Raw genomic sequence first — 72,089 nt, 5'->3', positions numbered from 1 at the left:
AAAACTGGAAGGGCCAAGGTACGAATTAAGGCTAGCTTCTTAACCGCACTAAGAGGGGCTCCTAACAGTTCCTATCCGGGGTTCATTTTATTTAGACACATCTTAAGTTCATTATTATTCATTAGTTAGGCCTTAGGATTGTTTTGCTCTGATACCACTTTGTAACACCCCCATTTATTCAGGGCCTTTAGCTAGACATTCCCAAATAAATAGGACTGTTATCATCTCGATTTTCCGAGGTAGTGAATAACAAAGTACAACAATACCAAAGTACTTTAAATTAAAACTTAGCGATTATATATTTATTACAAATTAACCAACTAAAACTTAATATAAAAACATTTACAACTCGCAGCGGAAATAAATAAAGTGATGTAATTGTTCTATGTGATCTAGACTTCAACTATGGTCCAGTCTAGCTCTCATCTCAATGCTCCCGAGTCAGCTAATCTTTAGTACCTGACAAATCTGCGCCCCATAAAACGGTTCACCGCAGGTGTTCACGAATACACAGTCAACTACGAGGTTGAGTAGGAATAAACTAAACAACAATAATAATCCAACAAAAATAGACATTCTTCAAATTCCCATCATTTCATCCGTACAACTCACTTACGTCACTGGCAGTAACACAATTCCCTTAACACCGTGCTATGCTCAACTCAACAACTGGCAGTAGTACTTTCGTACCATGCTCAACTTGTAGTAGTACCCCCCGTACTATGCACAACTGGCAGTAGTAATCACTAACTATGCACAACTATCTGGCAGTAGCAATCACTTGTTATGCGCAACTAGCAGTAACAATCACTTGTTATGCACAACTGGCAGTAACACACTTCGTGTTATACTCAATTGAATAATCAACTCTCCATACCAAATATAACCCAACAACAAAAACTCAATAACAATCCCGTCTTCATCTCAACCAATCATCTTAACATACTCCATTACTCTATTTCCTATAATGAATCACAATATTAACCTTAACCTCATAAATCGTCACATTTAAACATTCATTCACTTAACAATAAAACCGAGTTGAGTAGGAAATTCCTACCTGGCAAGCGATTCCAATAAAGCAGCTCAAACAATCCAAATAATTAAAGCAATCTACTAGAAGTATTATTCTTCAATAAATCCGTTCAACCAATTTCGTCACCTATACAAAATATTATAATTCAATTATTTATTTGTTCATTCCTTTTATTATAATAATTATTCATTATAATTATTAAAGGTTTACGATATTAAAAATACGACTCAACTATAAACCCGAGTCACCCAAATAAAAACCCGACTCAAATAAAAAAAAGTCATCCCACACAAATACCCAAAAGCACGTGAACACCTCACACCCATACAATATACAAAATCTCCGTCCTATCCACGGCGACACGCACCACCGTCACAGCCCCATCAACCATAAACCCACCACGAATAACCACCACCACCTTGCCTGACCCACACCCGCAACTTCACCACACTTGGTTGCCAAATATGAACCCAGCACAACAATAAACGATGCCAACTAAACCGAAAACCCGTCATACACAACCCAACATTTAACTACTACTTACGACCACCACCAGCCTCCGAAAACTCCATCCAACCTAGCCACCACTAGTCTGCAACCCAACTCACATAAACACACACTAACCACCCGTCATACCGCCATCAGCACCCCACAAAAATCCGCCCTAAACAGCCCCACAAATTCTGACACAAACAACCCCATACACACACTCTTCTCCTTGCACCACCCCACGACCACCAGTCGCAACCACCGTGGTCTACCTTGACCCAAGGTGGTCCCACCACTGGCCACGATCACCCAAGACCCCACCAAAACGACACAATACGAAAACAACACCCAACCCGTCTTAACCACCACTACCCGACACCTCACCGTACCAACCACCACCTTCAGCCACCCCAATACCACCACAAGTACCGCCTATAGCCGACCTATTCAGCCACCCAAACCCCGTGCTCATACGACTAACACACAAGCTACAATTTCCGTCTTACATTCGTGACAATCGCTAGTTTAGACGCGAAATCCACCACCCACGGTGGTCGAGAACGGCCATGAGTGGTCCCACTAGCATCCCCACGGTCAAGGCCAACTATTTAGGGTAACGACACGGTTCACGGTGGTCCATACGGTGTTTAAACATTAACTTATAGTATTAAGACGATATAAACATAAATTAACACGGTCTTACCTCGAGGCGATAATTAAATCTAATTCTCCTTCTTTTCTCTTCTATATCACCTCCTTTACAAATTACTCAGATTTTTATGAACAATAAGGTTTATAGTTGTATGTTCCTATCTATTTATATAGGTAGGTTAAGGCTATAAGAATCTAATAAGGAAATATGTAATTTACTATATTATTAATATTAATATTATTATTATTATTATTAGTATTACTGTTATACAATTACACATACAATTATAATTATCATTATTATTTTTTGTTACTTGAGCAAACCGAGCCACACCCAAAGCATCTACACGACCCAATTAACTAATCCCGACTCATTCATTATTTTATTATAATATTCTGTCTTATTGCAATTATTATTATAAGTGCGAATATAATAAATTAACGTCTTATTTGCATTTATTATTTGAAATGTCATTAATTAATTATTTAAATCATATAAATTATTCTTATAAATTATTATTATGTTGGGAAATGTGTCCTCAACAATAGTGCGATCACATGATTTAAATATCATTATTAAATCTCATACTAAGAATACGTGAGGGATGATTCTTTATATAGTCGACTGACCGTCATTAATCGGTAATGATTGGCTAACTAGATTTTGACATTACTGTCGTGTGACGGTGGTGGTTAGTTGATCCCTTTAGGTCACACCTATAGGATGAGGCCCAAATAGATATTTAATTAATTGTATGCGATACAGATTAATTAATTCCTTAATTATGAGAGTGCAATTTTACGTCTTATTGTAATGTGATTAAATAAGATTTAATTTAGTAATTAAGTGTTAAATTACTAAATTAGTTGAGGTATTATATAAGTTTTGAGGTAGAGGTAATTAGTTATTTAAAGTTACAAGAAGTTGTAATTTTAACTAACTAGTAATTATGGGACCCATTATATGTTGATATAATGGTAGTATACTACTCAAAAGTGGAGTGTATATTATATTATTAATTGTATTATGTAAGTGTTAAATGATTAAATTAATAATTAATTATGTAAGATAGTTAAACATATGACTTATAAACATTTGTGGGACAAATGACAAAAGGCAAAAATGGACCAAAATGGGTCCAATATTTTGGTGAAATGGAAGAGCAAAAGATGCTCTTTTGTCTTTGTTGGTTTTGATTAAAGCATGATAGTGACACTACATACTAGCTTTAAACATACCTATTCTTACACTACTCTACCTATACTTTACAAACAAGTAAAAACAAATGGGAAAGATTCCCCCATGCCATAAGGCCACCGGTTTTGTGCCTATTAAATGGGCATTTTTGTTGCTCATTTTTGTTGGTTGAAGTTTTTGCTTGTTTCCTCTAAAGTTCTTCCTCACATGCAATTGCTAAAATCTCTCACAAATACTAATACACATCAATCTATTAGTAGAAGTAGTAATAATAGAAATATTAGTATTATTAAGGTTACATTTGTACTATATATCTAGTTAATATTAGTAGGAATTTTTTGGGATTAATCTTGGGTGCAACTTATTGGAGTGTCTTCTATACTGGGAGTCTTAGGAGGATCATCCATCATATTTAGCTCAAGAACAAGTGAAGGAAGGTGACCTTACTTGTGCCCATATTTTCGAACCATTTAACAATGTAAGGAACATTGTTTTTCTTATAAATCTTTCATTTTGTTATGCATGCACTAGATCTAAAGAACATATAATTAACAAGGTAATTTTCTCACTATTAGCAGAGTCTAATAATATGTATATGAACCTAACAAGTGGTATCAGAGCATAAGGATGTTGCATGCATAATCGGTTATTGTTTTTCCGAGTTAAAAGGTTAACATATAAATCTAAAAATTTGTGATTTATAAGTATAAGCCACGAAATATAATTGCATGTTATATATTCTGGTCCTAAAATGTTTTTAGGTCATTTTTATGATATATGGAAATTTATTGCTCATTTTAAGGGTTTTTGGTCATTTTATTACATTTTTATGACTAAAATGGGAATTAAAATGCCAAAAATAGTTAAACTAAGTTTCTGACCTTGGAAATTTTATATGCCCTCACATGCATATTTTACAAGTTGTTTGTAAAAATTCGTGTTAATTTGATTAATGTTGCATGATTTATGATTTTTATGAGATAAAAATGGATTAAAACAGGTAAAAAGGTTAAAAAATAGTTAACTTTCGAATTAAGTCATAATTTTTTAATATGATGTCACATGCATAATTTAAAGAGAGTATGTAAATTTCTAGATTAAAAGATCTTTTTTAGCATGATTTATGGATTTTTAGAGTAAAAATGGCATAAATAGTGACTATTTTAGCAAAATTAGCTAAAACATATTGCATAGCTTGAGAAAATTATTTTAAGTTGCATTAATATCCCACTAATCATATCTAAGTTTTTAAAAATTATTGGAGTAATGTTTGGATATTTTAAATATTTTATGAGATAAAACCGATAAAATGCAACTATTTTTCCTCAATATTAATTTGAAAATTTTAACCATGATTTTTGACATTATGAGTGTCATTGAATTATTTTAGAATGTTAAAAAATTTAAAATTCAAATTTTAAAATTTTTATAAATTAATTTGGATTTATTTCATAAATATTATGATTTTAAGGTCAAATATGAGCATAAAATTAAATCAAGTTGAATTATTGTCAAAAATTGAGTGATGACTAATTTTTGAGTCCTAAAAAGTGTTAGGATAATTAACTTTAGCTTAGATGTGATTTAAGTATAAATTAGTGATTTTAAAAGGTTATTATCACGCGTTTCCATAAAACCGGGTTATATGTACGACATAAGTTAAATAGGGTGATTTGGCACATCATTTGGCATGATAGATACATATTATAATGCTGCATATTTCAATTGTTGAATGTTTTTTTTTATTTATATAATTTTGAATTATGTAATTTTATCTTAGTATGGCCTTAGTTTAATCAATATTACTCAAAATGAAAGGGAATATTGATTCGGTTGTAATTTAATGTGATCTCGAATCACTTTTATTTTTATTAGTTTTTCCATTTTACAAATGTATAATAGGAATAGCTTTGTATTTTTATTATTATTTGTAATTATGGAGCATCTTCAAAGACGGTGCCATTCGGAAGGTGATCCGACGAAGACGGTGTCTTGGGAGACGTGCCAATTGAAGATTCAAGGGACCAAAGGAGTTAGTTACTGAAAATGTAATAGATTATTTGATTTTCTATTTTAGGAAGGCCATACTAGGAATTTTATTTATTGCTTTGCATTTCTTTTAATATGTTGCATGCCTTGCCAAATCGCCATAACAACACATGCATATCATATCAAGTCATCGACCGTGTCAATTATAATTATCGTAGTTCACCGCTTTAGTTCACTTAAAACGTGATAGATAATAAATTGACAAGACCTCTCACATATAATAATTGAGATATAGCCTTACCAAATAGTAGAAACCCATGAAGTACCAATTTCATAAGGGAGTTAATCCGGCTTCACCGTAATACAAACCTTGTTACGTTAGCGAAGTGGGGTAGTAAAATGTTATTACATCGAAATTTGGATTGAGCTCAACGGAAGTATTGTTGACCGTAGTCGCATGTGTTCCGGGCTAAAGATGAAAATTAGAGTAATTTTTATCGATCGAGAGTTCTAAAAGTAGAATCGATTTAAGAGTTAATCCACCGAGTTATATTAATAAGGGATGAATCGGCTCACCGTGCCCGAGTTGATATGAATTTGGATCTCGGAATCATTTATGTAGTTGGGTGGAGGTCACTATATAAATGCAATACTTGCAGTTAAATTTACGAGTATTATTAAAACGATAGATGTAAATTAATTCCTTCATTTCCTATTTTGTAGTCAAATTTGTTTTATCAACCGCAATGGCAACTCCAATCACGTCCGCATCCACTAGTTCCACCACGCTTACCAATGTGTCATGGCTCCGATCCTTCATGGATCGATGTAAGTTAGAATAGAATGGGTCTAATTTCGCCGATTGGGACGCACAACTTCGCTTGGCCACGCAAGGTGACGACAAGCTTCATTACCTTACCGAGGTATGTCCCACCGAACCTAATGCTAGGTCCACCCCCGCCGCTAGGCAAACCTATGAGGTTTACCAAAAGGAGTCGGCCGCGATCAAAAATGTGTTGATCTTTGCTATGGAGGCCGAACTCCAACGAAGTGCTATAAAGATTAGCACCGCTCATGAGATCTACATGAAGCTTGTGAACATGTTTTCACGAGCTCCTAGGGTCATTCAATATGAGGCGGCTTCCGCATTCTTTGATCTTAACATCAAAGAGGGCCAAAAGGTGAGCCCTCATGTGCTCAAATTGATGGAGCATGTTGAGACCTTGAAAATGCATAAGGTGGAAATTCCTAATGAACTCGTAATTGATCGAATTCTTCATCCCCTCAACAAAATCAGAGCATATGTTCAATTCCGGGTGAATTTTAATATGCAAGATAAGAAAGTTTCCCTTGATGAGTTGCACAAAATGCTTGTGCAAGCCGAAAGGGACATGGGGCTAAGTGTTAGCACCACCAAAAATATGCTCAATGTCAATCATAAGAGCAAGGGAATCTTCAAGAAAGGCGGGAAAAAGGGGAAGAAGCGAACTCCCAACAAGAATATAGCTAAAGCTTGTGAAGCTAGTACCTCCAAGCCCAAGTACAGTGCCCCCACCGGGGACAAGTGCCACTATTGTTGTGGTGTTGGGCATTGGAAGAGGAACTGTTCCAAATACCTTGGCGACATCAAAGCTGGAAAGGTTATTGCAGTAGGTATATAACTATCCCTATCTTTTATGTTTCAAATCTCAACCTTGGTATGATGATACAAGTTGTGATGATTACCCTTTTTACTGTAAATAGGCCCTCCTACCCAGGACAAAGGCAAGGAGAAGCAAGCCTAGAGGATCATGAGGGAAGCTAGAGTAGCCGACCGTGGTGATGGATCAATGGAAGCTTGGCTTTAATTTGCTTTATCTTTAATTTTATGATGTATTTCAAGTTTTTAGAACTATTTTGATTTCCTTGTGTGACTTGGAAATTGGGTTGTATCCTTTAAACACGGGTTGTATTTTGGATATTGGTGACTTTGTTTGCAACCCAAGTCACTTGTTTTATTATATTTGTTCTAAAATCATCATCATTAATTACTTGCGTAGAGAAACCTTAGATAGACAACTTAAATTGATCAAATAGACGATTATGATGATTGGATCATTATATGTCCATAAGCTATGAATTTGATTCTCCTTATGTCATCATTACTAAAAGTAACAACTTACTTCTGTAAGATCAATTAAAGTTGTAATGAGTTTTTGAACTCATCATGTAGGGAATTTACGATACCATATGGACACATTATTCCAAACGGATGGTCAACCATGAGATACCTAGAATAGGGAGTCTATTAAACAGATGACATGGATAAGACTCGCATATTATCAAGCTGCCATGTTAGGATGGCCCTTTGAAAGCTAATACATAGTCTAAGTAAAACTCCTAATACTCCGTTAAATATACATGTTTGTGACTCACAAAGCTATCTCTCAAGAATATAGATGTATTTCTGATAGATAGAGTGGGAGTAGATTGTATCGTAATAAACATCTTTTATAGTTGAAATGTTACTTTGTGAAAGTAATAGAATTATAGAGTGGGAGTTGGAATTGAACTATTGTCTATGAAGATAGAATGGAAGCATAGTTCAGTGGGAGTTTATCGCACATGTCTTATTGTTTAAAAATATTACTTTGTGAAAGTGATAGTATTATGACCATGTTACACACGAGCCATAATATTACAATCCGAAAATTGTTACTCAAGAGTAGATTTACTTAAAGGAAAGGTTCTCCTTAAAGTGAATAGAGCTTTAGAGTACTTAAAAGCATAGATTGACATAAAAATGTTGATCAAAATTAATTATGTTAGGAATTGACGCATTTCATTTTAATGAAGAATGGCAAATGAGATTAAAATTCGCTTTTCTACAATGGGAATTTAGAGAATAAAGTGTTTGAAACACGAAACCTTAGATGAAGATCTAAGAATCCTAACATATTATGCGTAGCTATCTTAAGTGATCTCAGAATGATCTTAAGCAAGCATTAAAGGATTATACTTTTCGTTCATGTGATTATAGTGAATTGTTTCATTCACATGATTGAAGAATCATGATATACATGAAGTTAAGTGGGAGCTAGAATTGTTTCTCCATGTCTTATATGTTGATAACATATTACTTATTGAGAATAATGTACCAATTCTCTCTTCTGGCAAGAGTGACTAGGAGACTTGGAAAAGGATGCAAAATATTCTAGATTTTGAATCTATGAGAGAGAATATTTGCATAGAGTTAAGAGTCTTATGAGGATAAGTTCTTTTGTATCTGTTGTACATCAACAAGGTTGAATAGGCTATTCATGTTGATGAAAGTGGAATTAAAATGATGGAGTCATAATCATTCACTGAACCTATTAAGTTGTTGATCACATGAAATCAAATTCTAATGTTTCCGCCATTAGAATGATCATGTATGCCAACAGACGCACGTGCCATGATGTGACATATGCTGAGAGCATAACAAGTCAATAAAAGGGATAATTCCCATAATATGGCTTGTGAAAGCCTTAAAGAACATTCTTGAGATTCTTGAGAAGAATTAAGGATTCGTTCACATGTTTGGATGACAAACTAAGTTGGGTGTTGAAGTGTTGGACAAACTTTAGTTTCCAAACTCAAAAGGGATTTGTCGAAATCCTAGGGTGACTTATTGACTAAGGAGTGAGAAACTAAGAAAAGTGTTTTAGTTCCGCGCATCGCAAATTCTACAAAAGGATTCTAAGTAAATAGTGATTAAATCGTCAATGTATGGATTAAGGGTGAATCCCTCTACAAATGACTTTATCACAAGTTATGCAATAACAATGGGAGCATCTTTCAAGTTAAAGAGCCCAAGTCTAGCAAGAAGACTAGACAAATACTTAGAAATGAATTCATGTTATTAGAGATAACATTGAATAGAAGGAAATAGCAATTGATAAAGTTGGAATCTATGGATATCGGGTATATCTACTTTCCAAGCTTTTATTGCTTATTAACTAGTGTTAATAATACACTGATGATTATAGAATATGAAGTAGTAATAGTGTATTGACTATTCATATGTGATAATCACATTTATCGTTTGAGTTTTATTAAACTCACCCGCTACCTTGTCGTATCCGAATGGGTTGTAGAGACAAATTGAACCCCATTGAAGTGAACTTGATTGACATGGTATTCGCACCTAGTTACTTATATGAGGTGACGTCTCGAAGTGACTAGAGTGTGATGCAATTGATGACAAGTTCAAGTGCCATAGAGTAATATGGGATGACTAGTCGATCACATAGGCAGTGTGTATGGGACACTCTGTCAGGCAGTGACCGCTTATAGAGTTCTGGTAATTCATAAAGCCTGGTCGTGGCAAGAGCTACTATAGTATTCTTATGAGTCAATTCTTTTGACTAGAGACTATTCGCCCAAGTTGGCACAACTTCTGATTAACTTTGATTTATACTCTACGATTTCGTAAATGAGGTCAAACTGGGTATAATTTGGGTTATGATGGACTATGACTAAACGAAGGGAATAGGGCGATAGGAATTGTCCACCCCTTGTCAGGGTTGTTTGAAATCTCAAGGCCACTCGAGGAGTAGTTAACTGGAAATGCGTGGCCACGCTCGGAAGGCATCTATGATAGATAATTCCGGTCAGACAGTTAATCTCCAGATCAAGAAAACCACTCAAGATATGATCAAGTGTAAGTACGACCTGCAAGACACCTTGCATTAAGTGGGAGATTATAATAGGACAAGAGAAATGGTGACGCGCACTTGTCGAGGACAAGTGGGAGATTGTTGGGAAATGTGTTCTCAACAATAGTGCGATCACATGATTTAAATATCATTATTAAATCTCATACTAAGAATACGTGAGGGACGATTCTTTATATAGTCGACTGTCCGTCATTAATCGATAATGATTGGCTAACTAGAGTTTGACATTACTGTCGTGTGACGGTGGTGGTCAGTTGATCCCTTTAGGTCACACCTATAGGATGAGGCCCAAATAGATATTTAATTAATTGTATGCGATACATATTAATTAATTCCTTAATTATGAGAGTGCAATTTTACGTCTTATTGTAATGTGATTAAATAAGATTTAATTTAGTAATTAAGTGTTAAATTACTAAATTAGTTGAGGTATTATATAAGTTTTGAGGTAGAGGTAATTAGTTATTCAAAGTTACAAGAAGTTGTAATTTTAACTAACTAGTAATTATGGGACCCATTATATGTTGATATAATGGTAGTATACTACTCAAAAAGTGGAGTGTATATTATATTATTAATTGTAATATTTAAGTGTTAAATGATTACATTAATAATTAATTATGTAAGATAGTTAAACATATGACTTATAAGCATTTGTGGGACAAATGACAAAAGGCAAAAATGGACCAAAATGGGTCCAATATTTCGGCCAAATGGAAGAGCAAAAGATGCTCTTTTGTCTTTGTTGGTTTTTGATTAAAGCATGATAGTGACACTACATACTAGCTTTAAACATACCTATTCTTACACTACTCTACCTATACTTTACAAAAAAGTAAAAACAAATGGGAAAGATTCCCCCATGCCATAAGGCCACCGGTTTTGTGCCTATTAAATGGGCATTTTTGTTGCTCATTTTTGTTGGTTGAAGTTTTTTCTTGTTTCCTCTAAAGTTCTTCCTCACATGCAATTGCTAAAATCTCTCAAATACTAATACACATCAATCTATTACTAGAAGTAGTAATAATAGAAATATTAGTATTATTAAGGTTACATTTCTACTATATATCTAGTTAATATTAGTAGGAATTTTTTGGGATTAATCTTGGGTGCAACTTATTGGAGTGTCTTCTATACTTGGAGTCTTAGGAGGATCATCCATCATATTTAGCTCAAGAACAAGTGAAGGAAGGTGACCTTACTTGTGCCCATATTTTCGAACCATTTAATAATGTAAGGAACATTGTTTTTCTTATAAATCTTTCATTTTGTTATGCATGCATTAGATCTAAAGAACATATAATTAACAAGATAATTTGTTCACTATTAGAGGAGTCTAATAATAGGTATATGAACCTAACATATTAAATACGGGGTATTATAATTTCTTATTGGGTAATTGAAGATTATAGGGTTATTATTTGGAAAATTGACAACTCTTCATCAATCAATCAAGTTCTCTTCTATTATTCTTTCCTTTCCATTTATCCATCTTAAGGTTGGTATAATTCCTTCACTCTTTACTTAATTATTGTTTATTATTTCACTCTTTCATGTTGTTGACTTGTGTTGTAATGTTTGACACCATTGCTAGCATAATAATCCTGATGAGTACTGAGCAGTCTCTTAACTAAGGAGTAGTGGGAGATTAGGGGAGTTAATCATGGGGAAGATTTATGCTTAATGAGTTCATATGAATGCTTGCTTATTGTTTTTCCAACTTATGCACATGTCATCTTTGATGAAATGTTTGATTGACAACCTATCATGTTTCTCTTATCCTTTCAACAAGACTTATAAGACATAAACCAAATCAAGGCTAGTTATACCATTCATATAGTTGATTAGGAAGAATTAAGTCGATTGTAGGTGTCATAAAGTCTTGACCGACTTGGCTCCGGGACCCAAACGTTCCTAGGACTAATCTATGTTATCTTACCATGAATAGGGAAAACCAAGTCGACTTGTAGGTGTTGTAAAGTGTTGACCGACTCGGCTCCAAGACCTAACTTTCCCTAGGAATTGTAAGAGATACACTAACTTGATTCCAACAATAATAATTGCTTGCATCTACTTGACTCATTTATGCTAATTCAACAGGATTCCCCTATGAGCCCATGATTCCCTAGTATTGTTTATTATTTATCTACTCCCTCATTTCTATTTACTTGTCTTGTTTAAATTTCCTTGTTGTAGCTTGGAACACAACTTCAACCCAAATCAACTGTGACACTAGCATAAATTGAGATAGATAAACATAGAACCCAAAGCACACCGTCCCGTGGATCGACCTCGACTTAACCACTAACTAGTTGTTTGTTGAGATTATAAATGTGTTTGAGAGCGTGTGACGACAATGTTCATCAAAATGGCGCCGTTGCCGGGGAGGTTGTTATGTGATTAAGTTCTTGCTTATTTGTCTATTTTAATTGTGCTTTAACCTTGAGGAACATGTTTCTCAAGGTCGTTCTTACCGTTTTATTGTAGTTTCCATGCTTTTAATTGTTTCCTTGTCTTAGCTATGATAATGGCTCAAGACTTGACACATTGAGTTTATAGTGGATCTTTTGAGTATGACTACAATGGGTATGAGAAGTTTGAGAACCAAGTCAACACGAACCTACCTTATAACTCATATAATGAAAATCCTAACTACTACCCAACTTTTCCCACCAAAATCCCTACATCCAATATCCACAACAACCACCCACCCAAGACCCACTTTCAAACCAATTACAAATGCCACAATATAACCACTTTCACGCCCACACACAACAAGAAGATGAGCATAACTTTGAAATTCAAAATATGGCCCTCTAAATGATGGGAGACCAACAAAATTTCTTCACACAAATGCTAGAAGAGAGCGAAAATAGAAATAATGTTCTTCAAAGCATTGTTACCCAAGGTGAGGAGTTGGCAATTCAATTTCGCAAATGAAGGCAACCCAACCAACCACTCCTCATGAATTCCTAAGCATTGACCATGAATGTGAATTTGAGGTAATGACCTTTGATGTGGAAGATGTGAATTGGGAAGAGCCAGTCTCCTTGAGATCTTGTGAGCTAGGTAGCACCAAAATGGACACGGACACGGACATGGACACGACACGGACACGTGACACGGCATCCCATGAAATTTAGGACACGGGACAAGTTATTTAAATTTAATAAAATATATATTTAGTAGTTATATATGTGTGATTTTACTTTTGAAAAAGTATTTGATATTAAATTTAAATAAATGAAGGTAAAATTTGACATTAAATATAACTTATTCTCATTTCTAAAACCAAAAACCAACTTATAATCAATCTATTTCGACATCTCATTACTTGTCTAAAGAACATCATTTTTCCACAAATTCAACCATATAACATCACGCCATTTACCTTAAATTCAACTTTCCGTCTGAAGGTGTGTCCAAATACCATGGACACGGCTCAAAATACCATGGACACGTGTCGGACACGTGCCCAAATAAAATATTAAAGTTAGACACGGATTTACAGGTGTCCGACACGTTTTGACGTGTGTCCAACGAGTGTCGTGTCCGACAGGGATGTCCGACACGAAAACACCGATTAGGAGGAGTATCCGTGCAACCTAGCTTGTGAGTATGAAAGTGTGGTATTTGATGAAGAAGATATGAGGTTGAGTAAGCCAAATACTCTTAGCCTTTGTGAGTATGAGGGTGTGTCATTTGATGTGAACATTGAGGTGTTGGAGAAAGAGTTAACGAGGAGGAGTGAAGCCCCCCATTTATGATTCATATGAAGATAGCGATAATGACAAGCTTATGGAGGAAGCTTATGCGAAACATGTGTCATGCAATGACTTATGGAATGAAGAAGAGGAATGGAGTTGTGAGGTTGCCTCACTTGAGGAACCCATCCTTGAGAAGTTTGAGGTATGCCTCCATGGAGAAGATGAATGTCTCTTTCCAATTGACTATGAAGACCTTTTCGCACCCACCATGGAACCTATGATTGTTGGAGAGATGATATGGTAAACCTTCTCTATGAGGCATATATTCTTTGGCAAGACAATAGAGTCGGCTCCCTTGATTATCCATTCATATCCCGGGGTGGAGTTGTCATGTTTCACCCAATGGAATTTGTGTATCAATGTGTTCATATCAAAGAGATTACCACCTTTAACTGGCTTATAGGCTTTGCTTTCATTGAATTTTGGGTTAAAGTGTTTCGCCAACCTTGTTATCAAGCCTCCATTAACAATAAAAGCCGTCTTTTCTTTTCCCTCTTTGATGTCCATCCGCCTCTCCAACAACAATTAGAGAATTTTGTAATCATTCTTTGACTTTTCATGGACATTCATTCTAGACTCCTAGTAGGTATGGTCAAGTTCAGTCATGTGGGTTGCTTCTTTTTTTACGATCAAGGTGTTGGAAATGGACCTATGCCAATAACGAATACCCGGATGGTGCATATACAAGGCATTGCATTCTCTAAATGTGGTCAATTCTCTTCCGGCAATTGCCTTCCAAAGGGGTTTGGCATCAAAATTGAGGGGTTTCTTGAAGAAATACCAATGGTCATGGAGTCTAAGCACCTTCCCGAAATGAGCCTTAATCATTTTCCTACTTTGGTTTTTAAGCTTTAATTCAACATATCTTCGAGTCTCAATCTTATACTCCCTCAAAGAACTAATGAATTCCAAGGTAAGGGAGGGGTAAGCCAATTCATTCATTTCAAATAGGGTAAATAACCCCATAGACTCGAAGAATGCTTTTGTTTGATCAAGCACTCCTAATTTTTCCAAAGTATCTTGGCAAACAAACGTTGTGGCAATGACTTTCTTTTTGGCAAGGGATTCGAATGCAATTATATGCTCATTATATATGAAAGTTAACTCTGGATAGTCCTTGAGTTGTTTGACCTCCGGTATTGTTGTAGCAACCTCCTTAATGGCCTTAATAGGCTCCCTTGCTTGATCCACTACCACCAAAGCCTTTGATGCTAGAACTTTTTCCCTTTTTGATAGATTTGGGGATTTTGATGCTTGAGTCTTGCCTTTTGTTCTTGCCATGATGATTCCTCCTTGTAATTGATGTCAACAAACTTCAATCAATTTCTCAATCAATTTGGGGGTTTTCGAATTTGCCTTAACCCTAGATATTTTTGATTGATTTTGGGAAGATTTTAATGTTTGAAGGTCCAAATGTTGACAAAGGAGTGATTTGAATTGAATTTGAGCAAGTTTGCAATGATTTTTGATGAATTTGGTTGAGTATTGTGGGTTTTTGATGATTTGGTTGAGTGTTGTAGTGAGGGAAATGTGTTTGTGTTTGTGAATGAAGAAGATAGAAATGAGAATTTGAAGAAGGAATCCCATGTTTTTAAGTGAAGTAGCAGGTAGGGACGCTCGAGCCGAGTTGGGGACGGGCGGATTCTGGTTCAGAACTTTTCTTTACTCTTTGGAGACGCCCGTCCTGACTTGGGGACGTGCGGGCTGAGCTCTGGGACGCCCATCCTTCTTTCAGCTCGCCCAGATTGCAGTACAGCTCCTCTTTTCTTTGCTCCAATCCCCACGAGTTCAGGTCCACTCATGGGGATCCCTTTCTCGCTACTTTAATCCTTCATTTCCTATCTTTTCGGCATTGGGTTGCACTCCATAGGCTTGGTTAGCTTAGGCAATTGCTTCCCAATACTTGATCATCATACACTACACATTTCAAACACATTAGAAACCCTCCCTCACTTGCTCTCATGTCACAAAAAATTCTACAACAAAGCATATAAGATGCAATGCAAAAATAAAGTAATGTACAAATTAAATGAAATGCAAGTTAAGAGGTTAGCATATTTACAAATGGTGGTTTAGGGAGGACTCCACCAAACTCTCTTTCTATTTTAGAGATGTCAAGGGGGTAAAGCAAGGGCGTTGTTGATGTTGCTCAACGCCTTGTAGAAGTAATCGAAGGCTTGTCCATTTTCACGGTAGAAGTCTTGTGTAGACTTTGGTACATAGTTGCTTCCATTAGTGTAGGAACTCGAGTCCAAGTTGTGGTGACAAGGATCTACAAAGCCTTGGTCTAGGGTCATAGCATTTTCAATGTAAGGATTAACCAATCCGTCATATTTGTCATCCCATAGACCATATACTCCCTTTGCTTCTTCCCCTATATTGAGAGGATTATGAGTTGGCAATAGTAGCTCCTCATTCTTGTTATCATGGCCAATGAGGCCTTCATTGATACTTGTCGTGATGATGATGACGAAGGATACAATGGCAAGAACACTTAGCCTTGCCACCTCCATTATAAGATACCTTTCTTTTCCTATCTCTCATGTATAGTTGCATTACATTTTAGATTAGTTTGCATTGTAATATATATATCACATGTTTCATGTAGTTAGTTGCATATAGACTTGAATTCATGCATAGTCACTAATGACCAAACCTATTCTTTTCTACACTAGACATAGTGCTTAAATCGGTTTGGGGAGGTTTGATCATAGGTGACCATAGCTTAATAGAGAACATGCATCATCTAGTATAGTTTAGATTGCATTCATTTGTTATATATGAATTGCATTTACTTAGAGCATGCATTCATTCATATCATTGCATTTGCATTTGTACTTCAATTTCCACAAATCCATAAATCCAAAAATATGTATTTCTTTTTATTCCTACTCCTACATGTACATTGAGGACAATGTCTAAAATAAAGTGGGGGATGGGAATTTATATTCCAAAATAAATAAAAATTTGACAAATTTTGAAAAATCTCAAAAATATGTTCTTTAATTTCATAAAAACAAAATCCATAAAAATTTGAAAATTTCAAAAACAAAAAACATGTTCTTTAATTTAGTAGTGTAGAATTGTATATACTTGTATTTTTGTCCTCTTCTCACACAGATACGACACTTCATTTGAGGCATTAGCAAGGGAATATGAAGACCACTTGATATGTTCACTCTAATCCCTATTTCCCTCCATTTCTTTTCATTATTCATATGAGGAGGATGGGCTTACATGTCAAGGAGGATGTGGTGTATTTTGTTGTTGTGATTTGTATATCTATGTGTTGTTAGGAGTTGCATCTAGATTATATGGCATTTTAGTTGACAGAAGCATATGCATTAGAGTTGTATATATGTTAGTTGCATCATGGCATCTAGTTTGCATGGTTAGAAATTTTTTGTCAAAATGCCTATTTGGGAAGCTTGACAAGTGTATATAAGGCACTTGTAGATAATATTTCTCCTTGAGACTTTGTTTGCTAGAATACCGTAAAGACACCCTAGGATGTGTCATACTAGTATCATTTGACCCATGGACTAAGGCCTAGTCAAGAGTACCTTGTGGTGTGATAATTTCTTGGCTACCGTTTATTCCAAGGTGACCTTTGAAGCCATGCAACCATTCTTTCACTTCTATCATCAATTTTTTTCAACAAAAGGGAATGGGGACAAAAATCACCAAATTGAGTTCAAGTACCAAAATCAATATCAAAAGGTTTGCAAATTGCATCAATTAAAAGAGGAGCAAAAATAGACTTTTATGCTTTAATAGAAGTACCCTTGCTAAAAATGGGGTTACTTTGAAAAATGTTCAAAAAATGCAAAATTGAAATTGCAAAGTATCAAAATGCCAAACATAAAAAATGGTATGGAATGTTCTTAATCGTCAAATGCTACAAAAATGGGGGGAAAATAAACCCAAAAGCAAACTACCATCATGAAACTCATACACTTTAAATCCCTTTATCCTTGATGATCCTATCTTTGTTGCGTGGTGGAGAGAGAACGACCCTTCTTCTTATCTAGACAAGAGGAGGAATTTCGTGATCCTACAGTGTTTTCTAACACCATAGGGATTTGGCTCTTGACAAAAGCATTTAGCGATTGTGGATAAAGGGAACCTAATTTAACACAACTTGGAGGTGACTTGCTTATATCCTCCTGGACTTAGTAACTAGGAGAACCAGTATCTATGATGGAATGTGTGCCTTTGAATTGCTTTCCTTTTAGATGATTTCCGCCACTTAGATGAGGAAAGTGGCTATTCTTTTGTAGATGCATCCATTACTTGTTTTGTGTGCTTAATGCTTGGACGTATCGCCATTTTGGCAAGCCCCACCTTGCCTTGCAAGAAGGCATCTTACCTCATAGATGTCTTGTTGTGAGTTGAAGGGGCGGAGTGAGACCCGCTAATTGTCTCACAACGGCTATGTTAGTACTATTAGTTTAAATAAAAGTCATAGTCTTAGTCATGTCTTTACTCGGGACAAGCAAAGGTTCGGTTTTATGCTTTTTAGTGTGTATTAGGGTTGTTTCTTATCTTTAGCTTCCTATTATGCATATTATATGAGGTTTGGTGTCCTTTGTAGGAGAAGAGCACTAACTTGCCCAAACGGAGCTAAATTGATAACTTCCAACGACCAAGCATCGAAGAGAAGACTATCACTAAAGGCCTAAGTCAATAAATCAAGTAGAATGGGCAATGGTGAAGACCCCCATGACCCCTCAATGATCCCCACAGATCTTCAGGCAGTCACAAGAAGAGGAAGCCAAGCTGACCCATGATCCGGGAGTTCCAAGTTCAGACCGGGCGTCCCGAGGTTCAGCCCGAGCGTCCCAAGCACGGGATGGGCGTTTCCCTCTGCAGTATGAGCATCCAACATAAACAGGTCATGAGGCTCCTTAAGGACTTGAAAGGCACTAATCTTCATCTTAGGGATCTAATCGTCATTTAAGCCCTTAGTTAACCTAATTATTGTAGTACTATATATACTCCCTTTGTAATAAATTGAAAGGTGTGTCCTCTTAGTAGAGAATTATGTCCTCTAAGTGGGAATTAAGTTCCCTTAGATTAGATTAGGAGTAAATTAGAATAGATTAGCCTTTAATCATTCCATAAATTGCACTTTAATCTTTCCTTAGTTATTGTTCAAGATTTCTTATTGGGTAATTGAAGATTATTGAGTTATTATTTGGAGAATTGACAACTCTTCATCAATCAATCAAGTTCTCTTGTATTATTCTTTCCTTTCCATTTGTCCATCCTAAGATTGGTATAATTACTTCACTCTTTACTTAATTATTTTTTATTGTTTCACTGTTTCATGATGTTGACTTGTGTTTTAATGTTTGACACCATTGCTAGCATAATAATCATGATGAGTACTGAGTAGTCTCTTAACTAAGGAGTAGTGGGGGATTAGGGGAGTTAATCATAGGGAAGATTTATGCTTAATGAGTTCATATGAACTTGTGTAGATCCCGCGCAAATGCGCGGTATTTTAGATAAGAATTTATAAAGACATTAAATATTATAGCTTGGTAACATGCTTAACCAATATAATAGAGAAAATTTGATAGTTTTCATACCAGATAAGATTGACGTTTTAACTGTACCTAATTACATAAATTACTTCACTATTACGTTTAATAATATTATTCGATTACATTAACCAGAATAATAACCTCAAGTAATGACTTAATTATACAATAAAATTAGAAAATTGGCAAAAAGAGATAGTCAACTTGTAGTACTTTTGTATCAAAAGACAGGAAAATAGAATTACAAAAACAAAACAAAAAATTGTGCATAATATTTTGTCTCATATCATACGTATTATTGGTGTAGTACCACATGTATAACAAAATTAAAATATCTCATTAATGTGTGTTTACAAATTAAAAATTAATAGTATTATCTTCTATTTATGGTATAGAATTAATATGATATAATGTGAGGAGTGATGACCAACCATAAAGCATTTCACTTAGGCGGTATTAATATGATATAATATGAGGAGCAAGGACCAATCATTAAACATTTCACTTAGGCAGGAAAAATTTAGAGAGTTTTTATTCTTGTAGTAGAGGAGGGATTCTTCCACATGTCGCCTCTATTAGTAATATTAAATTGTTCCACATGTCGAAATTTTATTAATGGTGTATAGAAGATTCTATACACTGAATGTAACCGTATCATCTCCGAGTGTGTTTATGTGGTCCAAATTATAATGAGGTAATTTGTTTAGACCCCATTATAGATAATGAGGTAATTTATTTAGACCCCGTTATAAATTTTAAATTGAGCCGGTGGATATATTTTTTAGCCGAACTACTTATCATAAAATTTCAATAAATTCTTATCGTAAAATTATTTAAAGAAAAAAGGGAAATTTTCGCATCACAAAAAGACTGAAGATAAATTTGTAGGGAATGTAATATATTGAATCTTGTTAATATTTACATGTAAAAATTATGCCCATTTATAACTCATCATACCTATAATATATGCTACAAATACTTGGCCCAATTTAGGAAATATTTTTTAGGCGGGAAAAATGGGAGTTTCACCTATTCATTTAGTAAATAGGGGATGCTTGCTTATTGTTTTTCCAACTTATGCACATGTCATCTTTGATGAAATGCTTGATTGACAACCTAGCATGTTTCTCTTATCCTTTCAACAAGACTTGTAAGGCATAAACCAACTCAAGGCTTGTTAGACAATGCATATAGTTGATTAGGAAGAATTTAGTCGATTTTAGGTGTCGTAAAGTCTTGACCGACTCGGCTCTGGGACCCAAACCTTCCTAGGACTCATCTATGTTATCTCACCATGAATAGGGAAAACCAAGTCGACTTATAGGTGTTGTAAAGTCTTGACCGACTCGGCTCCGAGACCTAACTTTCCCGAGGAATTGTAAGAGATTCACTAACTTGATTCCAACAAAAATAATAGCTTGTATCTACTTGACTCATTTATGCTAATTCACCATGATTCCCCTATGAGCCCTGACTCCCTAGTATTGTTTATCATTTATTTACCCCCTCGTTTCTATTTACTTATCTTATTTACATTTCCTTGTTGTAGCTTAGAACACAACTTCAACCCAAATCAATTGTGACACTAGCATAAATTGAGATGGATAGACTTAGAACCCAAAGCACACCGTCTGTGGATCGACCTCGACTTAACCACTAACTAGTTGTTTGTTGAGATTATAAATGTGTTTGAGAGCGTGTGATGACAATGTTCATCAGCAATAGCTCTTGGGGTGATAGTCACTTTGTCTTTGGGTTGTTGAATTTACAACCATATGGGGGGCCAATTCAATGGATCCCTCACCAAAGCACATTGAAGTGGTACGCCTCCAACAAATTTCTCGGCAATTTCAACAATTCAAAACATTTGAGGTCTCCTTGGCAATTAAAAATGATTCCACATCACAAAACTTTTAAAATGAGCACTTCAAACTTATTAATGAAAAGTATTTTTGGTTTTCCAAACCACCAAGTCAATCAAGGTCCCCTAGATAAGTGGATCAAGTCCATATCACATCATAAGGTTGGATAAATGACACACATGCAAACCCTTGACTAGGCCTTAGACCATAGGACAAAAGATACTAGTATGACACATCCTAGGGTGTCTTGAGAGTATTCTAGAAAACAAAGTCTCAAGGAGAAAAGTTATCTACAAAGGCTTTATATACACTTGTCAAGCTTCCCAAATTGGCATTTTCACAAAAATTTTCTACCATGCAAACTACATGCCATGATGCAACTAACATATATAAAACTCTAATGCATATGCTTTTATCGACTAAAATGTCATATAAACTAAATGCAAACTCTTAACATCACATAGGTTCATACCGCATCAATCAAAAAGTAGCCACATTGTCATTAACATATAAAAAGGGAGAAGGATATTTGGAAAGATCATACCATGCGGCCTTCTTTATCCTTTATCCTTCGAGTGTGGCATAGTCGTCCCAATGTGATAAGAGTGACAAACAAACAATTATATACAATTATATACTACAAACAAAGAACATGTTTTTGAAATTTTTAAAAATTTTCAATTTTTAGATTTTTCAAAATAAGGGTTAGATGTTAAAATTTCCCATCCCTACACTAGTATGGACATTGTCCTCAATGGACAAAATGATAGGAAATTATGCAAATGCAAATGCATGAAGCTATATGAAATGCATGAATTCTATACTAAATGCATACTACATGATTAATTTTTACATATGATGCAAACTAAACTATGCTATATGATGCATGCTTTCGACTAGGTTGGAGAGCTAATTTAAATTAACTCGGCTTTCCTATGAATGAACTTCCCCAAACCAAACAAAACACTATTTCTAGTGTAAAAAATAGGGAAGTTTATTCACAAGGCGTGCAATGCAATGCGTGAAAAGTGACTTGTCATTTTGGATTTTTATGGTGGCAACAAAAAAGATAGTCTATTCAATGTTGCCGAGGTGTGAGTCCTTTGATGTTTCTAGGACTCAAAAACTCTTAGCCATCAAAGAGTCCAAAATGACTTTCTAAATGCTCTAAACTACATGTTATATAAGTTATGTAATCATGAGATAAAAACAAAGCAAAGTAGGGGTAGGAGACTCACAATGGTATTACGTTGTCCTCCTTCATGATTGTTCAACCATCAACTATCACTCATTGTGATATCATCATCATCATCATCATCATCATCCAAAGAACCGGAGGCATCATCATCATCTTCTTCACTTGAACTTTGCTCATTGTGATAATGGCTTTCTTCACTACTTTCCCCATCCTCATCATCAACACTCTCCTCACTCCTAGCGACCCGGACATCCCTTTCTTCATCTTGATAAGCTTGAGGAAAGAACACCTTCTTATCCACCCAATCCGGTAAAGGACTCTTAGGGTCAAGAAGTCTTTGCCTAGCAAGATGATAGAGGGGTGGATATTGGGCGTAGTAGGCATTCACCCGATCCTTGTATGCTTCTTTATGGATATACTTCATAAACTTGGTCAAATAATAATTGCCTTCCACAACATTCGGGTCATTGGTTGTGAACTCTTCAAAAGGCAAACGGATAAGGCGGTATAACAATGGAGGAGGGCTCTTCAATCAGATTTTGTTATTGGTTGATGATGGTCTTGGCAAGCTTGGAGACGGGGATAAGATAGTTGTTTCGGCGAGTGGAAATGAGGCATATTTTCTTTGGCAAGACAATAGAGTCGGCTCCCTTGATTATCCATTCATATCCCGGGGTGGAGTTGTCATGTTTCACCCAATGGAATTTGTGTATCAATGTGTTCATATCAAAGAGATTACCACCTTTAACTGGCTTATAGGCTTTGCTTTCATTGAATTTTGGGTTAAAGTGTTTCGCCAACCTTGTTATCAAGCCTTCATTAACAATAAAAGCCGTCTTTTCTTTTCCCTCTTTGATGTCCATCCGCCTCTCCAACAACAATTAGAGAATTTTGTAATCATTCTTTGACTTTTCATGGACATTCATTCTAGACTCCTAGTAGGTATGGTCAAGTTCAGTCATGTGGGTTGCTTCTTTTTTTACGATCAAGGTGTTGGAAATGGATCTATGCCAATAACGAATACCCGGATGGTGCATAAACAAGGCATTGCATTCTCTAAATGTGGTCAATTCTCTTCCGGCAATTGCCTTCCCAAGGGGTTTGGCATCAAAATTGAGGGGTTTCTTGAAGAAATCCCAATGGTCACGGAGTCCAAGCACCTTCCCGAAATGAGCCTTAATCATTTTCCTACTTTGGTTTTTAAGCTTTAATTCAACATATCTTCGAGTCTCAATCTTATACTCCCTCAAAGAACTAATGAATTCCAAGGTAAGGGAGGGGTAAGCCAATTCATTCATTTCAAATAGGGTAGATAACCCCATAGATTCGAAGAATGCTTTTGTTTGATCAAGCACTCCTAATTTTTCCAAAGTATCTTGGCAAACAAACGTTGTGGCAATGACTTTCTTTTTGGCAAGGGATTCGAATGCAATTATATGCTCATTATATATGAAAGTTAACTCTGGATAGTCCTTGAGTTGTTTGACCTCCGGTATTGTTGTAGCAACCTCCTTAATGGCCTCAATAGGCTCCCTTGCTTGATCCACTACCACCAAAGCCTTTGATGCTAGAACTTTTTCCCTTTTTGATAGATTTGGGGATTTTGATGCTTGAGTCTTGCCTTTTGTTCTTGCCATGATGATTCCTCCTTGTAATTGATGTCAACAAACTTCAATCAATTTCTCAATCAATTTGGGGGTTTTTGAATTTGCCTTAACCCTAGATATTTTTGATTGATTTTGGGAAGATTTTAATGTTTGAAGGTCCAAATGTTGACAAAGGAGTGATTTGAATTGAATTTGAGCAAGTTTGCAATGATTTTTTATGAATTTGGTTGAGTATTGTGGGTTTTTGATGATTTGGTTGAGTGTTGTAGTGAGGGAAATGTGTTTGTGTTTGTGAATGAAGAAGATAGAAATGAGAATTTGAAGAAGGAATCCCATGTTTTTAAGTGAAGTAGCAGGTAAGGACGCTCGAGCCGAGTTGGGGACGGGCGGATTCTGGTTCAGAACTTTTCTTTACTCTTTGGGGACGCCCGTCCTGACTTGGGGACTGTTGGAATATGTGTCCTCCGACAATAATGCGATCACGATCGTTGATCATGATGATCACATGTTTAAGTCTCATTATAAAAAATACAATTGGGAAGTAATTTTTACTGTCAACTGGTCCACACATATCGGTAATGATTGGCTGACTAGAGTTTGACATTACTGTCGTGCGACGGTGGTGATCAGTTGATCCCCTAGGTCATACCTATAGGGCAACACTCTTAATTGATCAATTAATTGATCGTATAACGTTACGAGTCAATTAATTTAATTAAAATTGACGGACGATTTCGGAAGTAATATTTACGTATCTCATTGAAATTGATTATAATGAGACACGGTCTGAGTAATCGAATTGTATCATTACTCAGATGAAATTATTGTTTAAGGAAACAATTAAATTTGAATAAATTATTATAAATACAAATTGTTGTGATTTATAATTGGTAAAATATTTTGATACAAGTAATTATGAATTACTAAGTCGATTTTTGTATATGACGTATTTTTATTAATACGTTGATTTTTAATATGTTAAAAATACATAACAAATTTATGTAACATATGACATGTGACATATTGACAATTGACAAAAATAAAATGGATTCCATTTTATGAATGTGCCGAAACTAAAGAGGAGGATTAGGCTAATATTGTGTTTCATTATGCTAATGGAAAACACAATCATTTCCCTAATAGACTAGCCTTGCAACCTAGTTTACATTGTGAAGATAGACCCTTGCATGCATTGGCTCACTCTTTTCTTCCCTCCTCTTCCCTTACCCGGTTTCCCATAGGAAAATCAAAGGGGTTTTTTGCCTTATATTTTGATAAACAATACATAACATTGTTGTTGTAGTATTCATTATTCATTCATCTAAAATTTGAGTTTTAGAGAGATAAAAAGCTTCCTTCTTCCTCCTCCCATAAACCGAAAATATTAAGTGTCCTATAATATTTTTGGGTCAATTTTTCTACAAGATTAATATTGTACTAGTATTTATAATATTAATTTTAATAAAGAGTGTGCTTTGGGTATAAAGCTTTGGGAGAGATCCTATACTTGGATCATAGTTCTTCCACTAAGGAAAGCACAAGAACAAGAGAGAAAGGTGATCTCTCTTGTGCCCATATAAACCGAATTTCCAATGTAAGATGAACATTACTTCTTTATATTGTTTATTGTTTGCATGCATAAGATCATTTATTAATTTTATGACAAATTAAATTAAAACATACATGAATATGTTAAGTATATAGATCTACTTTTCCTTCAATCGGTATCGAGAGCCAAGGTTGTTTGCATGCAAATCGGTTAAAAGTTTTTCCGAGTTATAAGAATAACATATAAAACTTGTATAATTTGTGTTATTATGATATATCACGAAAATCATCATGCATGTTAAAAACTCTGGTCCTAAAATGTTTTTAGGATATTTTGGTTGATTTACGGATTTTTATTGTTGATATTATACAATAATGGCATTAAAATATGATTTTATGAGTAAAAATGTCATTTTCAGACTAAAATTAGCTAAACTTCGAATTTTCCAGTGATTTTTAAATATGTTGTCACATATATTATTTTGAGATGACCTGTAGATTTTCATAATTTTTGGACTTTATATGCTCGAAAAATGGATTTTTCATTGTTAAAATCGGATTTATGTGAAAAATAGGTTAATATGAGATAAATTTTGAATCTGGTCATAGAAATTTAGTATGTTGTCACATGCAATGTTACAAGATGTGTGTAAAATAATAGGCTATATTGAAGTCTTTTTGCATGATTTATGGATTTTTGAAGAAAAATAGCATGAATAGTGACTTTATTAGTGAAATATTAATAAAACATACTTTATGACTAAGGAAAAATATTATATGTTGCATTTTATTATCTTTTTCAGATCTAAAATTGAAAATTTGATGTATATAATTTTTCACATATTTTTATGATTATTTTAGTTAAAACCGATAAACCGCAACATTGTTTTTCCGGATAAATTTCGAAATTTTAACCTAAGTTTTTTGAACATTATGAGTGTCATGGTATTTTTTCAGAATGTTCATGAGTTTAAATTTCAAATTTCAAATTTATTTGAAATTTTGTGATTTATTTGAAGTTTATAGCTTATTTTTATATTTTTAAGTCCATTAATGAACAAATTTTAGAAATATGAGTTAATTATGGTCAAATAATTAGTGAAGACTAAATTTTGAGTCCTAAGAGGTTAGGGTAATTAACTTATACATAAATATGAATTTATGTAATTTTGTGTTTATAAAATGTTGAAATCACGCAAATCCGTAAAAACCGAGTAATATACGATATTGGCTAATTAAAGGCGATTTAGCATAAAATTGGGCATGTTCTTACATATTATAATGCTGCATTTTCTTTATGATTGTCATAATTTTAATTTATGTAATTTTTGAATTATGTAATTTTTACTTAGTATGGCCTTAGTTTTTAATTGGTATTTCCCGAAATGTATGGGAATATCGATTCGGTTGTAATTTTATTGTGATCTCGTATCACCGTTTTGTAATTTAATAGATTTATTTTATTTTAGTTACAAATGTATAATAGGAAATTATGTAATTTATTATGTAATTTTATTCATTTCGGAGTTCCCAAAGACGGATTTCTTCAAGATGGCGATACATAAAGACGGTGTTACCTCGAGATGCGTGCCACAACCGAAGTTCAAGGGACCAATGGAGTTGGTTTCCGAATATGTAATAGTTAAATAGTTTTTCTATTTTAGAAAGGCCATACTAGGATTTATTTTATGTTTTGCATTTTATATATATGTCACATGCATCGCTAAATCGCCATAACTAAAACATGCATCATCATTAAATCGAGTTCATCGACCGTGTCAATTACAATTATCGTAGTTCACCGCTTTAGTTCACTTAAAACGTGATAGATAATAAATTTACATGACCTCTCGCTAAAACAATTAATTGAGACATATACTTACCAAATAGTAGAAACCATGAAAACCTATTTCGCGAGGGAGTGCACTCGGCCATCCCGGGGTACAAACCTTGTTACGTAGGGGAAGTGGGTGATGAATGTCTATCCACCGAATTCGTATTGATGAGGGTTTCATCGGCCATCCCGTGCCCAAATTAATGTGAATTTGGATCATGGACACATTTATTCGAAATTTGGATTGACCTCAACGGAAGTATTCGTGACCGTAGTCGCATGTGTTCCGGGGTATAGATAAAACATTAGAGTAATTTTATCGACCAAGAGTTCTATAAGTAGAATCGATTAAACGTTAATCCACCGAGTTATATTAATAAGGGTTCCATCGGCTATCCCGTGCCTAAATTGATATGAATTTGGGTCTTGGCATCATTTATCTAGTTGGGTAGAGGTCACTAGAAAAATGCATAAAACTTGTTTAAATTATAATTTTTACAAGTATTATTATTAAAACGACATTTGTTTTACTCCTTCTATTTTGTTTTGTAGACCACTTCTTTTTTCTCATAACAAATGGCAACACCAACCCCTAATGCCACGCCTCTCGCTAATTCATCATGGCTCCGATCCTTCATGGATCGATGTAAACTTGAAAACAATGGGTCAAATTTCTCCGATTAGGATGCCCAACTCAAATTAGCCGCCCAAGGTGACGACAAGCTTCGTTACCTTACCGAGGCCTCTCCACCCGAACCTACTACTAGGTCGACCGCCGCCACTAGGGAAGCATATGAGGCTTACCAAAAGGAGTCCGCCGCAATGAAAAATGTCTTGATATTTGCGATGGAGGCGGATCTCCAAAGGAGAGCCTTTAAAATGGCCAACGCTAATGAGATTTACTCCAAGCTTGTGACAATGTTTTCACAAACTCCGCGGATCGTCCAATATGAGGCGGCCGCGGCATTCTTTGATCTCGACTTCAAAGAGGGCCAAAAGGTTAGCCCTCATGTACTCAAACTTATGGAGCTTGTCGAGACCTTGAAAATTCAAAAGGTTGAAATCCCCAAAGAACTCATTGTAGATAGGATTCTACACTCCTTGTCCAAAGTCAAAGCGTATGTTCAATTCCGGGTGAATTTTAACATGCAAGACAAGGATGTGTCTCTTGAAGAATTGCACAAGTTACTTGTGCAAGCCGAGAGGGACATGGGGTTAAATGTGAACCCTCCAAAGGATGTGCTTAACATAAGTACAAAGAGTAAGAGGAAGTTCAAAAGGAATGGGAGGAAGGGTAAGAAGCATGCTCCCACTTTCACCAAAGGTAAGGCTAATGATGCTAGAACTTCAAAAATCAAGAAGGGTCCTCTTGATAAATGCCATTATTGTAATGGTATGGGACATTGGAAAAGAAATTGTTCCAAATACCTTGGTGATATTAAGGCTGGAAAGATTACTCCAGTAGGTAAATGACTATCCTTTCTTTTATGTTTCTAATTCAACTATGGTATTATGATCCAAAGTTGTGATAATGTATCTCCCTTTTTATTGTAAATAGGGCCTCCACCAAGCAAACACAAAGGAAAAGAAAAGCAAGCTTAAGAAACCATCAAGGAGCTAGGAATAGCTTTCACGGAGCTTCGCTTTTTATTGTCTTATTTTAAATTATGTTTTGGATTTTTAGAACCTTAAGTTTTCGTGTTCGACATGGAAAGGTATTTTGGATAATTGGTTGTATTTTGGATAATGGTGACTTGGTTTGCAACCCAAGTCACCCGTTTTATCATTTTATCCTTTTGTTCTAAAATTCATGTTTAAATGCTTGTTCTTAGAAACATATAACTTAAAGTGATCTAATAGACAAATATAATGACGGGATTCATTATATGTCCACATGCTTAAAGCTTGTGTATGATCATTCATAAAAGTGACCTTGAGTCTACGAACTCTCTTAAAGGTATGTCAATCACCAAGTACACATACGAAATCTAAAACTATTAATCAATCTATGAGATAGTTCTCCTTATAACTTCAACATCATTTTTTGTGTCTCATATGCTATCTTTGAATCTCTAGTGTATTTATTCTAAAGATAGAGTGGGAGAAGAATGAGGACACAACTCACACCAAGATAAGATTGTGTAAATGAGATCTACGCAAGAGAGAATGATTTGAATGAAGGTATATCTATTTATATAGTATACCCAATATATGAGATCTATGGTCTCAAGCAAGTTCTATATAACTAAAGAGACCAAGTGAAGTAACCATAAGAGTATGCTCTCAAGATAACTACACGAGGAGACCAAAAGAAAGTTTTGTGTTCTCAAGATAACTACACAAGGAGACCAAAAGAAAGTTTTGGAACAAAATGACTAATGTAAAGTCTTAACAAGAGTTTTGACTAGTTTATGAAAAAAGTTTGACCAATAGTTTTAACCTTGAGATTTACTTAAGAGCCTAAATGAATCAATGTAACATCCTAGTAATAAGCGATATTTATGACTAGAGGTTGCAAGGATTGATATACCGATATCTTCAATAGCCAAAGTTTTTAAACCACGCAGATGTCATTACTTAACCTCATTATGAAAATGAATTGGTTAAACCTCCTTCTAAAAGGGATATTTTGAAGGATGTGCATTAGATATTACTTATATTTAATAAATGACATTGCCACACATCATTATAACATGAATGTGTTAGAGATTTAAAATCTCTTTCCATAAGGTTAAGATGAGACCTCTTCGAAATAGGAATTTTGAAAGGATATGATAAGAACATATATGGTGTCATCTTAATAACTTTGCAAAGCGACATACATTCCAAATTTTTGAAATGTTTTCAATTGAGTAATCAATTTCGAAACATGTGGAATTAAGTGGGAGCTTTAGAAATTATCATGTGAAGACATGGAATTTAGTGGGAGCTATCATCCTTTGAATGTTTACAACTCATTACTCATTAGGAATGACGAGCTAATATCTTCTTTCACAAAGAAGTAATTGAGTTTTCAATTTTGGATGAATTTGGACTATGCTGAATCCAATTACGTCAAGAAATATTGGATTAGTATTAAGAGATACACATCGTATCAACATACACATAGGTTATTCATGTAGATGAAAATGGAATTGCCATTAGCAGTCATGGTCGTTCATTGAACCTATGAACGAGTGATCTCATGATTATTAGTAACTAATGTTTCCGCCATTAGAATAATCATGCACATGTCCAATAGTGAATCATTTGCATGAGAGCAGGATGATTCATTGGCAAGCCATACAAGAAACGTCATGAATTCTCGAGGAGAATCCGATGAACGATTTCAGTGTTTGACAGAATACTCTATTATGTGTTAAGAGGTTGCACATATTATAGAAAATCCGAACACACGTAAATATTTATGAAAATCCTAAACTTTTCAAGTCAAAAGGAGAAATAAGAAGTTTGGAAAGATACTTAGTTGAATAAGAAGTTACTCAAAAACTAATCTTTCCTAACTATGCTAGGACTTGTAAGAAGTGCTAGGCTGATCATCTTGATAAATTGTTGCAAGACTCTACAAAACATGTACCTAGTGCATTGTGTGTGGATAGAGTACTTGATCCGTACAAGTTATATCATTCACCACAAATTCGTTCGTTATGTGATAATCGATAAGGAAGTTCTTTCAAGATAAAGAACCGAAACCAAGGTCGGGAACCTTGATGTGTACTTGGTAAGGTTCATGCTATGAGTGATAACATGAATATAAAGGATAATACGATTAAGAAGTTTGAACACATGGACACATGGCATGTTAAACTTCTATTGCAATCTATAAGTGTTTACACTTACGATATGCATCACAAGGTTGTAATATGGTATTGACTACCCGAGTGTGATGTCGATATTTGTCGTTTGAGTTATTATTAACTCACCTTATACATTGTTATATCCAAACGGGTTGTGGAGACAATTGAACCCCGTTAAAGTGAACGTGGATTAACATTGTATTTGCCCATAGTTACTTACATGAGGTGACCTCTCGAAGTGACTAGAGTGTGATGCGATTGATGGCAAGTTCAAGTGCCATAGACTCATGTGAGATGACTAGTCGATCACATAGGCAGACTGTTAGGAATATTTTGTCGGGCCTAATGACCGCTTATAGAGTTTTGGCAAATTTATATAGCCTGGTCGTGGCGAGAGCTACTATAGTATTCAAATGAGTCGATTCTTTTGACTAAAGACTATTCGCCTAAGATGGCACGATTTGATTAACTTTGATTTGTGTTACTACGACCTTCGTAAATGGGGTCAAATGGGCATATTTTGGGTTATGATGGCTGTGGCTAGTTGAAGGGAATGAGTGCGATAGGAATTGTCCACCCCTAATCAGGGTTATAAAAATATCTCAGGGCCACTCGAGGAGTAATGAACTGGAAATGCGTGACCACGCTCGGAATGTATCCATGGTGGATAAATTCGGTCAATCAGTTATTCTCCAGATCGAGGAAACCACTCTCGATATGATCACTTGCAAGTACGACCTGAAAGACACCTTGCATTGAGTGGGAGATAGTAGTAGGACAAGAGAATTGGTGACGCACACTTGTCGAGGACAAGTGGGAGATTGTTGGAATATGTGTCCTCCGACAATAATGCGATCACGACTGTTGATCATGATGATCACATGTTTAAGTCTCATTATAAAGAATACAATTGGGAAGTAATTTTTACTGTCAACTGGTCCACACATATCGGTAATGATTGGGACTAGAGTTTGACATTACTGTCGTGCGACGGTGGTGATCAGTTGATCCCCTAGGTCATACCTATAGGGCAACACTCTTAATTGATCAATTAATTAATCGTATAACGTTACGAGTCAATTAATTTAATTAAAATTGACGGACGATTTCGGAAGTAATATTTACGTATCTCATTGAAATTGATTAAAATGAGACACGGTCTGAGTAATCGAATTGTATCATTACTCAGATGAAATTATTGTTTAAGGAAACAATTAAATTTGAATGAATTATTATAAATACAAATTGTTGTGATTTATAATTGGTAAAATATTTTGGTACAAGTAATTATGAATTACTAAGTCGATTTTTGTATAGACGTATTTTTATTAATACGTTGATTTTTAATATGTTAAAAATACATAACAAATTTATGTAACATATGACATGTGACATATTGACAATTGACAAAAATAAAATGGATTTCATTTTATGAATGTGCCGAAAATAAAGAGGAGGATTAGGCTAATATTGTGTTTGATTATGATAATGGAAAACACAATCATTTCCCTAATAGACTAGCCTTGCAACCTAGTTTACATTGTGAAGATAGACTCTTGCATGCATTGGCTCACTCTTTTCTTCCCTCCTCTTCCCTTACCCGGTTTTCCATAGGAAAATCAAAGGGGTTTTTTGCCTTATATTTTGATAAACAATACATAACATTGTTGTTGTAGTATTCATTATTCATTCATCTAAAATTTGAGTTTTAGAGAGATAAAAAGCTTCCTTCTTCCTCCTCCCATAAACCGAAAATATTAAGTGTCCTATAATATTTTTGGGTCAATTTTTCTACAAGATTAATATTGTACTAGTATTTATAATATTAATTTTAATTAAGAGTGTGCTTTGGGTATAAAGCTTTGGGAGAGATCCTATACTTGAATCTTAGTTCTTCCACTAAGGAAAGCACAAGAACAAGAGAGAAAGGTGATCTCTCTTGTGCCCATATAAACCGAATTTCCAATGTAAGATGAACATTACTTCTTTATATTGTTTATTGTTTGCATGCATAAGATCATTTATTAAATTTATGACAAATTAAATTAAAACATACATGAATATGTTAAGTATATAGATCTACTTTTCCTTCAATCGGTATCAAGAGCCAAGGTTGTTTGCATGCAAATCGGTTAAAAGTTTTTCCGAGTTATAAGAATAACATATAAAACTTGTATAATTTGTGTTATTATGATATATCACGAAAATCATCTTGCATGTTAAAATTTCTAGTCCTAAAATATTTTTAGGATATTTTGGTTAATTTACGGATTTTTATTGTTCATATTATACAATAATGGCATTAAAATATGATTTTATGAGTAAAAATGTCATTTTCGGACTAAAATTAGCTAAACTTCGAATTTTCCAGTGATTTTTGGATATGTTGTCTCATATATTATTTGAGATGACCTGTAAATTTTCATAATTTTTGGACTTCTTATGCTCGAAAAATGGATTTTTCATTGTTAAAATCGGATTTATGTGAAAAATAGGTTAATATGAGATAAATTTCGAATCTGGTCATAGAAATTTAGTATGTTGTCACATGCAATTTTACAAGATGTGTGTAAAATAATAGGCTATATTGAAGACTTTTTGCATGATTTATGGATTTTTGAAGAAAAATAGCATGAATAGTTTTTCACATGTTTTTATGATTATTTTAGTTAAAACATACTCTATGACTAAGGAAAAATATTATATGTTGCATTTTATTATCTTTTTCAGATCTAAAATTGAAAAGTTGTTGTATATAATTTTTCACATGTTTTTATGATTATTTTAGTTAAAACCGATAAACCGCAACATTGTTTTTCCGGATAAATTTCGAAATTTTAACCTAAGTTTTTTGAACATTATGAGTGTCATGGTATTTTTCCAGAATGTTCATGAGTTTAAATTTCAAATTTCAAATTTATTTGAAATTTTGTGATTTATTTGAAGTTTATAGCTTATTTTTATATTTTTAAGTCCATTAATGAACAAATTTTAGAAATATGAGTTAATTATGGTCAAATAATTAGTGAAGACTAAATTTTGAGTCCTAAGAGGTTAGGGTAATTAACTTATACATAAATATGAATTTATGTAATTTTGTGATTATAAAATGTTGAAATCACGCAAATCCGTAAAAACCGAGTAATATACGATATTGGCTAATTAAAGGCGATTTAGCATAAAATTGGGCATGTTCTTACATATTATAATGCTGCATTTTCTTTATGATTGTCATAATTTTAATTTATGTAATTTTTGAATTATGTAATTTTTACTTAGTATGGCCTTAGTTTTTAATTGGTATTTCCCGAAATGTATGGGAATATCGATTCGGTTGTAATTTTATTGTTATCTCGTATCACCGTTTTGTAATTTAATAGATTTATTTTATTTTAGTTACAAATGTATAATAGGAAATTATGTAATTTTCCTACAGGGACCAGCGGGCTCAGCTCTGGGACGCCCGTCCTGCTTTCAGCTCGCCCAGATTGCAATACAGCTCCTCTTTTCTTTGCTCCAATCCCCACGAGTTCAGGTCCACTCATGGGGATCCCTTTCTCGCTACTTTGATCCTTCATTTCCTATCTTTTCGGCATTGGGTTGCACTCCATCGGCTTGGTTAGCTTAGGCAATTGCTTCCCTATACTTGATCATCATACACTACACATTTCAAACACATTAGAAACCCTCCCTCACCTGCTCTCATGTCACAAAAATTCTACAACAAAGCATATAAGATGCAATGCAAAAATAAAGTAATGTACAAATTAAATGAAATACAAGTTAAGAGGTTAGCATATTTACAAATGGTGGTTTAGGGAGGACTCCACCAAACTCTCTTTCTATTTTAGAGATGTCAAGGGGGTAAAGCAAGGGCGTTGTTGATGTTGCTCAACGCCTTGTAGAAGTAATCGAAGGCTTGTCCATTTTCACGGTAGAAGTCTTGTGTAGACTTTGGTACATAGTTGTTTCCATTAGTGTAGGAACTCGAGTCCAAGTTGTGGTGACAAGGATCTACAAAGCCTTGGTCTAGGGTCATAGCATTTCCAATGTAAGGATTAACCAATCCGTCAAATTCGTCATCCCATAAACCATATACTCCCTTTGCTTCTTCCCCTATATTGAGAGGATTATGAGTTGGCAAGAGTAGCTCCTCATTCTTGTTATCATGGCCAATGAGGCCTTCATTGATACTTGTCATGATGATGATGACGAAGGATACAATGGCTAGAACACTTAGCCTTGCCACCTCCATTATAAGATACCTTTCTTTTCCTATCTCTCATGTATAGTTGCATTAAATTTTAGATTAGTTTGCATTGTAATATATATATATCACATATTTCATGTAGTTAGTTGCATATAGACTTGAATTCATGCATAGTCACTAATGACCAAACCTATTCTTTTCTACACTAGACATAGTGCTTAAATCGGTTTTGGGAGGTTTGATCATAGGTGACCATAGCTTAATAGAGAACATGCATCATCTAGTATAGTTTAGATTGCATTCATTTGTTATATATGAATTGCATTTACTTAGAGCATGCATTCATTCATATCATTGCATTTGCATTTGTACTTCAATTTCCACAAATCCATAAATCCAAAAATATGTATTTCTTTTTATTCCTACTCCTACATGTACATTGAGGACAATGTCTAAAATAAAGTGGGGGATGAGAATTTATATTCCAAAATAAATAAAAAGTTGACAAATTTTGAAAAATCTCAAAAATATGTTCTTTAATTTCATAAAAACAAAATCCATAAAAATTTGAAAATTTTAAAAACCAAAAACATGTTCTTTAATTTAGTAGTGTAGAATTGTATATACTTGTATTTTTGTCCTCTTCTCACACAGATACGACACTTCATTTGAGGCATTAGCAAGGGAATATGAAGACCACTTGGTATGTTCACTCTAATCCCTATTTCCCTCCATTTCTTTTCATTATTCATATGAGGAGGATGGGCTTACATGTCAAGGAGGAAGTGGTGTATTTTGTTGTTGTGATTTGTATATCTATGTGTTGTTAGGAGTTGCATCTAGATTATATGGCATTTTAGTTGACAGAAGCATATGCATTAGAGTTGTATATATGTTAGTTGCATCATGGCATCTAGTTTGCATGGTTAGAAATTTTTTGTCAAAATGCCTATTTGGGAAGCTTGACAAGTGTATATAAGGCCCTTGTAGATAATATTTCTCCTTGAGACTTTGTTTGCTAGAATACCGTAAAGACACCCTAAGATGTGTCATACTAGTATCATTTGACCCATGGACTAAGGCCTAGTATGAGCGTCCAACATAAACATGTCATGAGGCTCCTTAAGGACTTGCAAGGCACTAATCTTCATCTTAGGGATCTAATCGTCATTTAAGCCCTTAGTTAACCTAATTCTTGTAGTACTATATATACTCCCTTTGTAATAAATTGAAAGGTGTGTCCTCTTAGTAGAGAATTATGTCCTCTAAGTGGGAATTAAGTTCCCTTAGATTAGATTAGGAGTAGATTAGAATAGATTAGCCTTTAATCATTCCATAAATATCACTTTAATCTTTCCTTAGTTATTGTTCAAGATTTCTTATTGGGTAATTGAAGATTATTGAGTTATTATTTGGAGAATTGACAACTCTTCATCAATCAATCAAGTTCTCTTCTATTATTCTTTCCTTTCCATTTGTCCATCTTAAGATTGGTATAATTCCTTCACTCTTTACTTAATTATTTTTTATTGTTTCACTCTTTCATGATGTTGACTTGTGTTGTAATGTTTGACACCATTGCTAGCATAATAATCATGATGAGTACTGAGTAGTCTCTTAACTAAGGAGTAGTGGGGGATTAGGGGAGTTAATCATAGGGAAGATTTATGCTTAATGAGTTCATATGAACTTGTGTAGATCCCGCGCAAATGCGCGGTATTTTAGATAAGAATTTATAAAGACGTTAAATATTATAGCTTGGTAACATGCTTAAGCAATATAATAGAGAAAATTTGATAGTTTTCATACCAGATAAGATTGACGTTTTAACTGTACCTAATTACATAAATTACTTCACTATTACGTTTAATAATATTATTCGATTACATTAACCAAAATAATAACCTCAAGTAATGACTTAATTATACAATAAAATTAGAAAATTGGCAAAAAGAGATAGTCAACTTGTAGTACTTTTGTATCAAAAGACAGGAAAATAGAATTACAAAAACAAAACAAAAAAATTGTGCATAATATTTTGTCTCATATCATACGTATTATAGATGTAGTACCACATGTATAAATAAATTAAAATATCTCATTAATGTGTGTTTACAAATTAAAAATTAGTAGTATTATCTTCTATTTATGGTATAGAATTAATATGATATAATGTGAGGAGTGATGACCAACCATAAATCATTTCACTTAGGCGGTATTAATATGATATAATATGAGGAGCAAGGACCAATCATTAAACATTTCACTTAGGCAGGAAAAATTTAGAGAGTTTTTATTCTTGTAGTAGAGGTGGGATTGTTCCACATGTCGCCTCTATTAGTAATATTAAATTGTTCCACATGTCGAAATTTTATTAATGGTGTATAGAAGATTCTATATACTGAATGTAACTGTATCATCTCCGAGTGTGTTTATGTTGTCCAAATTATAATGAGGTAATTTGTTTACACCCCATTATAGATAATGAGGTAATTTATTTAGACCCCGTTACAAATTTTAAATTGAGCCGGTGGATATATTTTTTAGCCGAACTACTTATCATAAAATTTCAATAAATTCTTATCATAAAATTATTTAAAGAAAAAAGGGGAATTTTCGCATCACAAAAAGACTGAATATAAATTTGTAGAGAATGTAATATATTGAATCTTGTAAATATTTACATGTAAAAATTATGCCCATTTATAACTCATCATACCTATAATATATGCTACAAATACTTGGCCCAATTTAGGAAATATTTTTTAGGCGGGAAAAATGGGAGTTTCACCTATTCATTTAGTAAATAGGGGATGCTTGCTTATTGTTTTTCCAACTTATGCACATGTCATCTTTGATGAAATGCTTGATTGACAACCTAGCATGTTTCTCTTATGCTTTCAACAAGATTTGTAAGACATAAACCAACTCAAGACTTGTTAGACAATGCATATAGTTGATTAGGAAGAATTTAGTCGATTTTAGGTGTCGTAAAGTCTTGACCGACTCGGCTCCGGGACCCAAACCTTCCTAGGACTCATCTATGTTATCTCACCATGAATAGGGAAAACCAAGTCGACTTATAGGTGTTGTAAAGTCTTGACCGACTCGGCTCCGAGACCTAACTTTCCCTAGGAAATGTAAGAGATTCACTAACTTGATTCCAACAATAATAATAGCTTGTATCTACTTGACTCATTTATGCTAATTCACCATGATTCCCCTATGAGCCTTGACTCCCTAGTATTGTTTATCATTTATTTACCCCCTCGTTTCTATTTACTTGTCTTATTTACATTTCCTTGTTGTAGCTTAGAACACAACTTCAACCCAAATCAATTGTGACACTAGCATAAATTGAGATAGATAGACTTAGAACCCAAAGCACACCGTCCGTGGATCGACCTCGACTTAACCACTAACTAGTTGTTTGTTGAGATTATTAATGTGTTTGAGAGCGTGTGATGACAATGTTCATCAGCAATAGCTCTTGGGGTGATAGTCACTTTGTCTTTGGGCTGTTGAATTTACAACTGTGTGGGGGGCCAATTCAATGGATCCCTCACCAAAGCACATTGAAGTGGTACGCCTCCAACAAATTTCTCGGCAATTTCAACAATTCAAAACATTTGAGGTCTCCTTGGCAATTAAGAATGATTCCACATCACAAAACTTTTAAAATGAGCACTTCAAACTTATTAATGAAAAGTATTTTTGGTTTGCCAAACCACCAAGTCAATCAAGGTCCCCTAGATAAGTGGATCAAGTCCATATCACATCATAAGGTTGGATAAATGACACACATGCAAACCCTTGACTAGGCCTTAGACCATAGGACAAAAGATACTAGTATGACACATCCTAGGGTGTCTTGAGAGTATTCTAGAAAACAAAGTCCCAAGGAGAAAAATTATCTACAAAGGCCTTATATACACTTGTCAAGCTTCCCAAATTGGCATTTTCACAAAAAATTTCTACCATGCAAACTACATGCCATGATGCAACTAACATATATAAAACTCTAATGCATATGCTTTTATCGACTAAAATGTCATATAAACTAAATGCAAACTCTTAACATCACATAGGTTCATACCGCATCAATCAAAAAGTAGCCACATTGTCATTAACATATAAGAAAGGGAGAAGGAGATTTGGAAAGATCATACCATGCGGCCTTCTTTATCCTTTATCCTTCGAATGTGGCGTAGTCATCCCAATGTGATAAGAGTGACAAACAAACAATTATATACAATTATATACTACAAAGAAAGAACATGTTTTTGAAATTTTTAAAATTTTTCAATTTTTAGATTTTTCAAAATAAGGGTTAGATGTTAGAATTTCCCATCCTTACACTAGCATGGACATTGTCCTCAATGAACAAAATGATAGGAAATTATGCAAATGCAAATGCATGAATCTATAAGAAATGCATGAATTCTATACTAAATGCATACTACATGATTAATTTTTACATATGATGCAAACTAAACTATGCTATATGATGCATGCTTTCGACTAGGTTGGAGAGCTAATTTAAATTAACTCGGGTTTCCTATGAATGAACTTCCCCAAACCAAACAAAACACTATTTATAGTGTAAAAAATAGGGAAGTTTATTCACAAGGCGTGCAATGCAATGCGTGAAAAGTGACGTGTCATTTTGGATTCTTTATGGTGGCAGCAAAAAAGATAGTCAATTCAATGTTGCCGAGGTGTGAGTCCTTTGATGTTGCTAGGACTCAAAAACTCTTAGCCATCAAAGAGTCAAAAATGACTTTCTAAATGCTCTAAACTACATGTTATACAAGTTATGTAATCATGAGATAAAAACAAAGCAAAGTAGGGGTAGTGACTCACAATGGTATTACGTTGTCCTCCTTCATGCTTGTTCAACCATCAACTATCACTCATTGTGATATCATCATCATCATCATCATCATCCAAAGAACCGTAGGCATCATCATCATCTTCTTCACTTGAACTATGCTCATTGTGATAATGGCTTTCTTCACTACTTTCCCCATCCTCATCATCAAGACTCTCCTCACTCCTAGCGACTCGGACATCCCTTTCTTCATCTTGATAAGCTTGAGGAAAGAACACCTTCTTATCCACCCAATCCGGCAAAGGACTCTTAGGGTCAAGAAGTCTTTGCCTAGCAAGATGATAGAGGGGTTGATATTGGGCGTAGTAGGCGTTCACCCGATCCTTGTAAGCTTCTTTATGGATATACTTCATAAACTTGGTCAAATAATAATTGCCTTCCACAACATTCGGGTCATTGGTTGTGAACTCTTCAAAAGGCAAACAGATAAGGCGGTATAACAATGGAGGAGGGCTCTTCAATCAGATTTTGTTATTGGTTGATGATGGTCTTGGCAAGCTTGGAGACGGGGATAAGATAGTTGTTTCGGCGAGTGGAAATGAGGCATATTTTCTTTGGCAAGACAATAGAGTCGGCTCCCTTGATTATCCATTCATATCCCGGGGTGGAGTTGTCATGTTTCACCCAATGGAATGTGTGTATCAATGTGTTCATATCAAAGAGATTACCACCTTTAACTGGCTTATAGGCTTTGCTTTCATTGAACTTTGGGTTAAAGTGTTTCGCCAACCTTGTTATCAAGCCTCCATTAACAATAAAAGCCGTCTTTTCTTTTCCCTCTTTGATGTCCATCCGCCTCTCCAACAACAATTAGAGAATTTTGTAATCATTCTTTGACTTTTCATGGACATTCATTCTAGACTCCTAGTAGGTATGGTCAAGTTCAGTCATGTGGGTTGCTTCTTTTTTTACGATCAAGGTGTTGGAAATGGATCTATGCCAATAACGAATACCCGGATGGTGCATATACAAGGCATTGCATTCTCTAAATGTGGTCAATTCTCTTCCGGCAATTGCCTTCCAAAGGGGTTTGGCATCAAAATTGAGGGGTTTCTTGAAGAAATCCCAATGGTCATGGAGTCCAAGCATCTTCCCGAAATGAGCCTTAATCATTTTCCTACTTTGGTTTTTAAGCTTTAATTCAACATATCTTCGAGTCTCAATCTTATACTCCCTCAAAGAACAAATGAATTCCAAGATAAGGGAGGGGCAAGCCAATTCATTCATTTCAAATAGGGTAGATAACCCCATAGACTCGAAGAATGCTTTTGTTTGATCATGCACTCGTAATTTTTCCAAAGTATCTTGGCAAACAAACGTTGTGGCAATGACTTTCTTTTTGGCAAGGGATTCGAATGCAATTATATGCTCATTATATATGAAAGTTAACGCTGGGTAGTCCTTTAGTTATTTGACCTCCGGTATTGTTGTAGCAACCTCCTTAATGGCCTCAATAGGCTCCCTTGCTTGATCCACTACCACCAAAGCCTTTGATGCTAGAACTTTTTCCCTTTTTGATAGATTTGGGGATTTTGATGCTTGAGTCTTGCCTTTTGTTCTTGCCATGATGATTCCTCCTTGTAATTGATGTCAACAAACTTCAATCAATTTCTCAATCAATTTGGTGGTTTTCGAATTTGCCTTAACCCTAGATATTTTTGATTGATTTTGGGAAGATTTTAATGTTTGAAGGTCCAAATGTTGACAAAGGAGTGATTTGAATTGAATTTGAGCAAGTTTGCAATGACTTTTGATGAATTTGGTTGAGTATTGTGGGTTTTTGATGATTTGGTTGAGTGTTGTAGTGAGGGAAATATGTTTGTGTTTGTGAATGAAGAAGATAGAAATGAGAATTTGAAGAAGGAATCCCATGTTTTTCAGTGAAGTAGCAGGTAGGGACGCTCGAGCCGAGTTGGGGACGGGCGGCTTCTGGTTCAGGACTTTTCTTTACTCTTTGGGGACGCCCGTCCTGACATGGGGACGAGCGGGCTGAGCTCTGGGACGCCCGTCCTGCTTTCAGCTCGCCCAGATTGCAGTACAGCTCTTCTTTTCTTTGCTCCAATCCCCACGAGTTCAGGTCCACTCATGGGGATCCCTTTCTCGCTACTTTGATCCTTCATTTCCTATCTTTTCGGCATTAGGTTGCACTCCATAGGCTTGGTTAGCTTAGGCAATTGCTTCCCAATACTTGATCATCATACACTACACATTTCAAACACATTAGAAACCCTCCCTCACTTGCTCTCACGTCACAAAAATTCTACAACAAAGCATATAAGATGCAATGCAAAAATAAAGTAATGTACAAATTAATTGAAATGCAAGTTAAGAGGTTAGCATATTTACAAATGGTGGTTTCGGGAGGACTCCACCAAACTCTCTTTCTATTTTAGTGATGTCAAGGGGGTAAAGCAAGGGCGTTGTTGATGTTGCTCAACGCCTTGTAGAAGTAATCGAAGGCTTGTCCATTTTCACGATAGAAGTCTTGTGTAGACTTTGGTACATAGTTGCTTCCATTAGTGTAGGAACTCGAGTCCAAGTTGTGGTGACAAGGATCTACAAAGCCTTGGTCTAGGGTCATAGCATTTCCAATGTAAGGATTAACCAATCCGTCAAATTCGTCATCCCATAGACCATATACTCCCTTTGCTTCTTCCCCTATATTGAGAGGATTATGAGTTGGCAAGAGTAGCTCCTCATTCTTGTTATCATGGCCAATGAGGCCTTCATTGATACTTGTCGTGATGGATGAGCTTTGCAAGCTCTCATTCTTGTTATGAAAAATTACATGCTCTCCGAATAGAGCTACTTCAATATCATTCACTTCATTCTTCCAATTGGGCGGTGTGTCCTTACCCTTCTTGTTAGGATTTTCACTTTTGACTTGACCTTTGAATGGGGAGTCCACTTTCTTCTTGTCACCTTCCCGGCTATAGTGATCAACCATAAAGCATGGTTCATGCAAGTTGGGAGCTCTCATAGTCTTATCAAGATTAAAGGTGATTGTTTCATCACCAACTTCAAGTGTGAGCATCTCGTGCTTTACATCAATCACCGCTCTGGCGGTGTGCAAGAATGGTCTTCCTAGAATGATCGGTATATTAGAATCTTCCTCCATGTCGACAATAACAAAGCCCACTGGTACAAAAAAAACTTTCCAATTCTCACGGGTACATCTTCCCATACCCCAAGTGGTTTCTTTGTTGTTCGGTCCGCCATTTGTAGAGTCATATTAGTGCACTTGAGTTCTCCCACTCCTAGCCTTTCACATACCGAGTATGGCATGACACTCACACTTGCACCTAGATCACATAGTGCTTTGTGTATCGTGGTATCACCAATGGTACATGGAATGGAGAAGCTTCTAGGATCTTTGAGCATAGGTGGGGAATGTCCTTGAAGTATTGCACTACTTATCTTTGTGAATGCGATGGTCTCCAACTTCTTAATGGACTTCTTCTTGGTAAGGATGTCTTTCATGTATTTTGTGTAGGCTGGCACATGGTTGATCAACTCCGTGAATGGGATAGAAACCTATAGGTTCTTCACAATCTCCATGAACTTCCCAAGTTGCTCATCAAGATTGGGCTTGGCTTGGCGACTTGGAAACGGAAGTCTAATCACAATAGGTTCTTTTTCAACCTCTTTGGCCTTCTCTTCATTTATCTTCTTCAATGATTCATTGGTAGTTGGTTCTACTACCCTAGGATTTCTCCTCAATGGTTCCATCACATCTCTTGTCTTGACACTTTCCTTAATAACATCCTCTTTAATTGGGTCCTTAGGTCCCTCATATCGTGTACCACTCCTCAAGTGGATGGCATTCATAGTTTCATGTCTTGTAGGAGGATTACCTTGAGGAGGTAATTGTCCTTTTTGATTTTCAGAACTCGAAGCGGCCAATTGGGACAATTGTGTTTCCAACATCTTGGTATGAGCAAGGATATTGTTGATGGTAGTGTCTTTGGCTTAGCTATATCTTTGCATTTGAGCAAAGAAGTCTTATTGGTTCTTTTGCATTTGAAGGACGGCTTTTTAAACATCAAAAGCTTGGTCATTGGATTGATTGTAAGAGGGTTGGTTTTGGAATCTTTGGTTTTGGTTGAAGAAGGGTCTTTGAGTAGGATTTCTCATTGGAGCTGGGGTGTATGTTGGTTAAGGATTTTGAACATTTTGGCTTTTGTATGAGAAGTTTGGGTGAAATTTGGTGTTTTTATTTTAATAGTTGGAGTAAGGGGTGTCATTCTTGTATGCTTGGAAAGCATCTTCTTGCTCATTTGTGCCCTTACACTCTTGTTGATCATGTCCCAAAGTTCCACAATTCTCACATACTCCATTTGGAATAGAAAATGTTGACACCATGGCATTGACTTGTTGATGTTTCTTGGGTGCTTGAGAGGCTTCATTCATCTTGGCTATGGCTTTCTCAAATTTCAAGTTCATTGTGTCAATATGGGAGCATAGTTGGGCACCCAAAGCGGCACTCAATTATGTGACGGAATCAACTTCATGTCTCCCTCCCCTAGTAGCTTTTCTTGGCCTACTATATTGAGAATTGTGAACCGCCATCTCCTCTATCTTTGCCCAAGTTTGGTTATCATCTACCTCGGTGAATCTTCCATTGGAACCCATGTTGAGTACATTCCTTGAATCTTCATACAACCCATTCCAAAATTGTTGGACTAGAAACCATTCGCTGAGCCCATGATGACGACAAGAGCGATATGTATCTTTGAATCTTTCTCATGCCTCATATAGAGACTCTTCATCTCTTTGTTTGAACCCGGTGATTTGGGCTCTTAAAATATTGGTTTTCTCCGGAGGGTAGATCTTCTTGTAAAAGGCAAGTGCTAACTTCTTCCATGAATCAATTTCAAGAGTGGCCTCGTCTAGGCTCTTCAACCATTGATTTGCGGCTCCGATCAAGGAAAAAGGAAACGATACCCATCGAATTTTATATTGAGTTACCCCCGTTTGGAAAATTGCATCACAACAGTGTCACAAAAAGTCTCCATGTGTAGATGAGGATCCTCACTAGGCATCCTTCCAAAATGACTTCGTTCAACTAATTGTATGAATGCGGATTTGGCAATGAAATTACCGTCAAGTAGGGTGGTGTTGGAGTACCATTGGGTAGGTTCTCCTTGGTTGGTACGGAATGAGATGAAAATTTAGGCATTGTAGGTTGATTTTGTGGTTGGTTTTGAATTGGGTTATCCTCTCCTTGTCTTGCAAAAGGGTTGATAAACTCAACACTATCCGTTTGGATGATACCAATGTCCACAAGTTCTCCAATACCCACAATTGTTGAAGTCCCTCTAACGATTCTTCTAATATTTGTCAAAGTTCTTTCGATTTCAGGATCTATAGGAAAAAGACCGCCTTGTGATCTCCTAAACATATAAAAATCAAACAATTAGAAAACAATTAAAACTACTTGAGGAGTTTGACTTCCCCAAGGTTAAGAAAGACACAACTAAAAACAACAAATGATAACAACTCAATTGAACACCGTCCCCGGCAACGGCGCCATTTTGATGAACGTGTCCTTGTACGCTCTCAATCAAACAATATTTATATTCAAAACAAACTACTCTTAGTAGAGCGGTAAGTAAAGGTCAGGTCCCAAGGGACGGGTATTGTATTGACTTATCGGTTGTGAAAAGCTATGTCTTTTGTGTCACAATTTGGGTTGAGGTTGAAATTTGCAATCTAAACTACTTAACAAATGCAAAGTAAATAAATGAAAGTAAAGCAAAGTAAGCAAATGGGGTTTGTAAACAATTAATTAAAATACTAGGGTGTCATGGGTTCATAGGGGAATCATGATGAGATCACATTAATAAGTTTCATAGATGCAAGCAATTTATTATTGTAATGGAATCGAGTTAGTTTATATCTTACAATTCCTAGAGAGTTTTGGGTCTCGAAGCCGAGTCGGTCAATAATTTACAACACCTACAACCACTTAATTCTCCCTATTCAACTATATGCATGGTCTAACAAGTCTTGAGTTGGTTTATGTCTTACAAGTCTTGTTGAAAGGATAAGAGAATCATGCTAGGTTGTTAATCAAGCATTTCATCAAGCATAACATGTGCATAAGTTGAATCTACAACAAGCAAGCATTCATATGAACTTATTAAGTAAAGATCTACCACATGATTAACTCCCCTAATCTCCCATTAACCCTAGTTAGGGAACTACTCACTCATTATCATGGTGAACATGCTAACAATGATGTCAATCATCATAACAAGTCTAAACATGATGGAAGAGTAAAATAATAAACAAGGATTAAGTAAAGAGGAAAGAAATTGTACCAACTTAGGATGATCAAAAAGAAAGCAAAGCAAAATAGAAGAAAACTTGATTGATGATGAAGAGTTGTAAATTCTCCAATAATCCCAAATAATCTTCAAATTACCCAACTAGATCTAAGAATACTTTAACAATTGAGGAAAGATTAAGTTGTAATTAAGCTAAAATATAAGATAACTTGATTTAATCTAAAAATAGCTTGATAATCACTTGATAATACAAGGGGGTATTTATACTAAGTACAAGTATTAGGTTAACTAAGGGTTTAAATGACGATTAAGCCCCTTAAATGAAGTCTAACGCCTTCCAAGTCCTACTATGGGATGCACAACCTGCCTTTGTTAAATGCTCATCCTGCTCTGTGGGACGCCCGTCCTACTTGTGGGACGCCCGTCCTTCTCTTTGGGACGCCTGAACTGCCTCTGGGACGCTCGTCCTGAAGGGCAGTTTAGCTTCTTCTTCATGTGGCTGCCTCATAATCCGTGGAGATCATTGAGGGGCCATGGGGGCCCTACATCATTGCCGAAATACTTGTTTTATTGACTTAGGCTTTAGTATTGGTCTCCTCTTTGTTGCTTGGTCGTTAGATCCGATTAATTTAGCTCCGTTTTGCTCCATATAAGCAAGGCTAGCACTCCTCTCCTACCAAGGACACAAAACCTCATAGAATATGCAAAATAAGAAGCTAAAGATAAGAAACGACCCTAATGCATGCTAGAAATCATAGGAACAAGGCTAGTTAGGGGACTAAATATGTGTAAATATGAGTCAAATCAACTTCTCTACCTCCTTGACGTCTCAATTCAGATTGATCCCAATCGTTTTTTACAAACACACATAGTTACGGTTGAGGGAGCCAAACTTGACCTTTTTTCTTCAAGTACTCTTCTTCCTGCACTAAAAGCTGACTCGGTCACAATGGTAGACACAGGAACAACAAGTATATCTCTAGCTATTTTTGCAAGTATAGGAAAATGGTCGTAGTGGATTCTCCACCAAGTAAGAATATCAGTGGGTTCATTTACGTTAATATGGTCAATCGACAAGTATTCATTAAGTAAATATGAACTAGAAGGGGAAGAAGAACTAGAAGTAAACGTTTTTGATTTTTTAAAAATCAATGAAGTTAATTTACTATTATACATGAAATTAGTCGATGATCTAGAAGAACTACTACTTGATTGACTCGTTTCACCCATTTCTTTTTCGTACAAATTATGTAATTGATGCAAAATTGTAACTGCATAATCAACATCGGCTGTGGTGTCATAAGTATAACCTAGAGATTCATAATAAAAATCTAACATATCTTTTAACCCTCTTTTTTTTATTGTTGGGTCAAGTAATAATACAAGTGAAATTGAAAATCATAGGATACAATCTGAGGATAGAGTAATCATGGGATACAATCTGAGGATAGAGTTGATCCGGTTCAACATGAAATTGAAAATATGATACGCGATGTGAATGGATTATTGAAGGGGAACACACTCGAGAGGAGGTTGTGATTAAGGATGAGATTGAAGAAGAATAGCAGGAAGTTTGTAATCATAAAAGAATGGGGACTCTTGAACCAATTGCTGAGGAGGAACGTCTTGCATTGCATTCGGCGAAAACCCTGAAACTTCAGCCTGAGGATGTCAAGGAAGATATTGAATATTGGAAGCAAGCTTTATATGGTTATGTACTTGGTGCTAACCCGCCAAGGGAGGTTTTGGATGGCTTCCTAAGGAGGACATGGCAAAATTATGAGGTAACCCAGATTTCCTTCTTACCAACGGATTATTTGTTGTCAGATTTGCTAAATTAGAGCACCTGAATTTGGTTATGAAGAATGGGATGTTTCTGTTTGATGGTAAGCCGCTCATTCTTAGGGCTTGGGATCTAGAGACTAGAATCTGAAAGGTGACTGTTAAAACTATTCCTATCTGGGTTAAATTGGTTGGATTAGACCTGAAGTTCTGGGGGGCTAAATGTCTTGAGAAATTAGCTTCGTTGTTTGGGAACTTTGTGAGGATTGATGAATTAACAATTGCTAAAACTTTGGTGGGTTTTGCTAGAATTATGGTTGAGGTTGAGATTGATCAGAACTTCCCTACGCGTGTAATGTTTGAGGATGAATTGGGGAAACAGATTCATGTTGCTGTTGCATATGACTGGTTACCTATAACTTGTGCAAAGTGTAAAGGCATTGGTCATTCAGCTGCAATGTGTAGGAGGAAGGAGTTCTACTTTCAGAAACCTGTTGTTAAATCTAAACCCAAACAAGCTTGGATTCCAAAAGCTAAACCAGTGGAGGTGACTAATGTGGAGTTGACTGATTTCCCAGTCTTAGGTTACACCAATGCCTACTAATCAGTCTAACATCTTCACCACTGCTAGGATTCTAACCAGAATTACAAGGCATGAGTCTGTAGATACCCAGTATCTACACCTTCCAAAAATCACCCGATGATGATCGGACTATAACGTGTTTTTGATATGCGTGCGTGGATTGGCTATATATGAGACGGTTTAGTGCACTACTCGGATATGAAAAATGATTTCAAAAGTTATCTAACTTCATTTGCATTAAAATAACACTATTTAGAGTTAAAACCGTCTTCGGCCCCAAAACCGACTCAGAAACCCGCAACTCGGGTCAACCTGAGTCAACCCAAATCTCGAATGTCAAAAATAATGCCATGAATGTTTTCATCATGTCATTTCCATTAAAATGACCCTAATTAGAGTCAAAACCGACATCGGGCCAAAAACCGACTCGAAATTCAAATCCCGACCGACACGGGTCAAACCCTAGTCAAGCACACAAAACACCTACCTCAAGTAACACCTAAAATCATCTTATTAGATGCCCATATTGTTACACGACATCCTATATGAATACCACATATCAACAATGGATGGAGAATAGGCCACGTCCAAATTGAAAGGGACAGTACACCCCATTGAGTCACGGGGTGGCTCGCGCCTCAATGGGGTGTCTCCTTAGCCTCCAAGCAAAATCGACCGACCTACCATCCCACATTTCTCTATAAATACCCACCATCACACACCATAATCTTCAGGCGAGCGTCCGCCCGCTCCTTCTCCCTTAAACTACTATACTCGACTTCCTAAGTCACAAAATCGACACGTGTTTACGACCTATCGATCGTAAACACAAACATTACACATATTGTTTGGTACCGTCGCCGTGCATTCGACCGAACCATTCGACCAACTCAACATTAACCAACATGTTTTAATTAACATATTTTCAACTCATTTTCAAAACAAAATCCTTTTTTAAGGCACTCTTTTTAAACTTCTTGATCGTGAGTAGTCGCTACGAGAAAACTTGTCTCTAAAGTGGTCTACGTCACAAAATATCAATACACGTAAGTTTGAGGGTGTAAACAACTCACTTTATTTCATGTATTTACTGTTTTTATGAGTTTGCAAGCATGAACAATGCATAACAAGATTCAAATATAGGTTAGACGAGCCAAAACCGAGTTTTGGCCAGAGACAGAAGCCCTTTGGTATGCAAAGAGGGTCGCGCGTCATGTGGGTTGTCGGGTCAGACTCAACCGTGTTTGCTCTCGTCTTTCCTCTTTATTTCATTTCTTATTTGTAATCGGTTTTTACCATTTCAAATTTTTCAAATCACTTTTATGACAAGCTTTTTAGCCATAAATCATAATCACCCTTGGTTCCTTATACCATGACGGTTAAATCCGTGACTCGGTGATATTAATTGGTTAATTACATTTTAAAGGAATTTCTATTCTTTTATTTACCATTCTAATTCATTTTTATGATGAACATATTTTGACCATTATAAAAATCATCCTTGGTTCTTTATACCACGACGGTTTATTCCGTGACTCGATGATATTATTGGTTAATTACGTTTTAATGGGTATTTTAACACCCTTTTCTTTTATTTACCATTTTTCTCACTTGTTTACATTTGTAAATATATTAGTCATAATTCATAATCATCCTTGGTTCTTTATACCATGTCGGTTTAATCCGAGTACGATGACAAACTTGACTAATTACAAATAATCGAACTTAACATAATTAGTTCAAATCAAACATTTTACATTTTTATATGTAAACCATGCTTTTCAAACATGCAAATCCGACACGAATATTACTAATATAATAGTAATTATTCCGAGTCATGCAAATCATACTTGCAAATCATTAATCACAAAAAACGGTTTTAAACAACCTTTTTAACAACCAGGAGATGCCCCTTGGTTCGCCCCATGGCTCGCGCCCCAAGAGGCCCTCTGCTTTCATATTTCAAAACCATGGCAGTGCCCCTTACCTCGCCAATAGGCTCGCGCCTTAACAGGGCTGCCTGGCACTGTTCTGCCTCATTTTTAGTACTTATCTAGGACGATCCCGATTATGGTTAATCCGAATACATGACGGATCAGATTGACAAGCTTACGTGTGTAGACACCTCGTTTCTGCATCCCTCGCAAACCACCCAGTGATGATTGGGCCGCATGTTTGATTCGCGGAACGATTAGTGACAGTTCGTAAGTTTATCGTCAAGTGATTGCTCAAATATAAATGTCAACCTCTTAGTTGTCATCTACGTGCCGATACGGTCGTTTTGGCAGTAATTAGAGTACATTCGAGTCCGGGTCAAAAACCGTCTCCATTTTCCGATAGCCGTTAAATCCCGAGTCGAAATGTTCGGAATGTTCCGGATATTTCTATTCCATATTCATCAAATTTTATCTTTTGGCAAATAATATCCCGTAATATTTAAAAGATAATCGAATAAATCCGTCCTACCATAACTAAAACACGGAAATCTTTCTTAAGCGGAGGAAACCTCCGGGAACAGACGCAAGCCAGTGTCTTTGCGCCTCTTCCAAGAGACGCGGTGGGCTGCTGCGCCTCTTCCCAGGCCCTTCTTTGCATGATTTACGTATCTTTTTTTATATCTTTCGGAGATTCACTTCCAAAGGGTCTCCGAAACCCTATTCCTTCACGTGATTAGTATAAATAGGAGCCTTCGTTCCTCATATTTCTCACGCGAGTGTCCGCCCTTCTCTTCTCCCTTTGCATTCTAGACTTCGTTCTTACTAATTGGCGCCTACGTGCTTGGACTTCCGACCACGTAAGCTCGGATCTTTCCGGGTACCAGCCTCTCCGTTGCATGACCGACCAATTTGACCACTACACTCAATCAATCTAATTAATCTGTTAAATCGTTTTCCTCTTACGAGGGCACTCTTTCCTTGCATTCGCGTCGAGCATCACTAATCGATCTTCTTAGTTCTTCTCGTTAACAACATGTAAGTCTGAGGGTGTATTAATCTCTCTTTTATTTATTGTATTTTAATTATTGTATAACAATTGTAAGGTTTATGTCGAAAGCACCTCATTAAAACCGATTTCTAAAAACCGTCTTTAAAACCTGTTTTGCGGATTTCCAGTAGACAGACAGTCGAGAAAAGACGCAGCAACTGCTGCGCCTCTTCAAAGGAGCGCAGCACCTGCTGCGCGCTCTTTGTGAGGCCGCCAGCCTCTGCTTCTTTTCTTCTTCCTCCGTCCTCTCTGCAATTCGTATCAAATTTATTTGTTTTGTTTGTTAAATCGTCTCGTTAATTCTCCGTCATAAAATCATAATAATTAGCATGTATATTGTATCATATATTTCATCATTCATTCACATGTTTAATTCATCTAATCCGACTTAAATCCCAAGTAATTCATATTTGCGGGTTTTCGCCACTAATATTCAATTCGGGTTTTAGGGATTCAATTCGTTCATGTTGAGTTTCTGGGATTCATTGTTGATATATTTTTCATCGTGTTCATTGTTAATCCGCCATCAATTCATCATGTTTACTTAATTATTCGCTTGTTTGGTTCGTTCATTAACATCGACCCTTCACATGTTTAATCTGTCTTTAATTCCGTCTTAATCATGTTTTGCCGTTTTACGACTCAATCACATGTTAAATAATCTGTAAATCACTTTCATCCGAGTACATAATTTAAATCAATCCATTAAATTAATCAATCAACGTTAACAATTGCAGTTTTGGCTTCACAGCCAGAGTTCGTCCTTGGAACAGACGCAGCAACTGCTGCGCCTCTTCCAAAGGGCGCAGTGTCTGCTGCGCCTGTTCCAGGACGGCTTCTGTCCCTGAACTCCTTTTCTGCCTTGACCTAGATTAATGAGTTTACGTATTAATTAACTAATATTCGTAATATCGCTAATTCCTGTTCGTTAATTTGTTATTTTATTCTTTTATTCTTTTTTATCAAATCATCCGTTTTAGCGGTACTTTCGACATAAATCGCCTAATCCAATGTAATTAATGTAATTCTTTTTATTGTAGTTATATTAATTTATTGTATTCCTTTCATTTATCATTTGTATGTTTTCACATGTAAATCAATATTAAATCCAACTTCGACCCCAATTGTTTGCTAATTAATTGTTCACCGACTTAGCTAATTTCACATGTTAGGATTAATCTATTGGATGTTGCATTGCATGCATATAGCCGACGATATATCGAGTACGAATAACTTCCCTAATCATTAGTAGAGGCCGCTATCGAGGCGGGCGGGATTAGGTGTTCGATCAAAAGAGCTTCCTAATACGTACCCTCACTCCTTACTCCAGATCTCCGTGAGCACCCGTGTTCATTGGCATCCGCGAGAGTCATTCTAGACATAGAATGCTAAGGGTAACGATTGCTTAGTGTTCATGTCACTACTTTGTGTCTTGACATGACACGAGGTATTCGAACGGTTCCAATTTCCCATAAAAATTGGTGGCGACTCCATACAAAATGCAAACGCTTGTTTTCGAGCCCCTTCACTCCCAAGCGCCCCGTGGGCGGCCCGCTGTCCACACGCCCACAGTTTGGCGACTCACTGGGATTATACACTTACGTGTAGCTAGGGTGAAACTTGAACAAGGTTAGGGAATAAGTTTGTGCAAGACAATTGTCGGTTTTCATAACTCGGTCTTCCTAGACCGTTTAATTCGGCCTTCCTAGGCCCAACCCAACCTATTCGACCAATCGTCCCGTCTAAACGGTCCTAATTCTTATTTGGGCCTAAGGATGGATAGCGGTTGACGTCATCCATACCATGGTGCTTACTCTTGTTTGTATCAAGGGCCTTCACTACTTGAGGAAATGGACTAGGAATCGGCCTTACTCTTGTTTGGCACGAGCCTCTCCAGAGACTTCGGGTTTGATGGTTCGGTATGGCAACCCACCCTTTAAACCAAAACCCTTCTAAAAGCACTCAAAGATCCCGTTATAATGCTTGTATAAATGTGTAAAACTCTACATGATCACCATCTCTAAACAAAACTATGACGAATTTTCAAAAATCAAAACCCAATTTCAAATCAAGAATTTCGAAATAAAGGCCTTCAATTAGCACAAAATCCGGTCAAAACTCCGTCCGTTTGTCGTGTCAAAATTCGGGCCACAAGCCCATTTCAAAACCTCACTTCGAGTCCACTCCTACAACTACACTACAGTTGGCTAGGACACACATTTTCAAAGACCTTGTCTTTCTTCAAAACTCACTCAACACAAGTGGCACACACCCACTTCACGAGTCAAAACTTTTCCTCTTTTAGCAAGTGTGATAGAATGGTCGATTGTGTTTTGATTCGTCGCCGATCTCTTACTCAGTTTTCAAGATGCCTGGGTCAAGTGATGATACGAACCTCCAGCAAATTCAAGAAAGTAATGATCGAATCCTAGCCACGCTAGCCCAAATGCAAGTTACCCAAAACCAAACCTATGACCGCCTCGAGCTCATCGAAGGCCGTATCTTTGACGTAGAAGGAAGGTTGCCTCCCATTAAAGGTGAAGTACTACAATTTTCCGATGACGAGTCTAAGGATGAGAATCCTCTCATGGGGACGACCGCAGCTGAGAAAAGGCTCCAATACCTAGAGGAGCAATTGATGTACCTTAAGGGGGATGACATTTACAAGGAGAACAATCGTAAGTATGAAGCCGTCAATTCCAAATTGCCCACTAACTTTAGCATGACGGATATCCCTAAGTTCAAGGGACATGAGAACCCTTTGAACCATATCCGTGCCTTCAAGGATTACATGTCTATCAAAGGCATCAAACCCGAGATGTTCTTAAGGATCTTTCCTTCATCTCTCGACACCATCCCAAAGCAATGGTTCTACACTTTAGATCACAAAAAGGTCGCTACTTGGGAGGACGCCGCGATCGAATTCTCAAAACAATACGCGGATAATGCCGAGATCCAAGTCAATATGCGCACTCTAGAGGTTCTTACCCAGAATGACAAAGAAGGATTCACCGACTTTCTAAGTAGGTGGAGGAAGACTAGTACTCAACTAGTAGAACGCCCGGATGAGGCCACTCTTGTGGAGAAATTCGTGGACAATCTCAAGCCCATATATGCCAACCATTTGAGATATCAAAACATCAAGACTTTCAAAGACTTAACCGTGTTGGGGACACGAATTGAAGATGACATCCGCAAAGGACTCTTGTCCAAAACGGTAGGTCGAGGATATCAAGGGTCCACAAGTCGTTCATACGGCTCTACTAGCAAGACCGACGAAGTTAACCTTCTCGAACCATCCAAGAAAACTAGCCCACCAAGGAAGTTCACAAACCTTGGGGATACATACTCCAATGCTCTAAAAAGGCTAATGAAGCAAGGCAAACTCCAACCCATTGGACCTACTCCCGAGCCCGAAAGGAAGTCCAAATTCTGGGACGAAAATTCCTCTTTGTGAATACCATAGGGGTAAGGGGCACGACACCGAAAAATGCTACAAGTTGAAACACGTGCTTCAAGATATGATCGAAGATGGTCGACTTCCAATTCCACCAGGAGGTAAGCCTAATAACACTCAGAATCCTCTTGGAGTTCTAGTGATTACAAGTGATGAATCTACCTTAGATTGCTCACATCTCATTTCTCCCGCCGAGGATGAAATCCATGCAATTGAGAAAGAAAGACTCTACTCTACCATCTCCCCTACCATTTCCGACTTCATCGCCTGGGCAAGGAGTGTAGATAGACAAGTGTGGGAATTAGAAAGCATGGTAATGATCTTGCGCGATCCCAATGCAACACCTAAAGAACGCGTACCATTGATCTTCTCTCAAAATGCTACTATGCAAGAAGTCATCACCATGGTCGATAAACTAGTCGATCAAATCATACAACTAGAAAGTGACATCATGAGGATGAGGGAACTAGCCGCGATCAATGGAGTTTGGGCCGATGACGATGAAGACGAATATCTCATTGAAAACTCTTTAGTCAAAGAAATAGTCCAAAATGGCGAAGACCAAGATGTGGATCACCTAACTCGCTCGGGTCGTCCATACCAAAGCACTACTCAAAACGGTCCCACCAATGTCATCACACCAAATGACAACGAAGACGACCCCACTGATCATTTGCTCAAGCAATTACAAAAAACCAAGGCTGATCTTTCGGTCTGGCAACTAGTGGCAAGCTCATTTCCACACCGCCAAGCTTTACTGCAAGCTTTGGCCAAATTGAATGTGGCACATAACTCTACTCCCGAAGATGTAGTCAACTTGGTCTTCCAAGAATCCCCGAAACTAAGTAACCCCGTTACTTTCTCGGATGAAGACTTGCCACCTTTTGGCGCCAAATCCACAACCTTGCTCTATACATCACCGTCATCTGTCTAAAGAAGAATGTGCCAATGACCTTGGTAGATGATGGCTCCGCGGTCAACGTCATACCCCTCAAAACGGCACACAAACTAGGCATGAGAGAGTCGGACTGGACTCCTACAAATCAAGGTGTACGTGCATATGACGGTACACGACGAAAAGTGGTAGGACTTGCTAACCTAACCATAGCAACAGGACCAATCGAACGAAAGGTTAACTTCCAAATAGTGGACATCGAAGCTTCATTCAACATACTGGGAAGGCCTTGGATTCATGCTTCTAAAGCAAAGAACATCCACCCTTCATCAAAAGATCAAGATCCCACTAAATGGCAAAGTTGTGACAATCACTTCGTCACCCATTAAGGCCATAATCGAGAAGCAATCAAATAATCAAGTCCTTGCGGATCCCATATACGAACTTGGGGGCTTCCAAAGTGTAAATGTCATAGAAAGTGAGTTGGCACCCTTATACTATAATCCCTACTCCAACTTGGTGGTCAACCACATTCTCAAAAACCAGGGATACTTCCCTGGAATGCCTTTGAACCCAGTTCGGAAAAACACCTTCGCGCCATACAAGAAAGGCAACTCATCGAGAATACCACTTGGACTAGGATACAAACCCACAACAGAAGAAGTTCTCGAAATGCTCGCCCAAGTCCAAAACCGCAAGTATGTAGGAGTCCAAATGAGGCCATATCTTCCTACCCTCAATGGATACTTCGTTCAAGAAGGAAGTTCGGAAATCTTTCATGGATTTCCCGAACCTTGGCATTACCTCGAGAAGAAGTTAGCCGGAATCGAGATCTTTAACGATTGCTACTTCATCCCTCCAGAAACGGTTCCTACCGTCAAAACCCGTCAAGCACCTTGCTTAGACGAACAAGCTGTTAGCCTCCCGTTTGGAGAGGACCGATTTGTTAGGGCCGCACGATGAGATCATTACTACGATACTTCAAGACGATCGCTTCAACCCCACCGCATTGATCACGAAATCGACACCAAGCGGCGAGAAAGGGTGGAGAAAATCAATCAAATGGACCAACAGTCAAGGAAGACTCTTCAAGCTCACCACTGGAGAAGGAGAGATGTTCAAAGAAGAACCAAGACGACGAATTCGAATCGAGTCGGAGTCAGAGTCGGAGTCTAGAGAAGTCATTAGAGAGTCTACTCCCGTCGTCATCCCCACTCCCCTCGTTTCTCCTAGCTTATTTTCGAGTAGTCACGAGTAGTTCGGGAAATGCCCCACCATCGTCCCTTTGCCGCCACTATCCTTGGATCATTTGGCTTCTTTGTTTCAACTTTACTCAAATCTTAATATGAATAAATCAGGTTCTGCTTACTCTTTGCGTTATCTTGAGTGCAATTCTGTTTATGATGATACTGAGGATGACCAAGACCCAGACTTGACCGAAATACCTCCCTACGTAGCCAAAGAAATACTACAGGAAGGGGAAGGGGGACCTGTAATTGAGGATACCGAACCCATCAACGTGGGAACTGAACTAGAACCCAAAGAACTTAGGATAGGGACTACCTTGAGCTCAACCGAAAGAACCGATTTCATAGACCTCCTAAATGAATTCAAAGACGTTTTCGCTTGGTCCTACAAAGACATGCCAGGGATCGACAGGGATATCGCCGAACATAGGATTCCGATTAAGCCAGGTTTCAAACCTGTGAAACAGAAGCTTCGACGAATGAGAACAGAGTGGGCTCTGAAGATTAAGGAAGAAGTTGACAAACAATTCAAAGCCGGGTTCATCAAAGTTTCCGAGTATTCTGACTGGGTAGCTAACATAGTACCCGTGCCCAAAAAGGATGGGAGAATCCGAGTTTGTGTTGACTTTAGGGATTTGAACAAAGCAAGCCCAAAAGACGACTTCCCTCTACCTCACATCGACATATTTGTAGACAATACTGCAGACCATGCATTACTATCCTTCATGGATGGATATGCGGGTTACAACCAAATCAAAATGGCCATGGAAGACATGCATAAGACCGCGTTCGTCACCCAATGGGGAACCTATTGCTATACAGTAATACCGTTCGGATTGATCAACGCCGGAGCTACATACCAACGCACCGCGACTACACTCCTACATGACATGATGCATAAAGAAGTCGAGGTATATGTAGACGACATGATTGTCAAATCCAAGGAAAGAGAGGGACATATTGCGAACCTTCGCAAGTTCTTCGCAAGGCTACGGAAGTACAATATGAGACTCAACCCTCAAAAGTGCACATTCGGGGTGACATCTGGCAAACTCCTAGGGTACGTCGTTAGCCAACGAGGCATAGAAATAGATCCTTCCAAAATCAAAGCTCTGATCGAAATGCCACAACCTCAAACAAAAAAAGAAGTCGAGGATTCCTGGGAAAAGTGCAATACATAAGTCGATTCATATCGAAACTTACGATGATTTGCGAGCCTATCTTCAAGAAACTCAAGAAAACAGACCACACCATGTGGGGACGACGACTCAAAAGGCATTCGACCTAATCAAGGAGATATTGGCTAAACCACCAGTGCTCATGCCACCACAACGAGATCAACCTCTTGGTTTATATCTCACAAGAATCGAAATCGCCATGGGTGCTATGCTAGCTCAAATCGTAGGAAGTGAAGAAAGAGCTATTTACTATCTAAGTAAGAAGTTCTTGGAATACGAGTGCAAATATTCACAACTCGAAAAGACATGCCTCGCTCTTGTGTGGGCAACAAAGAAGCTACGTCATTACATGCTTAGCTACTCTGTCAAGATATTCTCCAAAATGGATCCAGTCAAATACCTCTTCGAGAAACCCGTCCTCAACGGACGTCTGGCAAGATGGACCATGATGCTCTCCGAATTTGACCTCAAATATGTGCCACTGAAAGTAATAAAGGGTCGCGCCGTCGCCGAATTCTTCGCAGAAAATCCCATCAACGACGCACAAACCATAGATACTTGGTCATTTCCCGACGAGGATATACTTCAAACTGATGTAGACTCTTGGGATCTATACTTTGATGGAGCATCAAACCTAAGAGGATTTGGGATAGGAGTGTTGCTCATTTCTCCTGAAGGTGAGCATACACCGATTGCTTTGTCAAACTCGACTTCGAGGTGACAAACAACGCCGTGCAGTATGAAGCTTGTCTCATTGGACTACAAGCGGCAGTAAGCTTAGGTATCAAAAACCTACGAGTGCATGGGGATTCGTCACTGATCATCAACCAAGTTACGGGATCCTGGAAAATCCGAAGTGAAAGCCTTGCACCCTATCAGGCCAGGATAGACCAAGTGGCTCAATTCTTTGATCATGTAACCTACTTACACCTACCTCGAGAGGAAAATCAATTTGCGGACGCTCTTGCGAAACTTGCATCTTTGATAAACATGCCCGATTACATGATGGAAATGCCTTTGTGTATTGAACGACGGTCGGAGCGGCGTATGTCCATCAGTTACCGATGAAGAAGAAATCGCACAAGAACCCCGGTTCCAAGCAATCCTAAACTTCAAGCTTAACGGTACCTATCCGCCAGAAATGGACAAAAGGGGACAACGAGCTATACGCCTACTAGCTTCCCAATACATCCTGATGCAAGGAGAATTGTACAAAAGAACACCTCTTGGTGTAGTCCTACGTTGCCTTGATCATTCACAGGCACGAAAAGTAATGGAAGAAGTCCACGACGGAGAATGCGGTCCTCACATGAGTGGGCCTATGATGGCAAAGAAAATCACACGTCTAGGGTACTATTGGACCACAATGGAATCCGATTGCATCAAATATGTGAGGCATTGCCACAATCACAAATCTTCGGGAACGTACAACACGTCCCTCCTTCGTTGCTCTATACAATGACATCTCCTTGGCCATTCTCCGCATGGGGAATTGATATAATTGGGAAAATAACCCCAGCCGAACAGAGGTCACTGTTTCATCCTAGTAGCGATTGACTACTTCACCAAGTGGGTAGAAGCGGCTTCCTACACCGCTCTTACAGCTAAAAATGTGGCAAAGTTCATACAAAACAACATCATCTGTCGATATGGTTGCCCGCATGAGATCATTAGCGATAATGGGTCCCACTTCCAAGCCGAAACCGAACAATTGCTAGCCAAGTACAAGATCAAGCATCATCACTCCTCGCCCTATCGACCACGTACTAACGGCGCGGTAGAGGCGGCTAACAAAAATGTCGTCACGATCCTCAAGAAAATGACCGACAATTATAGAGATTGGCCAAGCAAAATACCCTTCGCTTTGTGGGGGTATCGTACATCGCCGGGACGCCCACTGGGGCTACTCCTTTCTATCTGACCTACGGCATGGAAGCCGTACAACCAGTTGAGCTAGAAATACCATCCTTGCGTATTCTACTAGAAAGTCAAATCCCGGAGGCCGATTGGAAAAGGGATAGATACGAAGAACTCATCCTCCTGGATGAACGTAGGCTACGTGCCTTGCATAATGTCCAAACATATCAAGCACGTATCAAACGAGCTTTCAACAAAAGAGTTAGGCCAAGAAACATCAAAGAAGGAGATTTAGTTCTCAAATCGGTTAGAGCTCTTTTACCTGTCGACCCAAGGGGAAAATTCAAACCTAATTGGGCCGGACCATATTTAGTCAAATCCATACTCCCAGGGGGTGCGGTTAGAATCACAGACCTGGATGGAAATGAGTTTTCAAACCCCACAAATCTCGACCAACTGAAACGATACTATGCCTAGGATAGAACAGAAACGCGCCTCGCGTAAACCCACGTGTCGCTCTTGTGGCACTAAATAAACGGCCCCTGGCCTATTTGAATGTCACTATGCTCTTGCATCTTGGCAAACTTGTCATCCTCATATCATCAAACAAACTGAATTCGCACCTCCAGAGTAAGTAAAGCTCATGCTTGTTTTCTATGTTCATTATAAGCTCTTGCTTCGAACAATCATTCTTTTACATGTACTCGAACTACGCGCAAGGGTTTGATTTCGCTTTCTTTAAGTGAATACGTAGGCAATCCTTCACCGGATTCAACCCGCCATTATATATAAAATAAATGTAAATAGAAGGACATTTGCATCGCATCTGAAATTCGACAAGAATAATTAAAGAAAATGCCAACGGTTTCATAACCACATAACCTCTTTTATTTCATTCAATTTCTAATAATAATAGTACGACAAATAATAAAAATAGATAGGCTAGGATTCTAAAAATCCCCTTTTATTACAACAATAATAATAATAATCAAATAAAAATAACTAAGACTTGGGCTATTCCTCCATCTTTCCCTTGCCCTTGTCGTTCTTGTCATATTTCTTGTCACGACCTCGAGCCGGGCGCTCTTGCACCACTTCAGACCTAATCACCAACGGTCTTTCTCGAGGCCTGACTCTCCCGTTCTTGTCAACCACCATCTCTCGCGCGGAGTAGTCTTTGATTTCTTCGAAGGATGAATGACTTGAAAGCCGGCTTCTTCTTCTCCTTCGGTCAGATGTTTCTCTTTCTCTTTCTCTCCCTCGCGCACCTTGTAATCAACGGGCTCGCGCTTCCTCAGTCTTTCGCGCTCTTCCGAAGTTGCAGCCTTCCTCCACCTCAGATAAGAGTCCGACACCCACAAGGCATTGGAGGAGAAGCTCAGGAACCACATGTTTCTCTGGGCCCATTTCATAGCCCACTCTCTTCGGCTCTCGGTAGTCAACGCCATAGCAGATCATGGGACGGTGTCAAGCCTGGGGATCATCTGCTTCAACCCAACTTGCCTCATCAATCTCTCAGGGAAGATGCACACCATAAACTCCAATCCAGGGATGCGCACGGACCTAGTGGGATCTAAAGAAGACACCCCAGTGACAGACTTGAGGTGCCACCACGGTACAACCCACCTGATCAAAGGGCCGTCATCAGTCTTTAGCTTGTTCTTCCAATAGTCGCAGACCCGGGTGAAGTCCACCATGTACAAACGTGTCCTCATCGAAATCATACGGCATGATAGGAAAGTGCATGAACCGGGGCTCAAGCAATCGGAGCCGTTCCATGAGCCAAACCTACCAAGACAGGTATTAGACACCAAAAGAAAAAGAAAAACAAAAAAAAAAAAAAAAAAAAAAAAAAAAAAAAAAAAAAAAAAAAAAAAAAAAAAAAAAAAAAAAAAAAAAAAAAAAAAAAAAAAAAAACGAAAAAAAGGGAAAAAGAAGGTGTCTTTTACCTGTAGGATAACGGGACTTCCCAAGAACGGCAGATCGCGGTTGGATTTCCTATTATCCAAACCCAAAATGATCTCCCCTAAGCACAGACAAGCTGGGCTCCTGCGCAGCTCCATTTGCTCAATAAGGCTCAAAAGGCGAGGATCACCTCTCAAGTCCTCATCAACATGTCCCTGAAAGACATACACATGCAACAAACAGAAGCCAAATGCTCTCCTCCTAGCAACATAAGAGACAGTAGGGTCGGCCCTGTTGATGAATCGGTCTATAAAATCCAACATCCGCACGCCTTTCGGGGTAACAAGACGATCTACCTCGAGTCTAGTCAGTCCAAGCAAATCTCTGAACTTACTCTTATACCCTTGAGCAGTAGAAGGGATGGCAGGTAAGTGTTCGGGGTCCCACCCGCCAATAGCAGCAATTTCCTCCGGAAAAGGACAAATATCACCTCCTGGAAAGGCGAATACATGATAATTTGGATCCCAATAATCAAGGCAAGCATCTAAGAACGGTTTCACTACCTTGATGAGTTTCAAACTCAATAAAGACCCAAGATTATAAGCACCCATGTCGTGCTTTTCCGTGTTCGAAAACTCATTAGTCCATTCCTTCAAGCGAACCTCCAAAGTATTCATGATGATAATTTTCTCTTGAAAATCTATTTTAGGAGTTTTAGGAGAAGCGACGAAGAAAAGACGGAAGAATTATATGATTCAAAGCTTCGGCAGCGCTTCTATTTATACTAATTTGCTGTTTCCAAAAATCCGTCAGAACCGACCTGCTTGGGAACAGGCGCAGCACCTGCTGCGCCTCTTCAAAGGGACGCAGCTGGTGCTGCGCCTCTTCCCCAGGCTCACTCCTGTGATTTCCGCGTTTGGATCTTTCCTAATTCTATAACACGCGTGATTTCCTATTCCTATGGGATTTTATTTTGGTAAACTACGGAAGTTTACCATGTTTTGGGATTTCCTAATTTCGCAGGCACGCATTTCGAGGCGACATTGACATTTTCGCCATTTTATCACATTTGTGTATTTAATTGTCCATTTAATTCTTTTTATTATTCAAACATTTATATATTTATTTCATTTTCTTAATTTCTATTTCTACATTTTCTAACTTATAAATTTCTATTTTTCTTTTTTTTCGGGGGTAACCCTCCCTACCGTCCGGTCATTTCCGGTCATTTCCTAAATAAAAATTTTTGCATTTTTGCGTTTCTTTTGAGTCTCTTTGTGCGCTAATTAAAGGCCTTATATGTATATAAAATGTATGAATCGCGTGATTTTCCATGTAAATTTCGGCAGCATAACGGCATAAACCGTTATCTACCAAACCTGTTCAAAGAACTAACCTGCAGGTACAAACAAACAACCCAAAAAGAAAGGCACTCGGCCATCATATATACAACAAAAAGCAAATGTACGAGCAAACTGGGGGCTTGCGCCCCGAACAAAGTACAAATGTACAAGCAAACTGGGGGCTTCGCCCCAAACAAGTCAAAAAGACCAAGTAAACTGGGGGCTTGCGCCCCAAACCGAGTCCAAAAAATGTTTCAAAATCAGATGTACAAAACTACACAAGCTACTGCTGGGCACCCTCCAACTCAGCAACTCTCGCCATCAGAGCGGCGATCTCGGCATCCCGAAACTCGAGCTCCCTCGACAAGCGAGCCGTCTCCTCCCGAGCCTGGGCCAACTCTCGTCCTGACTCGCGGTCATCCTGCAAACAGCAACGAATTGGCTCATGTCAATCAACTCAGTTGGAATAACCAAAAATCAAAAAAAAAGAAGATCGAAAAATGGGTATAAAGGTTCATACCTGACGACCTCGACCGCCGACGAGTGCCTCAATGGCCGTAGCTCGTAGCCGGTTGGCCACCCTCCATAGTGCCACGAACCGAGATGGCGCGACCTGCATTTCAAAAGGAAACTCTCAGCAAATTAAACAAATTCAGTCAAACGTGTTCTTACACGAAAACCATGCAAAATGGGAGCTCACCCTCCGAATCAGATGCTGCCAGTCATCTAGGCCAGCATCCGTCACAGCTACGTCAAAATCACGCAGCTCGGAGATCGTCGTCCTCCCGATGCGTCAGTGTACTCGAGGGTCTCGGGGTACTCTGGGGGCTCGATGCCCGCCGCCTCAACCTCCTGAAAAGACAAATAGCTCTCATCAATCGACGATCTTTCGTCGCAAGTCTCGAAAATCAAATCAACAAGAAAACAAACGATACTCACCACTACCGGCCAATAGGCCAACCTCCCGTAAAGGAACGCTGAGTAATCCTCCTCAGGGAGAAGAAGGTCGTCGCCACCGACACCGGCCAAGTCCGTCTCCCTCCCATCGATCATCACCGATGCCGGGGTATTCCCCGCAAAGTAATCGCGAACATAGGTACTGGGTACCAAACCCGGCACTACAACAGCCTTCGGCGACAAGTTCCAGCCGATCAACCTCCTCGCCTCGGCCGAGTCCGCCCTCATGCCGCCTGCGGCCACACCATCTCCTCGATCCCGCACGCACCGAGAAATCATGCCGTAGTCCTCCAAGGTGACTCCAACCTCACCAAAAGGTAGGTGAAATGTGGAAGTCGTATCCCAGAATCGATCCAAGAAAGCGCGAACCAGGCTAAGGTTGGCCCGCAACTTCCTCTTCACGATATCCCTCCAAACCTGAACCAAAGGACCAAACGCTCCGCGCTCGATCATGGCCCTCTCCTCCTCCGACAGCCGCTCGTAATGCTCCATCGCCGTCGTATACCCCGAGAACGACCGGATGTTCCCGGCCTCCTATCATGATTTGAAACAAAGCTATCTTTAGTTTTGGAATAAATTTGGAAGAGATTTGAACAAAAATGGAAAAGGATAGGTAATGAGTTAGGGAATTCCTATTTACCAAGCTCTTCACCGTCCTGTAGGACAAGTGACCCTCTGCAGCCCACACAAGGTGCCTACTCTCCCGGTCTCAGCCACGCAGAGCGCCTCTCGGGCGACCCCCTCGTCCGAGGTGGGCCCGTCTCGAATCTCCTCCTCGTCGCCACCTCCTCCTCGGGGACCTCCTCTGCAGCAGCCATCACCGCGGCGGTGAAGGCCTGCTCTAGAGCCTCCTCAACAACAGCGGCGTCTACATCCATAGGATCTCTCCCAGAAGTAGAAGCGTCGTCACCTGCAACGATTAAAGCGAATCCCGGCCGCGTCACATGACGACAAGCCCTTGTTAAGTAGTTTTCGAGCCTTCAAGGCCCGTAAATCACCCTTTCCGGTCATCCTTGGCCATGTTCCCGCCAATTCGATCACTCATGTGATGAATAGGGTCAAGTCAAGTCAAAGTCAAAACCTAGTTCCGAGTTCGGGTCGAAAATTCGGCAAAGATTTCGCTATAACGACGATTATGCCCTAAAAGGTGTCCTGCAAAAAGTTGTCACAAACCAAACTTCCGAGATGACGGGAAGTTTACCCATCATCCAAGGGTCCCTACTATCAAATTTCATCACAAATGGGCAATCCTAAGGCCATTTTCGAAGCAATTTTCGATCTAGTCAGAAACCGTCTCAAAATTCGCTCAAGGGCTCGAAACTTGATGAAAATTCGAAGTAAATACATGGTTATGTTCCTAACATTGCCTACTACTCGTTTCTAGTATCAATTTGGCATGAAAAATTCATTTGGGGGAAAAGCCCCAAATTTTCGATCAAAAGGGTCGAAAACCCTAATGTTCGCGGCTCAAAATTCGACAAATATGGAAGATTAATGCAAGATTAAAGCACATACCTCGATTAGTCATATTTTAAGCAAGCTTTTGAATCCAACCTTGATAGAAATGGTGAAGATTTGAGAGAGAAATTGAAGGATTTGTGTTTCGAAATAATGAAATAAAACCTTTCTGATTTCGCGTTTTTACGCGGAATTGCTGAATTGGGGAACAGACGCAGCAGGCGCTGCGCCTCTTCCAAGAGACGCAGCTCTTGCTGCGCCTCTTCCTTTGTTTCCCTCCTGATGGATTTTCAAAAATCCGTTATGAGTTCGTTACTCGTGGGCCCATCTTTGGTGCGCCTCTTCCTCGATGACATTTTATCACTTTGGTCCGTTTCGACGATTTCCTTTCGTTCGCCCGCATTTCCTCCAAAGTCGACAATATTTCGCAGATTGTCCGAGTTCATTTTATCCCGCACAGCAGTTTCGTGATATTGCTCAACCATTTTGTCCGCGCAGAGTATTTTGCAGATCGCTCACTCGAGACTTTCTTTCATGACAATTCAGATGTTCCTAGTCGTCAAATCATTTTATCCGGCGCAGTAGTATTTTGCAGTACTGCTCACTCAAAGTTTCCCCTATGACGATCAAGATGTTCCTCGTCGTCGATAGGTCCCCAACAAGAGTTCGCTTGAGACCGACGCAAGCGATTCAACTTCCAAATTTCGCGACCGCTCGAGATCGACGCAAGCGGATTCCCCAGCTTTCTACGACGTCCCTGTTTTCAATATCTCTTATTCCCCGCGGAGTTCGATTAAGTCTCAGGTATGGTCTCTTCTTATGGCTGGCGAGCCTCCTTACGTAGTCTAATGGACTTTAAACGACCCTCCCCGATAGTCGACAGACTCTAAAATGTTCCCGACGACAGGTCTTTGGCTCAGACCCCTTGAGCCGCCTCGCGTCGCCATAGTCGTCAGGTTGTAATCTTCGATTGACCTGATGGCTATACTTTGACTTTCGCCTTGTCCAAGCCTCAGTCAAAGTGGGGGCTCTGTAGACACCTCGTTTCTGCATCCCTCGCAAACCACCCAGTGATGATTGGGCCGCATGTTTGATTCGCGGAACGATTAGTGACAGTTCGTAAGTTTATCGTCAAGTGATTGCTCAAATATAAATGTCAACCTCTTAGTTGTCATCTACATGCCGATACGGTCGTTTTGGCAGTAATTAGAGTACATTCGAGTCCGGTCAAAAACCGTCTCCATTTTCTCGATAGCCGTTAAATCCCGAGTCGAATGTTCTGGAATGTTCCGGATATTTCTATTCCATATTCATCAAATTTTATCTTTTGGCAAATAATATCCCGTAATATTTAAAAGATAATCGAATAAATCCGTCCTACCATAACTAAAACACGGAAATCTTTCTTAAGCAGGAGGAAACCTCCACGGGAACAGACAGAAGCAACGAGTCTGCGCCTCTTCCAAGAGACGCAGTGGCTGCTGCGCCTCTTCCCAGGCCCTTCTTTGCATGATTTACGTATCTTTTTTTATATCTTTCGGAGATTCACTTCCAAAGGGTCTCCGAAACCCTATTCCTTCACGTGATTAGTATAAATAGGAGCCTTCGTTCCTCATATTTCTCACGCGAGTGTCCGCCCTTCTCTTCTCCCTTTGCATTCTAGACTTCGTTCTTACTAATTGGCGCCTACGTGCTTGGACTTCCGACCACGTAAGCTCGGATCTTTCCGGGTACCAGCCTCTCCGTTGCATGACCGACCAATTTGACCACTACACTCAATCAATCTAATTAATCTGTTAAATCGTTTTCCTCTTACGAGGGCACTCTTTCCTTGCATTCGCGTCGAGCATCACTAATCGATCTTCTTAGTTCTTCTCGTTCCGTCAACATGTAAGTCTGAGGGTGTATTAATCTCTCTTTTATTTATTGTATTTTAATTATTGTATAACAATTGTAAGGTTTATGTCGAAAGCACCTCATTAAAACCGATTTCTAAAAACCGTCTTTAAAACTGTTTTTGGGATTTCCAGTAGACAAGACAGTCGAGAAAAGACGCAGCAACTGCTGCGCCTCTTCAAAGGAGCGCAGCACTGCCGCGCCTCTTTGTGAGGCCGCCGCAGCTTCTCGCTTCTTTTCTTCTTCCTCCGTCCTCTGCAATTCGTATCAAATTTATTTGTTTTGTTTGTTCGTCTGTTAATTCTCCGTCATAAAATCATAATAATTAGCATGTATATTGTATCATATATTTCATCATTCATTCACATGTTTAATTCATCTAATCCGACTTAAATCCCAAGTAATTCATATTTGCGGGTTTTCGCCACTAATATTCAATTCGGGTTTTAGGGATTCAATTCGTTCATGTTGAGTTTCTGGGATTCATTGTTGATATATTTTTCATCGTGTTCATTGTTAATCCGCCATCAATTCATCATGTTTAGTTAATTATTCGCTTGTTTGGTTCGTTCATTAACATCGACCCTTCACATGTTTAATCTGTCTTTAATTCCGTCTTAATCATGTTTTGCCGTTTTACGACTCAATCACATGTTAAATAATCTGTAAATCACTTTCATCCGAGTACATAATTTAAATCAATCCATTAAATTAATCAATCAACGTTAACAATTGCGCTTTGGCTTCACAAACAGTTCGTCCTTGGAATGACGCAAAGAATCGCCGCGCTCTTCCAAAGGGCGCATGTCTCGCTTCGCTGTTCCAGGACGGCTTCTGTCCCTGAACTCCTTTTCTGCCTTGACCTAGATTAATGAGTTTACGTATTAATTAACTAATATTCGTAATATCGCTAATTCCTGTTCGTTAATTTGTTATTTTATTCTTTTATTCTTTTTTATCAAATCATCCGTTTTAGCGGTACTTTCGACATAAATCGCCTAATCCAATGTAATTAATGTAATTCTTTTTATTGTAGTTATATTAATTTATTGTATTCCTTTCATTTATCATTTGTATGTTTTCACATGTAAATCAATATTAAATCCAACTTCGACCCCAATTGTTTGCTAATTAATTGTTCACCGACTTAGCTAATTTCACATGTTAGGATTAATCTATTGGATGTTGCATTGCATGCATATAGCCGACGATATATCGAGTACGAATAACTTCCCTAATCATTAGTAGAGGCCGCTATCGAGGCGGGCGGGATTAGGTGTTCGATCAAAAGAGCTTCCTAATACGTACCCTCACCCCTTACTCCAGATCTCCGTGAGCACCCGTGTTCATTGGCATCCGCGAGAGTCATTCTAGACATAGAATGCTAAGGGTAACGAATGCTTAGTGTTCATGTCACTACTTTGTGTCTTGACATGACACGAGGTATTCGAACGGTTCCAATTTCCCATAAAAATTGGTGGCGACTCCATACAAAATGCAAACGCTTGTTTTCGAGCCCCTTCACTCCCAAGCGCCCCCGTGGGCGGCCCGCTGTCCACAACGTGTTTTTACACTTTGTCATTTGACACCCTTTTCCAAATAAATGGATCGTGTTAAGCATCATAATCCGAATTTGGTAAATAGATGTTTAATTTCCGTTTTCACATGCAAATCAATCTAAATCCAACTCGACATAAATTACTTGATATTTGGATTAACAAACCGACATAGAAAGCTCTCACATGTTAGGTTAAACTTTTGGATGTGCATTCATGCATTTACACCATTTTATCAACTCTTGCACTTAAACAACCACGATCGATCAGTAGAGGCCGCTAACGCGGGCGGGATTGGGTGTCCGATTAAAGGGCTTCCCAATAGGTACCCTCACCCCTTACTCAGAACCTTTGGATAGTGGATGACCTTATCCAGGGCGTACGAGAGTCATTTTAGGCATAAAATGCTAAAAGGGGGACGAGTCCTTATCTTTAGTACCTATGTCAAGCACTGCTTTGTGCTTTGTTTGACCGAGGTATAAAGTGGATTTCGAACGGGTTCCAAGCATCCCACAAATGCTTGGTGGCAACTCCGAACATCTCTAATCGTTTCGAGACCTTTACCGAGACGAAACCGACCGATCTAAAGCGATCCGGTCGAAAGCATTTTTACGCCATCGAGCGTGGCTTTCAAAAGACCGCTGCATGTCCACAGATTGGCTGGGCGTGCAGGTGGCCCATGACCGCAGATCGGTAGGTGGCCTAAATCCACAGACCGAGATGTGGCCCATGTCCACATATTGGCGACTCCGCTGGGGAAAACTAGGACACTTGTGTCTTTGTGATCCTTAGAGGTGAAACTCGAACAAGGTCGTGGTTAAAGTGCATTAATTGATATTACGGTCATAAGTCGGGTTCCTTGTCCGGGCCCACAACCTAACCTTATCGACCAATTGGCTCGTCTCGTCGGTGTGAGTTTTCTCATCCCCGCGATTTGAATCCCGATTGAGTCAAGCATACCATTGACGTTACACATTTTTGTTTCGTCAAAAAGCTTTTCTCACTTTCGAGCACGAGGCTAGGGCACCCTCCTTACACATTTTGTTTGGATTGGTATCCCTCTCGCAAATCGGGGTTTGATCGCTTGGTGTATAACCCATCCTTTTAAGCCAAAACCCGTGTCAGCATAATGCATAATATTATGAACTGTGAGTGCTTATGTGCTACTTGATCATAAGTCCTTCCGTGTTATTTTCAAACTTTCAAAAAACAACTTTTTGCGCCGTTATAATGGCCGTTTCAAACCTCGGTCTTTCGCCAACCGTTTCACGCCTTTCGAGGCCGTCATAATGACGATTTTCAAACCCGGTTTTTTATAACCATTTCAACACGCCTTTCTAGGCCGTCATAATGACGATTTTCAAATCCGGTTTTATAACCATTTCAACACGCCTTTCTAGGCCGACATAATGACGATTTTCAAATCCGGTTTTTATAACCATTTCAACACGCCTTTCTAGGCCGTCGTAATGACGATTTACAAATCTGATTTTTACAACCATGTTAACACACATTTCTAGGCCGTCGTAATGGCCATTTCAAAACCCGGTTTTTATAACCATTTCAAACACACCTTTTCATGCCGTCGTAATGACGACTTCGAACCTTGGTTTTTACAAACCATTTCAAAATACTCTTTTACGTCGTCATAATGGCCGTTTTAAAACTCGGTCTGCCGCCAACCGTTGCATTCTCAAAGCCCTTTTTTGCCGTCTTAATGACAAATTCTATCCTCGAATTTTCAAAATTCGAAATCAATTTTCAAACAAAAATGTTTTTCAAACCGTCATAATGACAATTTCAACCCGTGCAACTTTCCGAATTTCAAATGTCGTTTTCGAAATCAAATTTGGTTTTTCTAAGCCGTCGTAATAACGATTTCAATTCTCACAATTTTCGATTTGCATACCGTCTTTTAAAGGTTAAAACGGTTTTCTAACCCGTCGTAATGACGAATTCAATCCTCACGATTTCCAATTTCAAGTTTTGAAAACGAATTTAACCGTTTTCAAATTCCAATTCAAAGTCAAATCATTTGAAAACGAATTTAACCGTTTTCAAATTCCAATTCAAAATCAAATCATTTGAAAATGAATTTAACCGTTTTCAAATTCCAATTCAAAATCAAATCATTTGAAAACGAATTTAACCGTTTTCAAATTCCAATTCAAAATTAAATCATTTGAAAACGAATTTAACCGTTTTCAAATTCCAATAAAAAATCAAATCGTTTGAAAGACAATTTAACCGCTTTCAAATTTCAAACTAATTTCAATTCATTTGAAAACAAATTTAACCGTTTTCAAATTTCAAATTCAAAATCAATTTTTTGAAAACAAATTTAACCGTTTTCAAATTTCAAATTCAAAATCAAATCTTT

General features: G+C 37.8%; 1 pseudogene; it reads left to right on the top strand.

Annotated features, from left to right (window-relative positions):
- The first annotated feature begins 45,019 nt into the window (after positions 1-45,019).
- On the top strand, positions 45,020-45,118 carry LOC141625519 (small nucleolar RNA R71; annotated as a pseudogene).
- The last annotated feature ends 26,971 nt before the right edge of the window (positions 45,119-72,089 follow it).

This window comes from Silene latifolia, chromosome X (assembly GCF_048544455.1).
Source record: "Silene latifolia isolate original U9 population chromosome X, ASM4854445v1, whole genome shotgun sequence".
NCBI classification, from domain to species: Eukaryota; Viridiplantae; Streptophyta; class Magnoliopsida; order Caryophyllales; family Caryophyllaceae; genus Silene; species Silene latifolia.
Note: the sequence above shows the minus strand (reverse complement) of the source record. Positions and strands in the feature narration are given on the sequence as shown.